This window comes from Triturus cristatus, unplaced genomic scaffold (genome assembly GCF_964204655.1).
Source record: "Triturus cristatus unplaced genomic scaffold, aTriCri1.1 SCAFFOLD_925, whole genome shotgun sequence".
Lineage (NCBI taxonomy): Eukaryota > Metazoa > Chordata > Amphibia > Caudata > Salamandridae > Triturus > Triturus cristatus.
Genome location: NW_028187749.1, coordinates 1 through 65,000, shown reverse-complemented (window position 1 = coordinate 65,000; position 65,000 = coordinate 1). Strand labels below are relative to the sequence as shown.

At 43.7% G+C, this 65,000-nt stretch overlaps 1 protein-coding gene and 1 long non-coding RNA gene across 2 annotated transcripts; one reads left to right on the top strand and one right to left on the bottom strand.

The window, feature by feature from the left end:
* Positions 1-32,678: 32,678 nt before the first annotated feature.
* LOC146770881 (uncharacterized) lies at positions 32,679-55,397 on the top strand. The gene is made up of 3 exons (XR_014975339.1): positions 32,679-32,871; positions 33,548-33,657; positions 55,156-55,397. It is a non-coding gene; the product is annotated as an uncharacterized LOC146770881 (long non-coding RNA).
* On the bottom strand, positions 35,629-48,699 carry LOC146770882 (uncharacterized). Its single transcript, XM_085640389.1, has 2 exons — positions 48,590-48,699; positions 35,629-44,209 (listed from the first exon to the last, which is right to left on the bottom strand). The coding sequence occupies exon 2, from the start codon at positions 44,164-44,166 to the stop codon at positions 37,702-37,704; it is 6,465 nt and encodes a 2,154-aa protein (XP_085496515.1). The 5' UTR covers positions 44,167-44,209; positions 48,590-48,699; the 3' UTR covers positions 35,629-37,701.
* Positions 55,398-65,000: the final 9,603 nt, after the last annotated feature.

Sequence of the window (65,000 nt, the reverse complement as noted above, 5' to 3'; positions counted from 1 at the left end):
CCACATTAATTTCACTTTTTCCGGTTTGCTCTCCTCCATGTGCTCCACTTTGTGCTTTCTCGCTCTGTTGTCTGTTTCCCCCACCTGCGACCCAGTGCTGTTGCCTCCTGCGCCAGACTCCGTGTTGCTTCCCCTTCATCAGTTAAAAAAATCCTTTGCGTTTCACTCCCGTTTATACATACTAGCATAGCATTAAAAAAGTGTCTGTGCAGAATAAAAGGATGGTATTGCCTATTATTTCTTTGTTGACAGTGCAATTGCCGGTTTATGCTTATTGAAAGAAACATTCAGCAGTTGTGTTTTTGAAAATCCGCTTTCTTGTTTTTATTTCTTGAAGGTTCCATCGCCTGTTTGAGTTTGTGGAAAGTCACACCGGCACAGAGCTTTCGGCGGCTGCTTCTTAGCAGTGATTTATGGGGGTTCAGAGTTCAAGATTCCCAAATCCATGTAAGAGTACAGCTACCTTTGCAATCTCCTTATATATATATATATATATATATATTATCTACTGGCGGTCGCCAGTAGATAGTTATAGTTAGGACCCTGTTTCCATAGGAAATCCGCAACATTCTATTTGGAATAACTTTGGCGCCGGTCGATGAATCCTCGCGAAATTTTCAAAATAGGTGGGGCGCTACGCTCCGCTCCTACCCTGAAAGTCTCGGGGGGATTCGTCAAGCGGGGGCTGAGAAAAAAGGGGGGTCCCAAAACGCGTTTTTCCCATGCATTTTTCCATATATATATATATATATATATATATATATATATATATATATATATATATATATATATATATATATGTATGTGTGTGTATGTATGTATGTATGTATATATGTATATATATAATTTGTAGTTCAGATACTGAAATGGGATGAGGGGACTACAACTGTAGAATGGAAAGCAGAATCTTGGATTGGATGAGCTACTCTAACCTGAACCTGGTAAGTAGGGTCAGTCAGCACAGAGGCCTGCTGGGTTGTTTGGCAGCATGAGTGAGGTACACCACATGGGGGGTTGGTTATAGAGGAAAACGGCGCTCCAAGACACATCAAACTCCAGTGATACATATACTGTTCAGTACCAGAGGAGCATCAAAGGAGGAAGGAAGAAGATTGGCGCTTGCGGCCAGACTTGCAGTAAACTGGACCGAGACTGAGAGCACAAGAAACCTGTATTAGTACAAGTAGAAGTGAGAAGCTTAGAAGGTGAGAATGACTACTTAAAAGGTGAGTGAGATTGATCATTTAAAACCAGGCCACCTACCCTTCTGCACTTCATTCTCTGACGCTTTGTATTCCACCTCTCCCTTGCATAGCTCATAAGCAGGTTTGCGTTTACCAATGTGATGTCTTTAAAACTTTACTGAATGGTAGCACAGTTAAAAGGCATACATGGAAATTAGTTGGCAGTTTATAATTTGTAGTGAGCCCTGGTTTTGATATATTCGAGGAAACCAATGCAGCATTCTCTAAAATATATAGTGGCTCATTTATAGTATATAAGGTGACTTGCTTCATTTTTCACTCTTACCATATTTGTTCTTTTAGACTCTGATAGTATTCCTGTAATACTAATAGTTTATGGTTGAGAAACAGTGATTCCTGAAAAAGGAAACTGGTTAAAGGATAGATTATGACTAATAGATATTTTTGATGCTTATCATCTGATTTTGTTCTCATAATCCATATATATGTAAAATCTCCATCCACAACCACTGCTTTTTATTTTTTTACAGTATATATACATAATGACGTGTAATTCGATGTGTTGTTATGCAGACTGATCTGCAGCACCGGCTGAAGGATTCTAATGGGCCCTCCTGAGTACCAAATCCCCCAGTTCTGAACAGAGCATTGCACAAGGATCAGCTTGCAACAAAAATTCAGGTGAAAGTTATTGTATTGTTTGCATAAAAATAGTAAGCTACATGGTATGTTTGTTTAGAGCCTTAAAACCGCTTGGCATATGTTATCCCCCTAGCAAATCACATTGTAAAAGGATTCCATCCTTGTCATTTTGTTCTCTCTGTCTCTGTCTCTCTCTGTCTCTGTCTCTCGCTGTCTCTCTCTCTCTCTCTCTCTCTCCTCTTCCAATCACTTGTTTCCAAAGGAGCAAGTCTTTCCAGGTCTCATGAAAAGGACTCAAACCATAAATCTGTGTTAGAAGGAACGACAGTGATAGTAAACTGTGTTACCAGCTTTATATTAGACTATGCCTGGTAGACCGTGTAATATAAGCTGTATGAAGGCTTCTATTTGCCATATGATACCAGTTGCCAGAGCAGTTTCTTTTTTCTAGGCACGCATGATGCAAGGACAGTCCAATATCAAATCTCACTCGGTGCTCATCTTGCAGAAGTCCTATCTTGAGGCTGGGACTGTTTATCCTCTGTATGCACAGGTGGCAATTGCTGGTACTGGAATAGCATTTTATTGGGTTTTGCTTTTCTACTTCTGTACCTTAGCCCGTCTTTCTTCTTTCCTGCTATGAGCACGATAGTTCAAAATCCAGCGAACCCGTGTCTAAAAATGCTACCATGTAAAACTATGGCATCATATGGGGCAGAGTAAAGAGTCTCCACTTTCCTCTTCACTTGAAAACAGAACAAAAACAAGCATTGGCATAACCAATAGGTCTCGCCTTTGGGACCTTATAAGTGTTTAGCTATGCAACAGTTGCATAACTAAATACTTATAAGGTCCCAAAAGCGAGACCTATTGGCTATGCAAAGCGGCCGTGAAAGTGATCGCGATCCCGATCAACGCGGCCGCGAAAGTGAAAGTAATCGCGGTAAAGCGCGGCGCGCGCGCACATGCACTGTAGCTCTAGGCTGGCCTGGTAGCACTTTTTGGAGCCCTCTCTCAATAAGTCTTGCCAGACCAGCGCATATGCTGGGTCAGGCGAGACCTAATGAAAGAGCACATTACCATATGGACATTATTAAGTCGCAGTCTACCAGACAGCACCTCTGTCTGGTTTGCTAAAAACATCTTGGACATTCAGAAAGTTGACCTCTGAATCCATTCTGCCCTTTGCTAACCATTGGCTTTGTGGTTTGTAACTCACATTTGCTGGCTTTATTTGCTTTAGGCTGTCCAGCTCGAGTTTGTCCCACCCGTTGCCCAAACCTTGTTTACTGTATTCTTCCACAAACTCGCTTTCTGTACACAGGCCCTTAAATCTTGTTCTTATAATGTCACATTTGCTGTGTATTCTACAGAGGTCAAATGCCAGGCTGTGTCTTCCAGGGAGCTTAGTGTTTATTTATTTTTTTCCCCGCCTTCAAAGTGAGAGGATTTATGTGACAATCATCCTGGCTACTGGGGTTTCTTTGAGGAAGGCTGTATGATGTTTGTTCTTTGCACTTCACCTCTCTATACCACTCCACTCTATGCCAATGCACTCTACTCCATATTACTCTACTATGCACCACTGCACTCTTCGCCACTGCACTACACCCTACTCCGTGCCACTTCACTCTGTCACCCTACTCTACAACACTGCACTCTGTACTACTGCACTCTACGCCAAAGCACTCTACACCACTTTACTTGAAACCAAAGCACTCTACGCCACTATAATATACATCACTGCACTAAACAACAGTATGCGCTGCAACACTGCACACTCTGCTCCACTTCACTCTACTCCAGTCCACTGTAGCCTACACTGCACTCTACACCACTTCACTCTACTCTGAAAAAGTCTACTCTGCCACTGCTGTCTACGGCACTCTATTCCACTGTTCGCCACTCCACTACACTCTATGCCACTGTACTCTACTCCACTTTACTCAAAACCAATACACTTTATGCCAAGGCACTCTGCGGCACTCAACTCCACTGCACTCAACCCTATGCCACTCTACTGTAAACAAAGACATTCTACGCCAATTCACTCTACACCACTTTACTCAAAACCAGTGCACCCTAAGCCACTACCTTTGCCAACTACGTTGCACCACTGCACTTTACATCACTGCACTCTATGCCACTGTTTTCTGCGCCATCCTACTGCAATCTACGCCACTGCTGTCTACGCTGTGTCACTTTACTCTAAACCACTGCACTCTACACCACTGCATTCTACATCACTCTACTCAGTCAGTGCTCCCTACACCACTGCATCGACGCCAACTGCTTTTAACTACTGCACTTTACGCCACTATATTCTACAACATTCTACTCTGTCACTGCACTCATACCCCCTATTCTACTCTTCACTACTGTACTCTACATCACTGCTCTCCGCACCACTCTAAGATCTTGTACTCTACGAACCTGTACTCTGGAACTTGACTCTGCATGACTGCACTCTACTCCACTGCACTCCACTCTATGCCACTTCAATCATCGCCACTCTACTCAACTCTGAATCACTCCACTATGCCATTGCGTTTTACGCAACCGCAATATACTCTACACAGCTCTACTCTATGCCACTGCACTCTACACTACTCTACGGCAATGCGCTCTACACAACTTTACTCAAAATCAATGCACTTCATGCCAATCTACTCTGCACCACTGTATTTTACGGCACTCCACTCTGATTTTCTACCCCATTACACTCTGCACCACTTACACTCTACTCTATGCTACTGCACAGCACTCTTCTCAGTGTAATTCTATGACGCTCTAAGCAATATCCTCTTTGCCACTTTACTCAACTCTTTTCTATGACACTCTACTCCACTCTATACAATACCCTCTACGCCGCTCCTCTCTGCTCTACGTCACTCCACGACACTCTATGTCACTCCACTCTATGAAACTCTACTGAGCTCTGACACTGTGCTCAACTCTATGCCCATCCACTCTACGACACTCCACAACACTGAACTCTACTCCACTCCTCTCCGTTACACTTAACTCTTCTCTACGCCACTCCATAACACTCTACTCCTCTGCACTTTACGACACTCCATTCCAACCCCCCTCTCCTTTACTCTACTAACCTTTAGCCATGCCGAACAGCCACCCTGGTGTACAACATTGCTAAAACATATTGGTAAAATCAATAGCTCTTGCATAGGAGAGACCTATTGGCTTTGCCAATGCTTGTGTAGCATTATGGCCCATCACTCGTCTAGTTCAGAGGGCGATATTTTCTTTTGTTACCTATAATCCTATAAATGACTTAATTGTGCATGTGCTCCTTTTGCACCTATAGTTCACTCATGAACCCATAATCCCATACTATCATGCTGGCTGTAAATATATTTGTTGATTTTGTTTTTAAGACAGGCCATCTAATAGAAGCAAGTTACTTATCTATGCTTTTTTAAATCAATTTTCAGAGTTTATGAAACCAGCGTACAAGGCCCATCAGCTGGCAATCTCCAAACAGATCTATGAAGAAAAAGCTTGCCATAAAAATGCTATCAGAGGCGAACTACAGAAAATGCTGAACCTGAAAATTTACAGCAATGTTGCTTGTTTTCACTGACTACTTTTATTTTTGCATATCTTTAATATTGTCTTGCATGGTGTCCTGGGTTCCTGTGGGGTGAAGTATGTGTTTTAACTTAATAAAATTAAGTGTCAATACATCATTCGAGTCCATTTTATTTCAAGCAGCATGTCACTAAGTAAAGAAAACATAGTATATTAAACTGTACCTTAAATTCAAAGACCCTATTGGTATTGATGAAGGCCACAAGATGCAAGGCTGCTTTTAAATACAAACTATATGACATTTTGCTGGCATCTACTTTTTACACATGTTCATATCACGGTCCACCTTTTACTGTGAAGATGCACAAAATCATATGCCAAAGAAAAAGCACTGGTTGATCTGATTACTGGTTATTTTTTAAATAGCTGTATTGTACAAACAATGAACATTTGTTACACCCAAACACAATTGCTGGTTTTAAAAGGCGGTGGTGCTTCTCCAAGTTAATACTTACAAGTTTGTTTTTTGAAATTCCTCCTGTTGGACCCTGGATGGGCAATGTGTCAATCGTAGAAAGTACTTCTGTCAGATAACCCTCAAGGTGATCCAACCCTAACTTAATATTCAGTCACTTGAAAATAATCTGCAACTATCCATCCCTTTTCATGGAATCATTGAGATTCATCACACAGTTGTCATAAAATCATTCAAAAGTATTCCATAATATTTTGGAAGATGGTAGAAAATAATAATGGAGTAACCAAGGGCATTCTAAAGTTGAAAAAACATAGACTAGTTCACAATCATTCATAACAAGTTATCTAAATGTAATACTCTCAAGTTGTTCTGAATCATCCTTGTGTAATTAAGACTCATCCTGAAGTTGTCCAGGAATCATTCCAATGTAATTTAGACTCATTCTGACGTTGTCCTGAAATCATCCTGATGTAATTAAGACTCATCCTGAAGTTGTCCTGAAATCATCCGGGAGTATTTCAAACTCATCATGAAGTTGTCAATTAGTATTCCTTGAGAAGTACAAGATCATCACGCATTTTTAATTGAAGTAATCAGGACACCATCCTGGAGTAATTCACACTCATCCTGCAGTTGTCAATTAGTATTCTTGGAGTTGTAAAGGATCATTACGCATTTTTAATTGAAGTAATCAGGACACCATCCTGGAGTAGTTTTTGTGATTACAGTAAGAGTCATCTCATTTAAATATTCTGCCCTGTGGGCAGACTTCAGGATGGCTTGGGATGACTTCCCCAGATAATTACAGGAATAGCCTGGCTGAAGTCATCGGATGACGCTAGAATGAGTCCAGGATGATCTTCCTTTTTGACTTGGGATCTGTTGAATTTAGACATCATTTAGGGCATGGATGGCATTGGATTGAGTAGGGGAAGTGTGTTTTTTGGGGGTGGCCTTTGTGATGTTGTTGGGCCTGGCCATGTGGCTGGTGGCCATTTTGAGGCCTAGGCCTGCAAGCTTGCCTGGCCTTGTCTGCCAACAGGCCTGCTTTTTCATCCACTAGGATCGGAGAAGGTATCCACAGCTTTATTAATCAAGTGTTTTCTGTGTGATCTGTTGAATTTAGACATCATTTAGGGCATGGATGGCATTGGATTGAGTTGGGGAAGTGTGTTTTTTGGGGTGGCCTTTGTGATGTTGTTGGGCCTGGCCATGAGGCTGGTGGCCATTTTGAGGCCTAGGCCTGCAAGCTTGCCTGGCCTTGTCTGCCAACAGGCCTGCTTTTTCATCCACTAGGATCAGAGCAGGTAGCCACAGCTTTATTAATCAAGGTTTTTCTGTGTGATCTGTTGAATTTAGACATCATTTAGGGCATGGATGGCATTGGATTGAGTTGGGGAAGTGTGTTTTTTGGGGGTGGCCTTTGTGATGTTGTTGGGCCTGGCCATGTGGCTGGTGGCCATTTTGAGGCCTAGGCCTGCAAGCTTGCCTGGCCTTGTCTGCCAACAGGCCTGCTTTTTCATCCACTAGGATCAGAGCAGGTAGCCACAGCTTTATTAATCAAGTGTTTTCTGTGTGATCTGTTGAATTTAGACATCATTTAGGGCATGGATGGCATTGGATTGAGTTGGGGAAGTGTGTTTTTGTGGTGGCCTTTGTGATTTTGTTGGGCCTGGCCATGTGGCTGGTGGCCATTTTGAGGCCTAGGCCTGCAAGCTTGCCTGGCCTTGTCTGCCAACAGGCCTGTTTTTTCATCCACTAGGATCAGAGCAGGTAGCCACAGCTTTATAAATCAAGTGTTTTCTGTGTGATCTGTTGAATTTAGACATCATTTAGGGCATGGATGGCATTGGATTGAGTTGGGGAAGTGTGTTTTTTGGGGTGGCCTTTGTGATGTTGTTGGGCCTGGCCATGTGGCTGGTGGCCATTTTGAGGCCTAGGCCTGCAAGCTTGCCTGGCCTTGTCTGCCAACAGGCCTGCTTTTTCATCCACTAGGATCAGAGCAGGTAGCCACAGCTTTATTAATCAAGTGTTTTCTGTGTGATCTGTTGAATTTAGACATCATTTAGGGCATGGATGGCATTGGATTGAGTTGGGGAAGTGTGTTTTTTGGGGTGGCCTTTGTGATGTTGTTGGGCCTGGCCATGTGGCTGGTGGCCATTTTGAGGCCTAGGCCTGCAAGCTTGCTTGGCCTTGTCTGCCAACAGGCCTGCTTTTTCATCCACTAGGATCAGAGCAGGTAGCCACAGCTTTATTAATCAAGTGTTTTCTGTGTGATCTGTTGAATTTGGACATCATTTAGGGCATGGATGGCATTGGATTGAGTTGGGGAAGTGTGTTTTTTGGGGGTGGCCTTTGTGATGTTGTTGGGCCTGGCCATGTGGCTGGTGGCCATTTTGAGGCCTAGGCCTGCAAGCTTGCCTGGCCTTGTCTGCCAACAGGCCTGCTTTTTCATCCACTAGGATCAGAGCAGGTAGCCACAGCTTTATTAATCAAGTGTTTTCTGTGTGATCTGTTGAATTTAGACATCATTTAGGGCATGGATGGCATTGGATTGAGTTGGGGAAGTGTGTTTTTTGGGGGTGGCCTTTGTGATGTTGTTGGGCCTGGCCATGTGGCTGGTGGCCATTTTGAGGCCTAGGCCTGCAAGCTTGCCTGGCCTTGTCTGCCAACAGGCCTGCTTTTTCATCCACTAGGATCAGAGCAGGTAGCCACAGCTTTATTAATCAAGTGTTTTCTGTGTGATCTGTTGAATTTAGACATCATTTAGGGCATGGATGGCATTGGATTGAGTTGGGGAAGTGTGTTTTTTGGGGGTGGCCTTTGTGATGTTGTTGGGCCTGGCCATGTGGCTGGTGGCCATTTTGAGGCCTAGGCCTGCAAGCTTGCCTGGCCTTGTCTGCCAACAGGCCTGCTTTTTCATCCGCTAGGATCAGAGCAGGTAGTCACAGCTTTATTAAGCAAGTGTTTTCTGTGTGTTCTGTTGAAGTTAGACATCATTTGGGGCATGGATGGCATTGGATTGAGTTGGGGAAGTGTGTTTTTTGGGGGTGGCCTTTGTGATGTTGTTGGGCCTGGCCATGTGGCTGGTGGCCATTTTGAGGCCTAGGCCTGCAAGCTTGTCTGGCCTTGTCTGCCAACAGGCCTGCTTTTTCATCCACTAGGATCAGAGCAGGTAGCCACAGCTTTATTAATCAAGTGTTTTCTGTGTGATCTGTTGAATTTAGACATCATTTAGTGCATGGATGGCATTGGATTGAGTTGGGGAAGTGTGTTTTTTGGGGGTGGCCTTTGTGATGTTGTTGGGCCTGGCCATGTGGCTGGTGGCCATTTTGAGGCCTAGGCCTGCAAGCTTGCCTGGCCTTGTCTGCCAACAGGCCTGCTTTTTCATCCACTAGGATCAGAGCAGGTAGCCACAGCTTTATTAATCAAGTGTTTTCTGTGTGATCTGTTGAATTTAGACATCATTTAGGGCATGGATGGCATTGGATTGAGTTGGGGAAGTGTGTTTTTTTGGGTGGCCTTTGTGATGTTGTTGGGCCTGGCCATGTGGCTGGTGGCCATTTTGAAGCCTAGGCCTGCAAGCTTGCCTGGCCTTGTCTGCCAACAGGCCTGCTTTTCCATCCACTAGGATCAGAGCAGGTAGCCACAGCTTTATTAATCAAGTGTTTTCTGTGTGATCTGTTGAATTTAGACATCATTTAGGGCATGGATGGCATTGGATTGAGTTGGGGAAGTGTGTTTTTTGGGGGTGGCCTTTGTGATGTTGTTGGGCCTGGCCATGTGGCTGGTGGCCATTTTGAGGCCTAGGCCTGCAATCTTGCCTGGCCTTGTCTGCCAAAAGGCCTGCTTTTTCATCCACTAGGATCAGAGCAGGTAGCCACAGCTTTATTAATCAAGTGTTTTCTGTGTGATCTGTTGAATTTAGACATCATTTAGGGCATGGATGGCATTGGATTGAGTTGGGGAAGTGTGTTTTTTGGGGGTGGCCTTTGTGATGTTGTTGGGCCTGGCCATGTGGCTGGTGGCCATTTTGAGGCCTAGGCCTGCAAGCTTGCCTGGCCTTGTCTGCCAACAGGCCTGCTTTTTCATCCACTAGGATCAGAGCAGGTAGCCACAGCTTTATTAATCAAGTGTTTTCTGTGTGATCTGTTGAATTTAGACATCATTTAGGGCATGGATGGCATTGGATTGAGTTGGGGAAGTGTGTTTTTTGGGGGTGGCCTTTGTGATGTTGTTGGGCCTGGCCATGTGGCTGGTGGCCATTTTGAGGCCTAGGCCTGCAAGCTTGCATGGCCTTGTCTGCCAACAGGCCTGCTTTTTCATCCACTAGGATCAGAGCAGGTAGCCACAGCTTTATTAATCAAGGTTTTTCTGTGTGATCTGTTGAATTTAGACATCATTTAGGGCATGGATGGCATTGGATTGAGTTGGGGAAGTGTGTTTTTTGGGGGTGGCCTTTGTGATGTTGTTGGGCCTGGCCATGTGGCTGGTGGCCATTTTGAGGCCTAGGCCTGCAAGCTTGCCTGGCCTTGTCTGCCAACAGGCCTGCTTTTTCATCCACTAGGATCAGAGCAGGTAGCCACAGCTTTATAAATCAAGTGTTTTCTGTGTGATCTGTTGAATTTAGACATCATTTAGGGCATGGATGGCATTGGATTGAGTTGGGGAAGTGTGTTTTTTGGGGTGGCCTTTGTGATGTTGTTGGGCCTGGCCATGTGGCTGGTGGCCATTTTGAGGCCTAGGCCTGCAAGCTTGCCTGGCCTTGTCTGCCAACAGGCCTGCTTTTTCATCCACTAGGATCAGAGCAGGTAGCCACAGCTTTATTAATCAAGTGTTTTCTGTGTGATCTGTTGAATTTAGACATCATTTAGGGCATGGATGGCATTGGATTGAGTTGGGGAAGTGTGTTTTTTGGGGTGGCCTTTGTGATGTTGTTGGGCCTGGCCATGTGGCTGGTGGCCATTTTGAGGCCTAGGCCTGCAAGCTTGCCTGGCCTTGTCTGCCAACAGGCCTGCTTTTTCATCCACTAGGATCAGAGCAGGTAGCCACAGCTTTATTAATCAAGTGTTTTCTGTGTGATCTGTTGAATTTGGACATCATTTAGGGCATGGATGGCATTGGATTGAGTTGGGGAAGTGTGTTTTTTGGGGGTGGCCTTTGTGATGTTGTTGGGCCTGGCCATGTGGCTGGTGGCCATTTTGAGGCCTAGGCCTGCAAGCTTGCCTAGCCTTGTCTGCCAACAGGCCTGCATTTTCATCCACTAGGATCAGAGCAGGTAGCCACAGCTTTATTAATCAAGTGTTTTCTGTGTGATCTGTTGAATTTAGACATCATTTAGGGCATGGATGGCATTGGATTGAGTTGGGGAAGTGTGTTTTTTGGGGGTGGCCTTTGTGATGTTGTTGGGCCTGGCCATGTGGCTGGTGGCCATTTTGAGGCCTAGGCCTGCAAGCTTGCCTGGCCTTGTCTGCCAACAGGCCTGCTTTTTCATCCACTAGGATCAGAGCAGGTAGTCACAGCTTTATTAATCAAGTGTTTTCTGTGTGATCTGTTGAATTTAGACATCATTTAGGGCATGGATGGCATTGGATTGAGTTGGGGAAGTGTGTTTTTTGGGGGTGGCCTTTGTGATGTTGTTGGGCCTGGCCATGTGGCTGGTGGCCATTTTGAGGCCTAGGCCTGCAAGCTTGTCTGGCCTTGTCTGCCAACAGGCCTGCTTTTTCATCCACTAGGATCAGAGCAGGTAGCCACAGCTTTATTAATCAAGTGTTTTCTGTGTGATCTGTTGAATTTAGACATCATTTAGGGCATGGATGGCATTGGATTGAGTTGGGGAAGTGTGTTTTTTGGGGTGGCCTTTGTGATGTTGTTGGGCCTGGCCATGTGGCTGGTGGCCATTTTGAGGCCTAGGCTTGCAAGCTTGCCTGGCCTTGTCTGCCAACAGGCCTGCTTTTTCATCCACTAGGATCAGAGCAGGTAGCCACAGCTTTATAAATCAAGTGTTTTCTGTGTGATCTGTTGAATTTAGACATCATTTAGGGCATGGATGGCATTGGATTGAGTTGGGGAAGTGTGTTTTTTGGGGTGGCCTTTGTGATGTTGTTGGGCCTGGCCATGTGGCTGGTGGCCATTTTGAGGCCTAGGCCTGCAAGCTTGCCTGGCCTTGTCTGCCAACAGGCCTGCTTTTTCATCCACTAGGATCAGAGCAGGTAGCCACAGCTTTATTAATCAAGTGTTTTCTGTGTGATCTGTTGAATTTAGACATCATTTAGGGCATGGATGGCATTGGATTGAGTTGGGGAAGTGTGTTTTTTTGGGTGGCCTTTGTGATGTTGTTGGGCCTGGCCATGTGGCTGGTGGCCATTTTGAAGCCTAGGCCTGCAAGCTTGCCTGGCCTTGTCTGCCAACAGGCCTGCTTTTCCATCCACTAGGATCAGAGCAGGTAGCCACAGCTTTATTAATCAAGTGTTTTCTGTGTGATCTGTTGAATTTAGACATCATTTAGGGCATGGATGGCATTGGATTGAGTTGGGGAAGTGTGTTTTTTGGGGGTGGCCTTTGTGATGTTGTTGGGCCTGGCCATGTGGCTGGTGGCCATTTTGAGGCCTAGGCCTGCAATCTTGCCTGGCCTTGTCTGCCAAAAGGCCTGCTTTTTCATCCACTAGGATCAGAGCAGGTAGCCACAGCTTTATTAATCAAGTGTTTTCTGTGTGATCTGTTGAATTTAGACATCATTTAGGGCATGGATGGCATTGGATTGAGTTGGGGAAGTGTGTTTTTTGGGGGTGGCCTTTGTGATGTTGTTGGGCCTGGCCATGTGGCTGGTGGCCATTTTGAGGCCTAGGCCTGCAAGCTTGCCTGGCCTTGTCTGCCAACAGGCCTGCTTTTTCATCCACTAGGATCAGAGCAGGTAGCCACAGCTTTATTAATCAAGTGTTTTCTGTGTGATCTGTTGAATTTAGACATCATTTAGGGCATGGATGGCATTGGATTGAGTTGGGGAAGTGTGTTTTTTGGGGGTGGCCTTTGTGATGTTGTTGGGCCTGGCCATGTGGCTGGTGGCCATTTTGAGGCCTAGGCCTGCAAGCTTGCATGGCCTTGTCTGCCAACAGGCCTGCTTTTTCATCCACTAGGATCAGAGCAGGTAGCCACAGCTTTATTAATCAAGGTTTTTCTGTGTGATCTGTTGAATTTAGACATCATTTAGGGCATGGATGGCATTGGATTGAGTTGGGGAAGTGTGTTTTTTGGGGGTGGCCTTTGTGATGTTGTTGGGCCTGGCCATGTGGCTGGTGGCCATTTTGAGGCCTAGGCCTGCAAGCTTGCCTGGCCTTGTCTGCCAACAGGCCTGCTTTTTCATCCACTAGGATCAGAGCAGGTAGCCACAGCTTTATTAATCAAGTGTTTTCTGTGTGATCTGTTGAATTTAGACATCATTTAGGGCATGGATGGCATTGGATTGAGTTGGGGAAGTGTGTTTTTTGGGGTGGCCTTTGTGATGTTGTTGGGCCTGGCCATGTGGCTGGTGGCCATTTTGAGGCCTAGGCTTGCAAGCTTGCCTGGCCTTGTCTGCCAACAGGCCTGCTTTTTCATCCACTAGGATCAGAGCAGGTAGCCACAGCTTTATAAATCAAGTGTTTTCTGTGTGATCTGTTGAATTTAGACATCATTTAGGGCATGGATGGCATTGGATTGAGTTGGGGAAGTGTGTTTTTTGGGGTGGCCTTTGTGATGTTGTTGGGCCTGGCCATGTGGCTGGTGGCCATTTTGAGGCCTAGGCCTGCAAGCTTGCCTGGCCTTGTCTGCCAACAGGCCTGCTTTTTCATCCACTAGGATCAGAGCAGGTAGCCACAGCTTTATTAATCAAGTGTTTTCTGTGTGATCTGTTGAATTTAGACATCATTTAGGGCATGGATGGCATTGGATTGAGTTGGGGAAGTGTGTTTTTTGGGGTGGCCTTTGTGATGTTGTTGGGCCTGGCCATGTGGCTGGTGGCCATTTTGAGGCCTAGGCCTGCAAGCTTGCCTGGCCTTGTCTGCCAACAGGCCTGCTTTTTCATCCACTAGGATCAGAGCAGGTAGCCACAGCTTTATTAATCAAGTGTTTTCTGTGTGATCTGTTGAATTTAGACATCATTTAGGGCATGGATGGCATTGGATTGAGTTGGGGAAGTGTGTTTTTTGGGGGTGGCCTTTGTGATGTTGTTGGGCCTGGCCATGTGGCTGGTGGCCATTTTGAGGCCTAGGCCTGCAAGCTTGCATGGCCTTGTCTGCCAACAGGCCTGCTTTTTCATCCACTAGGATCAGAGCAGGTAGCCACAGCTTTATTAATCAAGGTTTTTCTGTGTGATCTGTTGAATTTAGACATCATTTAGGGCATGGATGGCATTGGATTGAGTTGGGGAAGTGTGTTTTTTGGGGGTGGCCTTTGTGATGTTGTTGGGCCTGGCCATGTGGCTGGTGGCCATTTTGAGGCCTAGGCCTGCAAGCTTGCCTGGCCTTGTCTGCCAACAGGCCTGCTTTTTCATCCACTAGGATCAGAGCAGGTAGCCACAGCTTTATTAATCAAGTGTTTTCTGTGTGATATGTTGAATTTAGACATCATTTAGGGCATGGATGGCATTGGATTGAGTTGGGGAAGTGTGTTTTTTGGGGTGGCCTTTGTGATGTTGTTGGGCCTGGCCATGTGGCTGGTGGCCATTTTGAGGCCTAGGCTTGCAAGCTTGCCTGGCCTTGTCTGCCAACAGGCCTGCTTTTTCATCCACTAGGATCAGAGCAGGTAGCCACAGCTTTATAAATCAAGTGTTTTCTGTGTGATCTGTTGAATTTAGACATCATTTAGGGCATGGATGGCATTGGATTGAGTTGGGGAAGTGTGTATTTTGGGGTGGCCTTTGTGATGTTGTTGGGCCTGGCCATGTGGCTGGTGGCCATTTTGAGGCCTAGGCCTGCAAGCTTGCCTGGCCTTGTCTGCCAACAGGCCTGCTTTTTCATCCACTAGGATCAGAGCAGGTAGCCACAGCTTTATTAATCAAGTGTTTTCTGTGTGATCTGTTGAATTTAGACATCATTTAGGGCATGGATGGCATTGGATTGAGTTGGGGAAGTGTGTTTTTTGGGGTGGCCTTTGTGATGTTGTTGGGCCTGGCCATGTGGCTGGTGGCCATTTTGAGGCCTAGGCCTGCAAGCTTGCCTGGCCTTGTCTGCCAACAGGCCTGCTTTTTCATCCACTAGGATCAGAGCAGGTAGCCACAGCTTTATTAATCAAGTGTTTTCTGTGTGATCTGTTGAATTTGGACATCATTTAGGGCATGGATGGCATTGGATTGAGTTGGGGAAGTGTGTTTTTTGGGGGTGGCCTTTGTGATGTTGTTGGGCCTGGCCATGTGGCTGGTGGCCATTTTGAGGCCTAGGCCTGCAAGCTTGCCTAGCCTTGTCTGCCAACAGGCCTGCATTTTCATCCACTAGGATCAGAGCAGGTAGCCACAGCTTTATTAATCAAGTGTTTTCTGTGTGATCTGTTGACTTTAGACATCATTTAGGGCATGGATGGCATTGGATTGAGTTGGGGAAGTGTGTTTTTTGGGGTTGGCCTTTGTGATGTTGTTGGGCCTGGCCATGTGGCTGGTGGCCATTTTGAGGCCTAGGCCTGCAAGCTTGCCTGGCCTTGTCTGCCAACAGGCCTGCTTTTTCATCCACTAGGATCAGAGCAGGTAGTCACAGCTTTATTAATCAAGTGTTTTCTGTGTGATCTGTTGAATTTAGACATCATTTAGGGCATGGATGGCATTGGATTGAGTTGGGGAAGTGTGTTTTTTGGGGGTGGCCTTTGTGATGTTGTTGGGCCTGGCCATGTGGCTGGTGGCCATTTTGAGGCCTAGGCCTGCAAGCTTGTCTGGCCTTGTCTGCCAACAGGCCTGCTTTTTCATCCACTAGGATCAGAGCAGGTAGCCACAGCTTTATTAATCAAGTGTTTTCTGTGTGATCTGTTGAATTTAGACATCATTTAGGGCATGGATGGCATTGGATTGAGTTGGGGAAGTGTGTTTTTTGGGGTGGCCTTTGTGATGTTGTTGGGCCTGGCCATGTGGCTGGTGGCCATTTTGAGGCCTAGGCTTGCAAGCTTGCCTGGCCTTGTCTGCCAACAGGCCTGCTTTTTCATCCACTAGGATCAGAGCAGGTAGCCACAGCTTTATAAATCAAGTGTTTTCTGTGTGATCTGTTGAATTTAGACATCATTTAGGGCATGGATGGCATTGGATTGAGTTGGGGAAGTGTGTTTTTTGGGGTGGCCTTTGTGATGTTGTTGGGCCTGGCCATGTGGCTGGTGGCCATTTTGAGGCCTAGGCCTGCAAGCTTGCCTGGCCTTGTCTGCCAACAGGCCTGCTTTTTCATCCACTAGGATCAGAGCAGGTAGCCACAGCTTTATTAATCAAGTGTTTTCTGTGTGATCTGTTGAATTTAGACATCATTTAGGGCATGGATGGCATTGGATTGAGTTGGGGAAGTGTGTTTTTTGGGGTGGCCTTTGTGATGTTGTTGGGCCTGGCCATGTGGCTGGTGGCCATTTTGAGGCCTAGGCCTGCAAGCTTGTCTGGCCTTGTCTGCCAACAGGCCTGCTTTTTCATCCACTAGGATCAGAGCAGGTAGCCACAGCTTTATTAATCAAGTGTTTTCTGTGTGATCTGTTGAATTTAGACATCATTTAGCGCATGGATGGCATTGGATTGAGTTGGGGAAGTGTGTTTTTTGGGGGTGGCCTTTGTGATGTTGTTGGGCCTGGCCATGTGGCTGGTGGCCATTTTGAGGCCTAGGCCTGCAAGCTTGCCTGGCCTTGTCTGCCAACAGGCCTGCTTTTTCATCCACTAGGATCAGAGCAGGTAGCCACAGCTTTATTAATCAAGTGTTTTCTGTGTGATCTGTTGAATTTAGACATCATTTAGGGCATGGATGGCATTGGATTGAGTTGGGGAAGTGTGTTTTTTTGGGTGGCCTTTGTGATGTTGTTGGGCCTGGCCATGTGGCTGGTGGCCATTTTGAAGCCTAGGCCTGCAAGCTTGCCTGGCCTTGTCTGCCAACAGGCCTGCTTTTCCATCCACTAGGATCAGAGCAGGTAGCCACAGCTTTATTAATCAAGTGTTTTCTGTGTGATCTGTTGAATTTAGACATCATTTAGGGCATGGATGGCATTGGATTGAGTTGGGGAAGTGTGTTTTTTGGGGGTGGCCTTTGTGATGTTGTTGGGCCTGGCCATGTGGCTGGTGGCCATTTTGAGGCCTAGGCCTGCAATCAATCAATCAATCAATCAAAAGACCTTTATTCGAATTACTTGAATTCATAAAAGTACAGACATAAAAAACAATTCATTGATACAATATACATAATACAATTTTTTTAAAAATTTTAAAAAGGGAACTAAGACAGCAATCTTTCAAGGGTTTTCCATCATATTGCGTACACGGATTATTAGTCTTAAAAAGGTACTAGTACGAAAGGTCAGTTCCTCAGTATCCAGGGAGAGTAACATCAAGCGAGACTCCTCCAAGGAGAGGGGTCTTTGTTTTCTAAAATAGGGTGTTAAGAGCCAATTAATATATTTTAAATAAAATTTGCAAAAAAATAGAAAATGCAGATCATTCTGTTTGCTGGTACCATCACAGGGGCAAGGGTTACATTCTGTAGTGTGATTATAACCCAAAGGAAAGCCCAGCAAACATTTTATAGAACCTGCCCTTAATCGAAATAACAGAGACCTCTCCCAACTAGACATAGGCAAGGTAAGATAGAGTGGGAGGGGTTGCCTTGACAGATCATCCTCCATGTATCTGACAACAGTTGATTTGGATATTTCCCTTTCCATCCTTTCAGTTTCAAAGAGTGCGTATAGTGCTTGTTTGACCTCGACCTTATCTTGGCATCCGATTCTGGAGGGATCTAAAAAGAGATCTCCTTTATTCACGGCACTTAATAATTTTAGGACCCCAGCAAGCCATGGAATTAAGAGGCCGTGATCACATTTAAGACAATCTTTAATTATGTCTTGTGTTAAAGAGGCAGCATTGTTCCTCCAGATTCTCAGCCAGAATAAAGCTGGTCTACATCTGATAAAATCGCTAATATAAGGGAGGTTCAACTCTTTGTGACAAATAAATTCGGAGGACGAGATTGGGGCACCCAGTACTTTCCTACAGAAACGTGTCTCTTCTCGTTGGATACCGGGGGTTTTAGCAGTGCCCCAAACTTCTGCCCCATAAGTGGCAACAGGGATACACTGTAATCTAAAAACTTTTAAAATAGCACTGGTTGCACCTAATTTTTTAGGGCGTGGAAGACTCAATATTGAGTTGATGGCCTTCGAGAACTTACTCATGGCGTGGGCGGAATGCCCACTCCATGAGTTGTTCGCAGCGAAGGCCACCCCAAGATATATAAAAGAATTTACATAGTCAAGTTTGTCAGACCCGATATGGATAGCATTAAGTTTCCGTTTTCCGGGTCCACATGACATAACGAAAGATTTTTTGAAGTTCACACGCAGGTCTAATCCCTCCATATGATGGACAAAGTTTTCCACGAGTAAACGGAGGGCATTAGGGGTGCGGGCCATAAGGACCGCATCATCTGCGTATAACAGAACTGGCAGGGGGTGCCCCAGGACAGTTGGGACATCTCTAGTTACTTGTTTTAAAACCTTTGCTATGTCATTGATGTAAATAATAAACAGCAGGGGTGCTAAAACGCACCCCTGTCTAACCCCCCTACCAATTTTTATGGCTCCGGAAACTTCGCCCCCCGACCCAATTCTAACTTGAGCCCTAAGGTCAGTATGGAGGTGCGCCAAAAAATGCACTAGGGGCTCGTCCAGTCCATAGTTGAGAAGCATGGGCCACAATTTTGATCTGTTTACCAGATCAAACGCAGATGAAAGATCCATAAAGGCGAGGTATATAGGGGACGATCGAGCGACGGTATACTTATCAATTATTAGTTTTAAATTCAGACATTGCTCGACCGTGCCCACCCCGCTCCTAAATCCCATCTGGCATGGATCCAGCAGGTCAGAATCTTCCGCCCACTCTACCACCCTATTATAAATGACTCGTCCAAGTATTTTTAGAGTATTGTCCAAAAGCGAGATTGGGCGATAGTTAGCTGGGTCTGACCTATCGCCCTTTTTATAAATTGGGACAATAATACTGGAAGACCACGTCATAGGGATAGGCGCTCTTGTCAGACTGTTAAAAACATTATGTAAAATTGGTGCCCATAGATCTGGACTGTGCTTTATAATATCTATGGGAAGGCCGTCTGGTCCAGGGGCCTTGTTGCTAAGGCTCTCTCTGACGGCTATCATCACCTCGGAATAATCGATCCGCAAATCTCGCAGCTGTCCCAAATCTGGGGTATTTGTTTCTTCAAAAGGGGCAGCATATATATTCGAAAAGTGGGCTTCCCAAGTGTTGCTGGTTATATTGCAGCCAATTGGGGATAAATGTTTACCCGTGTCGCGCATTTTCCTGACTGCGGTCCAAAATGGTCCACTGCTCTTCATATTAGCGCTGACAACCAGGGACTCCCATTGTTCCATCAAAAGTGCCGCTTTTCTTTCAGCTATTTTTAGTTTATAGAGTTTCCTAGCTGATTGTACCTCCACTATATTCCTTGGCTTGATGGTTAGTACCCTGCGCAGTTCCCTGTTTGCCATGGAACAGGCGGAGTCGAACCATCTTGGGTCTTTTGCCTTAGTGGGTAGTGGGACTAACAAATAGTTTTTAATTGCCACAGACAGTTTACCAAAATCTGCGACTATTCTGTGGCAGTCCCCGTCGGGCAATAAGCAAGAATTTATTAATGCAAGGTGATCGTTTTTTACACGATCCATTAGGGCTTCACAATCAATTCCCCTCCATTTTAGACGAAGACCATCACCTGATGGCGTAATATCTCTCGCGCCATTAAATTTTGCATATACTGGGCTAGATCCCAAGTATAAGGTGACTGTAAGGGGATTGTGGTCTCCATATGATGTCTCAACCACATTTGAGTCAATGACACGGTCTATTAGGCAGGGGGATGCGAAAATAAAATCGATCGTTGAGTGAGAATCTCTCCCTCTATGCGTGGGGGCACAAATCATCCTTGAGGATTGGCTTACTTCCATTACATTGCTAAGGATATGTTCACTTAATATCTTAGCAAGCTCAATGCCTCTACGATCTGCTAAATCTTGGCAGCTTTTATCCTCTAATCGGTGCTTTTCAGGAATCTTCGCATTGAAATCACCCCCAATAAGGATCCCTGACTTCTCGTCTGTGCCTATATTTATGTTAGTTTCAAAGTGTACCAATAAATTAGAAAGTGCTATATAGTTCCTGTTTGGTCTTGAATTAAAATCGTTATTGTAAAAATTAATTAAATAAATCTTGGTCTTTCGCTTGTATTCGAGAACCTGAATGTTTGGGTTCCCGAATGATAAATCTTTAAAAGTACCACCCGCCAATATTCTAATCCCAATGAAAAGTCCTCCCATTGCACGGCCAGAGACAGACTTAGAGGCAAACACATTAAAACAACGATAACCCTCTATGTGCACGTTCCCTATGGCCCAGGTCTCTTGGAACATGATAATATCTTTGCCATCCAATAGCTGGACCCACTGAGGATCGGACAGTCTAGATTCTATGCCTGCAACGTTCCAGCTAAGGATTGACAAATCACAGCCGCTTGGGGTGCTTAAATGCTTGTCCCTGGTTATCTGCATGGGGTTAATTTGGGGGGTTGTTATGATGTCCTCACATGCAACTGGTAATTCAACCAAGGCAGACTGTACGGCCGTGATATAAGGTATGACAATTTTTACCAGATCTAAGGGGCCCTCGGTTGCATTGGCTGCCTCTGCGCATTCACTATTCCTGTCACTATCCCCCAGTCAGTCCAATTCCTCTAGATTTGAAAAAACATGTTCGAATCGATTATATGTGGGGACATTATACAGATACCTCCTCTCATGCTCATCCGGGTAAATATTTTGATTGGTCGCTGCATACGGCCTTACCCTGGGAATGTGCTGGGGAGCGACTAAGAAAGGGGGATATGACATTTGGTGTGCAGGTGGTGCAATCACGTTATCCAATGGAAGGCCATTACTAATATCAGGATATTGGCCCTGGTGGTAACGTCGATTATTAATTCTAAAATCAGTATTAATGTCCTGGTGGTGTCCCAAGAAATGAGTCCCAAGACTAGGATTAGAATCTATTAGGTGCCTATAAAAATACCCCAGAGGGAGGAGTGTGGTGTTATATTCCCAGTGGGAGGGCTGTGGGGCTTTTGCTAGCGTACATTGGGCCCATAGAGGGGACTTAAAGTTTATAATTATACAGTCCCCTTCAAACTTTTTCCTTAGGGGGCCCACCCATCCCACTCTTTGGGTGTGAATAATTTCTCCAGCGCCATCCATCGGAAATTGACAATATCTAGATAGCCAATGGAGGGTTCTGTTTTTTAGGCTAACAAAGTTTTCCTCTTGGTCTTTCCTTAGCTTAGGGACATTAGCTAAAACCAGGACATAAGGTCCACACTCTGGAGGTAAACTAATACGAGCCGGAATTTGCTTAGCAATTGTTAAGATAGTTTGATCCGGTTTAGGTGAGGGAGGGGATAAATCAGGTAAGACATCAGTATTAGTTTGACCCAAATGTGCCAAATTACTTTTGGAAGCGGTTTGAGCCGTAACTATAGGGGTAACAGCCTTGGGTGATATTGGTTTAAGTACCCGTTTGGCACGGTGCTCCACAGGTGGTAGGTTTTTACTTGTACCAGGTATTGGGAGCAACAAGGGGGCCCTGTTTTTAGTTTTGTTAGGCATTTCGGGCTGATTTATTTGGACATCATCAATAGTGGTGGTTGCCCCTAGAGAGGGAAAAATTTCTTGATGGCGCCCAGAACTTAGTTTAACAACATGATCAGTCAGCACTCTCATCCTTCTTTCTATATTTGAAACGTGTAAATTCAAAGGGCCCAAGAGAGTAGATATCAATGTCTCCAGTCTCTCCCAGAATCCCTGGGCCCCTGACACTGTGTTAATTTCTATAATGGATGAATCCATCCTGTTAGATAGGCCAGCCTCTTTAGACTTATCTAATGCTGCAGGGGCAACAGATCTCCGTGATTGACTGTTCCCACCCTTCTGTTTATTTTGTACAGGCTCAATGTTTTTCCGTTTGTTCTTAGCTTTTTGTCTCTTCGCTTTCTGGCCCCTTGTTTGCATTGGTCCACTAATGCTTTTATCCCCACCTGAGTCCAGGGCTTCAAAGTCATGGCATAAGTCAGTCCCTTCAATATGAATCGGGTTGTCAACTGGAGATGGCAAAAGATCCAGATCCCTATTTGGGCTTGGCTCTAACATAGTTGGAGTTGACGATAGCCTCGTATCCATGGACAGGTGGTCATGGGGTGCTATGTTTCCATTAGGGTGGTTCTCTTTTGTAGCTGTACCCGGAAGCCCTGCGTAAGATGTCGCAAGTAGGGAATCAAGAGATTTATCTGAAGAATTATCATGATGCAAAAACAAGGGCAGGCTTGGTGGGAGCGAGAGGCGTCTTTCGGTGTTCTGAATAGCCGTAGCAACGACCCCTATTGTTTTTTGCAACATTTTGTCTATGGCCGTTAGGCTTGGCAATGGGGTAGTAGGTGCTGCATGTTGTTTAGCCTTACCCGATCTTCTAGATGCAGCTGACGTCTTTTTCCCCATAGCAGATGTCGGTGCGGGTAGCCAGAAGTTGTTTCTCAGCTGGATGCCCCCAGGTCACAGAGGTTAAGGGGGGTGGCCCAGCCCTGCCTCCTCCTGCCCCGGACGGCCACAGACGGCCCGCCCTCTGCCCGGGCTCAGCCCGGCGCCGCCCGCGCGCGTCCCGCGACGCTGAGGGAGCCGCTGCTTTTGTAGCGCCTCCGGGCGCGGTGCTGGCCGGAAGTATGCCCCAGAGAGTGCCGGGAGCTGTAGTTCCCCCTGCTGCAGCCAGCAATGACAACTGGCGTCGAGGGGGATTAAACAGCGCCTGCCTCCCGATTGCCTGGTGGTCCAGTGGGCTGTGTAGCGTAAGTGTCGCCGGTATTGGCCTCCCCCGCTCCACCGGGGGAGCCGCTGCTTTTGTAGCGCCTCCGGGCGCGGTGCTGGCCGGAAGTATGCCCCAGAGAGTGCCGGGAGCTGTAGTTCCCCCTGCTGCAGCCAGCAATGACAACTGGCGTCGAGGGGGATTAAACAGCGCCTGCCTCCCGATTGCCTGGTGGTCCAGTGGGCTGTGTAGCGTAAGTGTCGCCGGTATTGGCCTCCCCCGCTCCACCGGGGGAGCCGCTGCTTTTGTAGCGCCTCCGGGCGCGGTGCTGGCCGGAAGTATGCCCCAGAGAGTGCCGGGAGCTGTAGTTCCCCCTGCTGCAGCCAGCAATGACAACTGGCGTCGAGGGGGATTAAACAGCGCCTGCCTCCCGATTGCCTGGTGGTCCAGTGGGCTGTGTAGCGTAAGTGTCGCCGGTATTGGCCTCCCCCGCTCCACCGGGGGAGCCGCTGCTTTTGTAGCGCCTCCGGGCGCGGTGCTGGCCGGAAGTATGCCCCAGAGAGTGCCGGGAGCTGTAGTTCCCCCTGCTGCAGCCAGCAATGACAACTGGCGTCGAGGGGGATTAAACAGCGCCTGCCTCCCGATTGCCTGGTGGTCCAGTGGGCTGTGTAGCGTAAGTGTCGCCGGTATTGGCCTGCAATCTTGCCTGGCCTTGTCTGCCAACAGGCCTGCTTTTTCATCCACTAGGATCAGAGCAGGTAGCCACAGCTTTATTAATCAAGTGTTTTCTGTGTGATCTGTTGAATTTAGACATCATTTAGGGCATGGATGGCATTGGATTGAGTTGGGGAAGTGTGTTTTTTGGGGGTGGCCTTTGTGATGTTGTTGGGCCTGGCCATGTGGCTGGTGGCCATTTTGAGGCCTAGGCCTGCAAGCTTGCCTGGCCTTGTCTGCCAACAGGCCTGCTTTTTCATCCACTAGGATCAGAGCAGGTAGCCACAGCTTTATTAATCAAGTGTTTTCTGTGTGATCTGTTGAATTTAGACATCATTTAGGGCATGGATGGCATTGGATTGAGTTGGGGAAGTGTGTTTTTTGGGGGTGGCCTTTGTGATGTTGTTGGGCCTGGCCATGTGGCTGGTGGCCATTTTGAGGCCTAGGCCTGCAAGCTTGCATGGCCTTGTCTGCCAACAGGCCTGCTTTTTCATCCACTAGGATCAGAGCAGGTAGCCACAGCTTTATTAATCAAGGTTTTTCTGTGTGATCTGTTGAATTTAGACATCATTTAGGGCATGGATGGCATTGGATTGAGTTGGGGAAGTGTGTTTTTTGGGGTGGCCTTTGTGATGTTGTTGGGCCTGGCCATGTGGCTGGTGGCCATTTTGAAGCCTAGGCCTGCAAGCTTGCCTGGCCTTGTCTGCCAACAGGCCTGCTTTTTCATCCACTAGGATCAGAGCAGGTAGCCACAGCTTTATTAATCAAGTGTTTTCTGTGTGATCTGTTGAATTTAGACATCATTTAGGGCATGGATGGCATTGGATTGAGTTGGGGAAGAGTGTTTTTTGGGGGTGGCCTTTGTGATGTTGTTGGGCCTGGCCATGTGGCTGGTGGCCATTTTGAGGCCTAGGCCTGCAATCTTGCCTGGCCTTGTCTGCCAACAGGCCTGCTTTTTCATCCACTAGGATCAGAGCAGGTAGCCACAGCTTTATTAATCAAGTGTTTTCTGTGTGATCTGTTGAATTTAGACATCATTTAGGGCATGGATGGCATTGGATTGAGTAGGGGAAGTGTGTTTTTTGGGGGTGGCCTTTGTGATGTTGTTGGGCCTGGCCATGTGGCTGGTGGCCATTTTGAGGCCTAGGCCTGCAAGCTTGCCTGGCCTTGTCTGCCAACAGGCCTGCTTTTTCATCCACTAGGATCGGAGCAGGTATCCACAGCTTTATTAATCAAGTGTTTTCTGTGTGATCTGTTGAATTTAGACATCATTTAGGGCATGGATGGCATTGGATTGAGTTGGGGAAGTGTGTTTTTTGGGGGTGGCCTTTGTGATGTTGTTGGGCCTGGCCATGTGGCTGGTGGCCATTTTGAGGCCTAGGCCTGCAAGCTTGCCTGGCCTTGTCTGCCAACAGGCCTGCTTTTTCATCCACTAGGATCAGAGCAGGTAGCCACAGCTTTATTAATCAAGTGTTTTCTGTGTGATCTGTTGAATTTAGACATCATTTAGGGCATGGATGGCATTGGATTGAGTTGGGGAAGTGTGTTTTTTGGGGTGGCCTTTGTGATGTTGTTGGGCCTGGCCATGTGGCTGGTGGCCATTTTGAGGCCTAGGCCTGCAAGCTTGCCTGGCCTTGTCTGCCAACAGGCCTGCTTTTTCATCCACTAGGATCAGAGCAGGTAGCCACAGCTTTATTAATCAAGTGTTTTCAGTGTGATCTGTTGAATTTAGACATCATTTAGGGCATGGATGGCATTGGATTGAGTTGGGGAAGTGTGTTTTTTGGGGGTGGCCTTTGTGATGTTGTTGGGCCTGGCCATGTGGCTGGTGGCCATTTTGAGGCCTAGGCCTGCAAGCTTGCCTGGCCTTGTCTGCCAACAGGCCTGCTTTTTCATCCACTAGGATCAGAGCAGGTTGCCACAGCTTTATTAATCAAGTGTTTTCTGTGTGATCTGTTGAATTTAGACATCATTTAGGGCATGGATGGCATTGGATTGAGTTGGGGAAGTGTGTTTTGTGGGGTGGCCTTTGTGATGTTGTTGGGCCTGGCCATGTGGCTGGTGGCCATTTTGAAGGCTAGGCCTGCAAGCTTGCCTGGCCTTGTCTGCCAACAGGCCTGCTTTTTCATCCACTAGGATCAGAGCAGGTAGCCACAGCTTTATTAATCAAGTGTTTTCTGTGTGATCTGTTGAATTTAGACATCATTTAGGGCATGGATGGCATTGGATTGAGTTGGGGAAGTGTGTTTTTTGGGGGTGGCCTTTGTGATGTTGTTGGGCCTGGCCATGTGGCTGGTGGACATTTTGAGGCCTAGGCCTGCAATCTTGCCTGGCCTTGTCTGCCAACAGGCCTGCTTTTTCATCCACTAGGATCAGAGCAGGTAGCCACAGCTTTATTAATCAAGTATTTTCTGTGTGATCTGTTGAATTTAGACATCATTTAGGGCATGGATGGCATTGGATTGAGTTGGGGAAGTGTGTTTTTTGGGGGTGGCCTTTGTGATGTTGTTGGGCCTGGCCATGTGGCTGGTGGCCATTTTGAGGCCTAGGCCTGCAAGCTTGCCTGGCCTTGTCTGCCAACAGGCCTGCTTTTTCATCCACTAGGATCAGAGCAGGTAGCCACAGCTTTATTAATCAAGTGTTTTCTGTGTGATCTGTTGAATTTAGACATCATTTAGGGCATGGATGGCATTGGATTGAGTTGGGGAAGTGTGTTTTTTGGGGGTGGCCTTTGTGATGTTGTTGGGCCTGGCCATGTGGCTGGTGGCCATTTTGAGGCCTAGGCCTGCAAGCTTGCCTGGCCTTGTCTGCCAACAGGCCTGCTTTTTCATCCACTAGGATCAGAGCAGGTAGCCACAGCTTTTTTAATCAAGTGTTTTCTGTATGATCTGTTGAATTTAGACATCATTTAGGGCATGGATGGCATTGGATTGAGTTGGGGAAGTGTGTTTTTTGGGGTGGCCTTTGTGATGTTGTTGGGCCTGGCCATGTGGCTGGTGGCCATTTTGAAGCCTAGGCCTGCAAGCTTGCCTGGCCTTGTCTGCCAACAGGCCTGCTTTTTCATCCACTAGGATCAGAGCAGGTAGCCACAGCTTTATTAATCAAGTGTTTTCTGTGTGATCTGTTGAATTTAGACATCATTTAGGGCATGGATGGCATTGGATTGAGTTGGGGAAGTGTGTTTTTTGGGGGTGGCCTTTGTGATGTTGTTGGGCCTGGCCATGTGGCTGGTGGCCATTTTGAGGCCTAGGCCTGCAAGCTTGCCTGGCCTTGTCTGCCAACAGGCCTGCTTTTTCATCCACTAGGATCAGAGCAGGTAGCCACAGCTTTATTAATCAAGTGTTTTCTGTGTGATCTGTTGAATTTAGACATCATTTAGGGCATGGATGGCATTGGATTGAGTAGGGGAAGTGTGTTTTTTGGGGGTGGCCTTTGTGATGTTGTTGGGCCTGGCCATGTGGCTGGTGGCCATTTTGAGGCCTAGGCCTGCAAGCTTGCCTGGCCTTGTCTGACAACAGGTCTGCTTTTTCATCCACTAGGATCGGAGCAGGTATCCACAGCTTTATTAATCAAGTGTTTTCTGTGTGATCTGTTGAATTTAGACATCATTTAGGGCATGGATGGCATTGGATTGAGTTGGGGAAGTGTGTTTTTTGGGGGTGGCCTTTGTGATGTTGTTGGGCCTGGCCATGTGGCTGGTGGCCATTTTGAGGCCTAGGCCTGCAGGCTTGCCTGGCCTTGTCTGCCAACAGGCCTGCTTTTTCATCCACTAGGATCAGAGCAGGTAGCCACAGCTTTATTAATCAAGTGTTTTCTGTGTGATCTGTTGAATTTAGACATCATTTAGGGCATGGATGGCATTGGATTGAGTTGGGGAAGTGTGTTTTTTGGGGTGGCCTTTGTGATGTTGTTGGGCCTGGCCATGTGGCTGGTGGCCATTTTGAGGCCTAGGCCTGCAAGCTTGCCTGGCCTTGTCTGCCAACAGGCCTGCTTTTTCATCCACTAGGATCAGAGCAGGTAGCCACAGCTTTATTAATCAAGTGTTTTCTGTGTGATCTGTTGAATTTAGACATCATTTAGGGCATGGATGCCATTGGATTGAGTTGGGGAAGTGTGTTTTTTGGGGGTGGCCTTTGTGATGTTGTTGGGCCTGGCCATGTGGCTGGTGGCCATTTTGAGGCCTAGGCCTGCAATCTTGCCTGGCCTTGTCTGCCAACAGGCCTGCCTTTTCATCCACTAGGATCAGAGCAGGTAGCCACAGCTTTATTAATCAAGTGTTTTCTGTGTGATCTGTTGAATTTAGACATCATTTAGGGCATGGATGGCATTGGATTGAGTTGGGGAAGTGTGTTTTTTGGGGGTGGCCTTTGTGATGTTGTTGGGCCTGGCCATGTGGCTGGTGGCCATTTTGAGGCCTAGGCCTGCAAGCTTGCCTGGCCTTGTCTGCCAACAGGCCTGCTTTTTCATCCACTAGGATCAGAGCAGGTAGCCACAGCTTTATTAATCAAGTGTTTTCTGTGTGATCTGATGAATTTAGACATCATTTAGGGCATGGATGGCATTGGATTGAGTTGGGGAAGTGTGTTTTTTGGGGGTGGCCTTTGTGATGTTGTTGGGCCTGGCCATGTGGCTGGTGGCCATTTTGAGGCCTAGGCCTGCAAGCTTGCCTGGCCTTGTCTGCCAACAGGCCTGCTTTTTCATCCACTAGGATCAGAGCAGGTAGCCACAGCTTTATTAATCAAGTGTTTTCTGTGTGATCTGTTGAATTTAGACATCATTTAGGGCATGGATGGCATTGGATTGAGTTGGGGAAGTGTGTTTTTTGGGGTGGCCTTTGTGATGTTGTTGGGCCTGGCCATGTGGCTGGTGGCCATTTTGAGGCCTAGGCCTGCAAGCTTGCCTGGCCTTGTCTGCCAACAGGCCTGCTTTTTCATCCACTAGGATCAGAGCAGGTAGCCACAGCTTTATTAATCAAGTGTTTTCTGTGTGATCTGTTGAATTTAGACATCATTTAGGGCATGGATGGCATTGGATTGAGTTGGGGAAGTGTGTTTTTTGGGGTGGCCTTTGTGATGTTGTTGGGCCTGGCCATGTGGCTGGTGGCCATTTTGAGGCCTAGGCCTGCAAGCTTGCCTGGACTTGTCTGCCAACAGGCCTGCTTTTTCATCCACTAGGATCAGAGCAGGTAGCCACAGCTTTATAAATCAAGTGTTTTCTGTGTGATCTGTTGAATTTAGACATCATTTAGGGCATGGATGGCATTGGATTGAGTTGGGGAAGTGTGTTTTTTGGGGTGGCCTTTGTGATGTTGTTGGGCCTGGCCATGTGGCTGGTGGCCATTTTGAGGCCTAGGCTTGCAAGCTTGCCTGGCCTTGTCTGCCAACAGGCCTGCTTTTTCATCCACTAGGATCAGAGCAGGTAGCCACAGCTTTATAAATCAAGTGTTTTCTGTGTGATCTGTTGAATTTAGACATCATTTAGGGCATGGATGGCATTGGATTGAGTTGGGGAAGTGTGTTTTTTGGGGTGGCCTTTGTGATGATGTTGGGCCTGGCCATGTGGCTGGTGGCCATTTTGAGGCCTAGGCCTGCAAGCTTGCCTGGCCTTGTCTGCCAACAGGCCTGCTTTTTCATCCACTAGGATCAGAGCAGGTAGCCACAGCTTTATTAATAAAGTGTTTTCTGTGTGATCTGTTGAATTTAGACATCATTTAGGGCATGGATGGCATTGGATTGAGTTGGGGAAGTGTGTTTTTTGGGGTGGCCTTTGTGATGTTGTTGGGCCTGGCCATGTGGCTGGTGGCCATTTTGAGGCCTAGGCCTGCAATCTTGCCTGGCCTTGTCTGCCAACAGGCCTGCTTTTTCATCCACTAGGATCAGAGCAGGTAGCCACAGCTTTATTAATCAAGTGTTTTCTGTGTGATCCCAGGTCAAACAGGATTACTTTAGAAGCAATCCCAGAGTCATTGGATGATCATCCAACTACTCTAGAAGTCATTTTCACACCATCAGACATCATCAAGCTCTTGAAGTCATCAGCAGAGTTTAGAAACTTGAGCTCGATGACTTGTGGATGACTTGAAAATGAGCATCTGATGACTTCACAAGGTGTGACTATTCCTGATGACTTCAGGAGGATTTAAGAATGAGTATGCGATGACTTCACAAGGTGTGACTATTCCTGATGACTTCTGGAAGACTTAAGAATGAGTATGCGATGACTTCACAAGGTGTGACTATTCCTGATGACTTCAGGAGGATTTAAGAATGAGTATATGATTACTTCATAAGATCCAATTGTGCTTGATGATTTGAAAATAAACATCCAAATCTCCACAAGCATCATTTCTTCTTAACATGATGAAATTGCTCCTTATGTTTTGAGAATGATTATACTTCTAGTGCAAGAGGTAAACACAACTAATCTTTGACCACTACTACCATCACCCCGCATACCATCACAATGCAACTACCATTACTCGGCAATGCCATTACAGCGCATGGCATTACAATGCATATGCATTTACCACACATGCTTTTACAACGAAATTTGTTGTAAATGCATGAATGGTAGAAGCATATGTGATTTATATGTAAGTATAAGGTATGTATAGGGTTTATGTTTTGGAGTGTAGGGTTATATGTTTTGGGGTTTAGGGGTAATTTTAGGGTAAAGGCGTTTGGGGTGCTGGGGTATTTATAGGGTTCAGGGTGGGTTTAGGTTTTGGGGTGTCTGGGTATTTTTAGGGTTCAGGGTGGGTTTAGGTTTTGGGGTGCAGGTTTATTTTTAGTGGTCAGGAGTAATTTTAGGGTTAAGGGCATGTTTGGGTTTTGGGATGCTGGGGTATTTTTAGGGTTCAGGGTGGGTTTAGGTTTTAGGGTGCAGGGGTATTTTTAGGGTTTAGGTTTTGGGGTGCAGGTTTATTTTTAGTTGTCAGGGTTAGTTTTAGGGTTAAGGGCATGTTTGGGTTTTGGGGTGCCCAGGGTATTTTTGGGGTTCAGGGTGGGTTTAGGTTTTGGGGTGCAGGGGTATTTTTAGGGTTCAGGGTCGTTGTAGGTTTTGGGGTGCAGGTTTATTTTTAGTGGTCATGGCTAATTTTAGGGTTAAGGGTATGTTTGGGTTTTGGGGTGCTGGGGTATTTTTAGGGTTCAGGGTGGGTTTAGTTTTTAGGGTGCAGGGGTATTTTTAAGGTTTAGGTTTTGGGGTGCAGGTTTATTTTTAGTGGTCCGGGGTAGTTTTAGGGTTAAGGACATGTTTGGGTTTTGGGGTGCCCAGGGTATTTTTGGGGTTCAGGGTGGGTTTAGGTTTTGGGGTGCAGGGGTATTTTTAGGGTTCAGGGTCATTTTAGGTTTTGTGGTGCAGGTTTATTTTTAGTGGTTATGGGTAATTTTAGGGTTAAGGGAATGTTTGGGTTTTGGGGTGCTGGGGTATTTTTAGGGTTCAGGGTGGGTTTAGTTTTTGGGGTGCTGGGGTATTTTTAAGTGACATGGTGGGTTAGGGTTTTGGGGTGTAGGGGAATTTTGAGGGTTCAGGGTGTGTTTGGGTTTAGAGGTGCTGGGGGATTTTTAGGGTTCAGGGTGGCTTTAGGTTTGGGGTGTAGTAGAAAATTTAGGGATCAGGGTGTGTTTTGTTTTTGGGGTGCTCAGGGTAATTTTAGTGTACAGGGTTCAGTTTAGGTTTTGGGGTGCTAGGGTAGTTTAAGGGTTCAGGGTGGGATTGGGGGTGTAGGGGTATTGTTAGTGGTCAGGGTGTGTTTTAGGGTTCAGGGTGGATTTGGGGTGCCAAGGGTAATTTAAGATTTTAGTGGGCATGGGTATTGGGGTGGTATGGGTAATTTAACAATGTTAGGGGTGTTTAGTTATTGGGATAAAAAAGGCCTTTTTTGTTTTTAGTTTTTTTTATAAAATAATTAAAATTAAATAAGCACCCAGAGTGTCATTTAACTGTGTTTTAGGTAAATCACAGATAATATTTTTACAGGTTTTTTTATACTTGTATATATTTATATATCATTAAAATGAATAAAAACAAAGATCAAATCGTTAAAATGATCTATAATTAATATTAATGATGCAAATGAAGCATTCAATTCAGGACCACTGGGATTAAGTTGAAATGTAGTACGCAGTAATGCAACAGGGTAGACTGAATTAAACAGCAGGCTGAGGCAAATTCTACAATCAAATAGGGGAAAATGATGAAGAATAAACTGTTATCTTAACACACAGACATTGATGCTATATTTGCTGGCACTGGCACTGACCCTGGACGCCAGTAAGGCTGAATCACATTACCCATGGCGATGCTTGAGATGCCAATCTGTTCCCTTCAAAAACTGCCCATTAAATACACTCACAGAACTTTAGGGCAAATAGACATAAGAAATTCAAGAAAGACCAGCGTTAATCAGCTTTTCGGTCAAGCAAATGAGAAGGTGAGAATCCTTTACATTGCTTCTTGACAGGAATTATTTGCATTATCCCTATGGGAGAAAACAAAACAAAAAAATCAGGTCCCCTTTAACCTTTTGTGCAACATTAAAATTGGTCAGCTGCTGAAAGCTGGTGGATGAGAACGCTGTAATGTTTTGTTTTCATTAAATAACTTTTCCCCTTTTCACAATGTTGTGAAGTTCAGAGGAATGCACGTGATCCTGGTTCCAAGCTTGTCCTCTGGATCCCCAGGCGCTTCGCACCCCTTTAATGCCTGCTGTGCTGCATGAATAAGGAAGGCAGCGTTGCAGGCGACGCCTTAAAACAATTAACTTCTTTTCATGGTGTTCTGCTTCAGGAGAGGGAAACGCGAGCATGCGCAGGCTGTAACTAACGTGGATGATTACTAAAATATCTTTACCAACTTGAGTTTTGGACATGTTTTTTACATTAAGAAAAAGTTCAGACACAGACCAAAAAAAAACAGAACTTTTCCAGCAAATATGTGTTGCTTGGCTTAGCTGCAGCAGCTGACCCACGACATAAGACTTAGTATTGTAACGCATTGTACTTCAACACCTGGCCTACGCACATCCTGTGGCACCGGAAATTACGCCACTGCCTGCGTCGGGCACTTGTGTGAACAATGCAACTTGAAGAGGACTGCTTCGAGGTCTCTTTTATCAAACACTATGGCGATTCCCTGCACTCTCTTCTCCTTCTGCCACCTTCGAGAGTTTCAGCTCTGCATAGGAAGATTTAATCGGCAGCAAAAGATCGGCTTGCTGGCACAAGGTAAGAGGGGCAAAACTATCATATTTCTGTAGCAAAGTAAATTTGGGTCTGAAATGTATCCTTTGGAGTTACGTCTGTCCACTTTATGGGATATTTGCAACACATGAGTTTAGTTTTACAGAGAATTAATTGGAACGCGAAAAAAGTGAGGTCGTCAGACGTGGACACCAGTAAAGTTTACTAGAAATGGTTAAGCACTCCATTTGAGTGCTTGTCTTTACAGATATTTGCCTCGTGAACTTCTCTCACCTCCGCTTTGTCGCCTTTGTACTTCTCCCTGTCCCCTTCCATGTTGCTCTCTGCCTCGTGTGCTCCCCCTGTTGCATTCTCCCGCCTGCTCCACATTAATTTCACTTTTTCCGGTTTGCTCTCCTCCATGTGCTCCACTTTGTGCTTTCTCGCTCTGTTGTCTGTTTCCCCCACCTGCGACCCAGTGCTGTTGCCTCCTGCGCCAGACTCCGTGTTGCTTCCCCTTCATCAGTTAAAAAAATCCTTTGCGTTTCACTCCCGTTTATACATACTAGCATAGCATTAAAAAAGTGTCTGTGCAGAATAAAAGGATGGTATTGCCTATTATTTCTTTGTTGACAGTGCAATTGCCGGTTTATGCTTATTGAAAGAAACATTCAGCAGTTGTGTTTTTGAAAATCCGCTTTCTTGTTTTTATTTCTTGAAGGTTCCATCGCCTGTTTGAGTTTGTGGAAAGTCACACCGGCACAGAGCTTTCGGCGGCTGCTTCTTAGCAGTGATTTATGGGGGTTCAGAGTTCAAGATTCCCAAATCCATGTAAGAGTACAGCTACCTTTGCAATCTCCTTATATATATATATATATATATATATATATATATATATTCACTGAAAAAACCATAGGTTTCACACACGTTATAGTTAGGAATTAGCATTTAAAAAACCTTAGAAATTCAGTGAAAAAACCATAGGTTTCACACATGTTATAGTTAGCTGGACATTTTACTCGTAAAAAACCAATGAAATTGCCCCGTTATAGTTAGTTCAGCTAACTATAACTCGCGCGCCCGCAATGCACTGCTGATGACGTCACATATTACATCACTCATGACATGGTCAGTGACATCACTCATGACATCACTGATGACATCTCAAATGACATCACTGATGACATCACTGATGACATCATCCTTGTGATAGAGTGGCAGACCTCCTCTCACCTTAATATAAGCTTTGATACACACATTCAAAAATAGAGACTAAAAATTTCAAAACAATGGACATACCAATACCAGTTACAACAACCTCTTCAGTAATTCTAAGATCCACATACACATCCACTCATTCACCAACAGTCCTATACAGTCACTCATACATGTACTCACTCATCATATGTACTCATACATCTATACATCCTGTTACACAATGCCACTCATCCATAGAGTTACTCACACACATAGTCACTCATGCTAATAAAGAATCAAACATACATTTACTTGCATATACAGTTATACACACACCACCACACTTACTTCTACGGAAACTTACACATACTTAGTCTTTTAAACAATCACTTATAGAAACACATACTTATTCATACAGGAACTCTTTCAATCTCTCACTTTCACATATACTCACATATATACACCAATAGTCACATATACTAGTTTAAAACGTATGTAGTTACTCCTGAAGACACTATTGAGACAGTCATTCACTCACTAACACACCCATACACACACTCATCCACCCATACAGTCCTGCACACATGCTGTGTTCAACACATACAAACAGTGAGTCACTCATTCATGCACCGATGCACTACGTAATACCCCCCACCGAACCATGCAGACACTCAGACTGATACTCAAAAAAACAACTAATAACCTAAATAGGCACCCATGTAGCTACTCACCAACCCATGCAGCCACTTATACACAAAGTGAGAGACTGATACAGATATTTACATATTTAAACATTATTCACTAAGCCATGTATTCACTATGATACACTTAATCAGTCAGTTACACAATCAATTTTTCAAAAACAAATCATCCATTTAGACACTTATATACCCATTTATTCTTCCATCGACCATGAGATATACATATATAAAACATATTTAATTTTCAGAATAACACACATTCACTAGATGATGTCATCAGTGATGTCATCAGTGATGTCATTTGAGATGTCATCAGTGATGTCATGAGTGATGTCACTGACCATGTCATGAGTGATGTAATATGTGACGTCATCAGCAGTGCATTGCGGGCGCGCGAGTTATAGTTAGCTGAACTAACTATAACGGGGCAATTTCATTGGTTTTTTACGAGTAAAATGTCCAGCTAACTATAACATGTGTGAAACCTATGGTTTTTTCACTGAATTTCTAAGGTTTTTTAAATGCTAATTCCTAACTATAACGTGTGTGAAACCTATGGTTTTTTCAGTGAATTTCTAAGGTTTTTTAAATGCTAATTCCTAACTATAACGTGTGTGAAACCCATGGTTTTTTCATTGAATTTGCAAGGTTTTTTAAATGCTAATTCCTAACTATAACGTGTGTGAAACCCATGGTTTTTTCAGTGAATTTGCAAGGTTTTTTAAATGCTATTTTTTTTTTATATTCTTCATTTTTTTCAAACATATTTTTATTTTAATTTTCTTATCTTTTATAAAGACTATGCTTTAATTTTTAAAATCCTTAAATATTTTTTTTATATATATTTTTTAAAATAAACATGTAAAATTTATTTCCAGATTTTTTTTTTTTTTTTTTTATAGTACGCGTACCGTAAGCTCACGGTAAGCGTACGGTTTACGCAACGTCCGTAATCTATCTACGCTGCTTGCGTATAGTTACGCACTTTGCGTAGCCGCGCGTACTGCGCGTGGGACGCGTGCGCGCTTACGCAACACGCGCACGTTACGCGGAAGTGCCGGGAAATGACTGTTATGCGCATGTGCGCAAGCGCGTGTCTTTTTTACGCGCACGCGTACTTTTTGCCGTAAGCGCACCGTAAGCGTACCGTAAGCGTACGGTAGGTCATGTGATCTTGAAACACAACTTTTGATTGGTTGAAACTACTTTCAGTTCTAGAACTCTCCTACACCACACCCATTCCCCTCATTTCTGCTTGTGATCCCTTGGGAGAAGGAGCTGGTTTGTCTTTGGGATACGATGGCAGAACAGCAGAGCTCTTCTGAGAGTGAGGCTAGCACCAGCAGCACTGTCTTGAGGCAGAGAGCGAGGAAAGTAAAACCTTCTTATGTTTGGGATTATTTTACTTTTCCAGAAGGCCAGCAAAAGGTGAATGCACCCTTAGTTACTTGCAAGCTGTGTCAGCGTGTACTTTCTAGAGGTAATCCTGACAGGAAGTATTCCTTTGGGAATCACACCATGATGAGGCACCTCAAGGATGTACACAAAAGGACACATGCTCAACTTTTTGGAGGTAACTCTTCAGAAAGACGAGCCAGTACATCCACAGCAGCTCAGCCTGGACCATCACCTGCAGAGCTTACTCCTTCTTCTGCAGCTCAGGTGAGCCCTTCATCTGTGGGGGGAGAATCTCCTTTTGCTGGCCCTCTGGAAATGAACCCTCGATTTCGGAAGGTTGATATTCATTGCACATTTTGTAAAGCTCTAATTTGTTATAGGGAGACCAGTGTTTCCCTAGTGAATAACAAAATAGATCAGCACATTTGTAGCTTTGAATGATTTTCCCATGGTTCCTTTCCTCTGTCCCTGCATGAACACAACGGTTCTTTTAAGAGCCAACCTTATCTTTCATCTTTTTTTTACATTTTTTTTAAAAAACTTTTTTTTTTTACCGTACGCGTACGGTAAGCGTACCTTTTTTTTTATTTTTTAAAAAAAACACTAAAAATCATTTTTCACATTACAAGGTCCTTGAAAGACTACAATTATTACTATTGACTTACCATACTCACTGAAAAAAATATTTATTCATTTGTTTTTTTAAAAAATAGTTTTTAAAATGGTTGTAGTTTACGAAAATTTTCTATATCGATCTGAAAAAAAAGAAAAAAGTATTAATATTTTTAAAACATTTTATAATACAGTACACATATTTACATTTTTTCCCAAAAAATATTTTTGCCTTATTTTTGCTGTTTTCAGAATATATTGCATTTCACTATAAATTGTGAAAGCAATTGCATTCATCATTTTACAGCGGGCAAAAAAAAATAACAATCTCAAAGATTGTATTAAAAAAGCCCAGAATCTCTTCTCACTTAAACTTATCATTACAGAAATGCATATTATTCTTAAAAAATGTCATCTAAAAACAATACTTTTTTCTTTAAAATACCGTCTGATATTTTTGTTTCAGAAGTACATTCACAATAATATATCTCAAATAACTCCAAAATACATCTGATTTTATTTCCTTTAGGCCAAATAGTATTTTTTATTCTTTCCCTGGAATAAATTTCCAAGGGAAAACCATTAAAATTCTAAAGTTTAATCTGTCCAGATCTCACCGATTCTCTGTAACATTTTGGTTCACGAAAATTTTTCGAATAATTTATTTAGTCCACAATAGAATTGCTTACTTTTCCACATGGCCAAATAGTAATTTTTGAAATTATTTTTGAAAAAATTTCCAGTGGCAGTCCAATAACATTCCAAAATTTAAAATGTGCAGAAGTTACCGATAATCTCTAAATTATTGGTTTTTCAAAATTGCATTAAAAATTTAAAAAGTCCACATTACAATTGGTTATCTTTCCTTTAGGCCAAATGATAATTTTAAAAATCTTTTTTCTACAAAATTGCAATGGTAATCCTGTAAAATGGTAAAATTATTTTGTCCAGATCTTGCCAAGTCTCTCTAAAATTTAGGTTTCAGGAAGATTAGATAGGAATTTGCTAAATCAAAAGGCAAACGTTGTTTGAAAATCAATTGGGAATCATTACACAGTGTCCATCCTTTTTCACATTTTAGATAAACTGTGTAATGTCCAGAAGTAACAGTAGGTCCATCATGGAAAATTATTGCAACAGTTACAAAAGTTTTTCCTGAAATTGATAATTGCTGTCCTGTAAACTTCTTTATTAAAGTATCCAATTTTGATCCATCAGCTCTACATCGTTGCATCATTAAAATTACATACTGTCCGTATTCCCTTAAAATTAATGTTGATAACATGTCAGAATTACACTCACCACATTTCATGCTATGATTAGCATCTTTAACTAAGTTTGCAAAAGTGACTGTTTTACTCTCTGGCAATGTCAAATAAATAAACCTTTCATTATCAACAATAGAACCACTTATATTATAACAATTATCACAACTATGTTCCCATTTATAAGAGAGACCAAAAAAAATGTCAATGGGAACTCCTTCTTCTTCCACTACCTGAAGAAAATACATCAAAAATTCGTGAGCATCTTGCTGTTCATTTTGAGAAAACTGTGTTCGTCCTGAACATACATCTAAAAGTTTTCTAATATCAGTAGCACTTTCTATTTGAGTTTTATCTTTACTCAGCTTTTGAAAAAGGAGACTGAGCTCTGAACAGAATCTTTTTCCCTGATTTATTATTATCTGCTCTTGCAAACTTTCCAGATAAAAAGCAACATTCAGCACTACATTTGCGTAGCAGTTGACACCAGAGCTATTTTCAAAATGACATCCTACAACCTGTTCTTCATTTTCCTTATTCTTTTTGCTTGCAATTACATCACTCCTCTTTTTTTTCCTCTTCTCTACATCTTCATTACAGATATTCTCATTTCTCCTTTTACGAGAAACTACACGTTTCTCCAACACAGGATACTGACCTAAATGAGGAGCATAGCTTCTTCTTAATCTATTATACTCCTTTACACAGTTTGTATCAGCACTAACTTTTGAGTCATCGAAGTCTATCATGAATAAACCTGATAATGTTTTGACTCGTGACAAAGCAACATATGCCATACCTTCTTTGAACACACTAGATCCAATGTTCACAAATGCACAATCTACAGTCAATCCTTGAGACTTGTGAATAGTTACAGCATATGCTAGAGAAAACGGAAACTGCTTCCTACGTACATATAAGTCTTTCACAAGCATGAAACGAACTGAACAACGACAAATGTCTTTAACTTCCTCTATCTGATCAAATTTTATTTTTAACCATTCAATTCCATCTTTTTTCTGATAATTAATAAAACCCACAACTCTTCCCATCGCTCCATTTACTAAGCCTTTTTCAACATCCAAATTTCTCCTTAAAAACACTCTACAGTTCATGCAAACATATAGATTTTTTTCTAATCCTGCTGTTTTGGAGATGTTCTTCTCTAGTGAGTCCAATTTATTTTTCAGTTTGCCTGTTACTGTGACAGTAATTCTTCCATCCTCAATTTTGTCCACTGCTTCCAATTTCATGATCTCTTCCTTTTCCAATTTCAAAAGCTCCTCATTGAATATTGAGCATTCACGTAGAGTTGGCATTAAGCAGATGACACTTTTGTTTTCTGCAATGTTCTTGTATATCTTCTCTGCAACTATTTCTTCCTTTGGAAATAAATTATGTAGCAGCCGAGTCTGTAATGCTTTTTTGCCAGCTTCTGTGAGTAGTCCAATCCTGATATCTTTCAGAATACTTCCATATTCTTCATCGTTTGCTTGCCTCATATTAGTTGTAAGTTCCTTGTACTCAAAGAAGGACCAAATATTTGTATTACCGATGCTTCCCAATGACTTCTTCGTGTCTTCATGTGTCACAGTATTAAACACTGGTTGTCCTTTAACCGGAGTAAGTTGCAAAAGATCCCCAAAAACGATGACGTGTTTTCCACCAAATAACACGTCATAGTCTGTCTTCAAAATTTGCTGCATTCTTAAATGCACAAAGGCAAGCATTAAGTTTGATACCATGCTCACCTCATCAATAATGAGAACTTGCATCTTCTTCAATACTCTTGAAACTTCCAAGCATGCTTCTCCAGTTAGCTTGTTGAATTGTATTTTGTTCTCATGCTCCACTGGTAACATTAGCAAACGATGTAAGGTGATTCCTTTTATGTTATATGCTGCTAACCCAGTTGGAGCAGTAACCACACAAGACAAAGTAGAATCTGTTTTTTGCTTTAGGTAGCTTCTGATGACTTTAATTAGGAAACTTTTTCCAGTGCCAGCTTGTCCGCTTACATACATCCTGATTGGATGAAATGATGTGCATGAGCACTCTTTTTTTTCATGTAGAAATCCGTGTTCAATTTTGTTTTTGATCTCTTCATAAATTTGTTGCTGCTCTTGATTCAGTTGTCTTTCCAAATTTTCTAAGTCTATAAATTCTTCTTGAGCTTGATTCATAGCCGTTTCCACTTCATTCATGGCTATTGATGCTTCATTTTCAACGATTGGTTGTCCTAGGGGATCTTGACTGTATGTTCCTGAACTTTGGCTGTCCTGAGAACTGTCTCTAGCAATTTCTGCTGCAATTGTAGTTTCCTGTTCAATTTCTTCATTTAACATTTGCAGATAAGTTGAGAATGTACTGCATTGTATGCTGTCTTTGCAAGCATTAAAAGAATCTTCATAGCTCTGGAATTCTCCCAGTAGTTCATCCTCTGAACGCCATGGTTTAAACAACTGTAAAAGAGCCAAGTAGTAAAATTCTTTCTTGTCGGTAGTGTCGCAACTCAGCTTCCGGTGATTTATCAAACTTCCTTTGGTTTGCTTCACCAAACATCCTTCTTCACCAACGACTTTATATTTTCCATTATTGATGTCTTCTGCAGCTTTCCGTGAATAAATGTAGTTCTGCAGCACTTCATAGAGACACATGTTCTCCAGATGATGACTTCTCTTGGGATAATATGTGTCCAACATGTTTGTTTTCAATATATCTGTACTTTCAGGTTCGAACTGTGCCAAATATTCAATTTCTCCAACAGATTTCAGTACCCGATTTCTCATTGCTGCAAGGCCTAAACTTGCCCAAATTATTCTTCTTGACTTCGAGTAGAGACTTGCAGAAGATAATCTATCTGAACATTCGTAGGATCCAATTTCTCGATGCGATAACATCTTCAAACTGAAACTGTACAGCTTCTTACTGACAGTCTTCTCGTGAGAAATCTCTTCCCACATTTCCTTCAATTCTGTTTTTTCTGATTTCGTAATGTAAGACGTTACATATCGAGCAACAGCAATGGAATTGTCAGCAACATACTGTATATCCATGTTAGCGTTCCACATGGATAAAATGACTGGGTTGTAGTCATTTATATTTTTTGATTCTTCTTTTCTTTTAAGGTTGTAGGTATTCTTAGGTGATTTTCTTGTGATAGTATGTCTCACAGCTGACATAAAACTGTTGACTCTTCCATTTGTAAGAACAGGTCTAGGAAATCCAAATCGACATTTAGTGTAGTATTTTTCTTTGCTCTTGTATTTCCGTCGACAGTATTTTCCACACCGATGACTTTGGAAACGTAGAACTTGCTCCTTTAACTTGTACTCTTCTGTGCTTTTAGGTATAGCACATGTTGCATATTCTTCAATGTAAGATAACACTGCTTCATCAGTATCTGTTCCAAACTTTGGGGCATCCTTGATCCACAGCAGCATATGAATATGAGGAGCACCTCTTGCCTGGTACTCTTTTCTCCAAAAGAAATCCACTACTTCTCCAAGGGGTGGATTTTTTTTATTGCAGATGAAGGACATCATAGCCTCAAATCTATGATTGAAATATCTGCAAACATTAACCGGATCCAATGAGCACAGTTCTCCTGCTGTCTTGTATTCGATGTTTTCAATGTTTGAATTGGCCTCTCGTAGAAAATCCAGTAAATCATCCCAAGCGTACTCGGCGCAGCTTAGGGTAAGGAACCATGTTGGTGTTCCTAAATTGCGTAACATGCATTTTAGTTCACCATGGCGTCGGTACCAATATTCATTTGTCCCACGCTGACAAGCCATCAGATTGATCAGTTGTGTTTCCAAATGATCATCTCGGTGCTGCACTTTCTCCATAAAATCCTTAGCAGACACATTTTGTAAATGTACTCCACTTTTTAAAATGTGATTTACTGCATAAGACAGTGCAGACAAGTCGCTTTCAAATAAAAGATGGAACAAATAAGGGATACTTTGTCGAAATCTGGGATCTTCAGCATATAGTCTTGTAGTCCGATACTCAGAAGCTGGAATCTGTTCCGGACGTTCATCGTATCGTCCTCCTTTTCCTTTAGGAAACAGCTGGGGAAAACATCGAGCTTCCAAGCTCTCCTCCCATACACTCACGGGATTTCCTTTTGCTTTCTTCATCTGAAAGAGATCAATATTGTCTCCCATAACTTCTTTCGAATGGAGAGGATGTATGCTAAAATGTTCATAAATTTCTTCTTCCTTTGACTTGTCCACTTTTTCAATTTGTCCACTTGGTGTTTCTGTATCTCCTTGTAAATCTTCTTCTTCTTCTTCTTCTACTATATAAATTGATTCATACCATTTGTTATTTTTTTTCAAATACAAATTTGCTCTTTGTACTTTCCGCACATCTACCAGCTCCTGCCAAATCTTCTTATTCTTTGTAGGTACACCATTAACCAGAATAATTAATGGTTCAGTTTCCAAAGTATCCGCATCAATAGTTTCCATATTTTTTTTCAAATCCAAGGGCAAATACACCACTCTACCTTTTAAACCTCTCACTAAATCTGAAGGAGGTAATTTACCAGTTTTGGGCTCCATACGTACTATGGTCTGGAACGGATGAACACATTGAATGAGTATAGACTCATATGTATTTAATTCAGAAAGTTCAGCAGGAATAGCATCCAATTCTAAATTATTATGTACAGCTCTGGTCGGCATTCTATTTTCCTCTAACTTGTTGTAGCAGTATTTACAAATACGCTGATCTTCACCCAATTCAAAACAATTTTCAAGAAATATATATGTTGCAAAATCCATCCACTTATAATTATCTTCATTTTCACTCTTTCTGTAGAGATCAACATTCCTAGTTTGTTTTCTATAATGAGTTCTGCGGCAACAAATACAAGTAACATTTGGTCTTTCATTAGAGACTATTGCAAATTTTGTTATGTGATCATTAAATGTCTTACTTACACAAGGTTCTACATTCTCTTCCACTTCTGCCTCATTTACTGTGTCCTTCTCTGCACTGTTTTGTTCAGGACCAAAGTAACAAAACTGAATTTCATCAACAACCTTCTCTACATCTGATACCGTTCCTCGGAACAGAGCCCTATTCAATTCATTTAACTTTATTGCTGGACTTTTGGCAAAATACAACCGTCTCACAAACTTTCTCATTTCAGTATGATGAACAGCCAGCATCCTAAAATGATGGAAAACACTATTGCACACTTTTCTAGATAGACAAGCAAGAGAATGACCCTGCAAACCAGTATTCTCTCTCACTCTGCATGGATCCAGACTTTGAAGCACCTTAATCTTTTGTTTTACACTTTTTTTACTATATTCTCTTAGAAACTCTCGAAATCTGTCAATAGATTCCTGACGCACAGTGCAAATACTACTACAATTCCAAGTGTACACTGGGGCTTTAGGACGTCTCCCCATTGCCTCATCTGCCATCACTTGTACCTCATCTCTTGGAACCATTATCTCCTTCTCCATTATGCAACCATTTTTTACTTCGTATGAACGACCTCTGGTGTCAACTGCATGCAGCAAACTATTACTTTGAAAATAGCTCTCTTCATTAAAAAAAGGTTCACTACTTGAGCTATGCATCCACTTTCCTAAAAACACTTTACAAAAATTTGTTCTGTTCACTACTCTTTTGCTTTTGCTTTGTGATTTCAGTACATTAACCATTTTATCTAATGTACGCATCCTATTCAAAATTAATATGAATAGTTTCCTTTTTAATTCTAATGCCTTTGCTGCAATGGCTTCAATTTCTTTTTTTCTCTTATAATATTTAGCCTTTTGCTTATATTTCTTTATATCCTTTATCAAATTGGACATAACTCTTCTCTGAAACATTTTTCTACGTATCTCTTTAAATGCTGTTTTTCTGTTTATGTTAAACTTTTCAATTGCAGAAGGTATATTTGCATTAACTAAATCCTCAATTTTTTGCTGTTCTGTAGGTTTTGTTACATTTTTCCGAGAACAGACATTTTGTACATTTTTGTTTGTTTTCAATATTTTGTTTAGGAATTGTCTTTTTTGCTTACCAGAAGATTTTTTCTTTTTCCCAACATCAGCATCTTCTACTAACTTTGGTCCTCCAGTTGTCCTCAAATATAGTTTTTTTTTTAGCGTTTTTTGAACTCGAGATTTTGTAGGCATCTTAAATTTTGTTCACTGTTCTTCAGCAATACCTGCAAAAAAACTAAAAAAAAAATTCTTTATTGAATTTAAATATATTACTACATTTCTTTTCACAATAGTCACAAAACGAAATTTCTTTGCCAATTTGAATGCACACAAACTCCTCTTTTTTTTTGGGCAAGTGAAAATCTGTATAACAAACTGTCACATTATGAAACCAAGCTGTTTTTTTTTCAGACCACCACCGTGTGTATTCTCTGTGACTGCCTACACTCCAGCAGGGGCAACCAGCCTTAGTGATGCTGAATGTATTTGCATTACAGACTTAAACCTGAAAACCCCACTCGCTTCTAATTACTGTGCATGACTATACATGGCAAGCACATGGGTGTGTGCTAAACCTCTGCTTCTTCCCCCAAAAATTCGCTCCTCTTTTCCATCTACTGCAACTGTGAAATCACCAGAGCAAGACGCAATACATTTCTGCCTATAATTCTTCTATGCACACAGAGTCATGTTTTCACATTAGTGCCAAAACGAAATTTCTTTGCCAATTTGAAAGCACACTTACTGCTCTTTTTTTTTCGGGCCAAGTGAAAATCTCTTTTTACACTTTGAAATCACTTTTACAGACTGACACATTCTGAAACCTTTTTTTTTAAATTTATTTAAATGCACATGTCCAAGCTGTTTTTTTTTCAGACCACCACCGTGTGTATTCTCTGTGACTGCCTACACTCCAGCAGGGGCAACCAGCCTTAGTGATGCTGAATGTATTTGCATTACAGACTTAAACCTGAAAACCCCACTCGCTTCTAATTACTGTGCATGACTATACATGGCAAGCACATGGGTGTGTGCTAAACCTCTGCTTCTTCCCCCAAAAATTCGCTCCTCTTTTCCATCTACTGCAACTGTGAAATCACCAGAGCAAGACGCAATACATTTCTGCCTATAATTCTTCTATGCACACAGAGTCATGTTTTCACATTAGTGCCAAAACGAAATTTCTTTGCCAATTTGAAAGCACACTTACTGCTCTTTTTTTTTCGGGGGCAAGTGTATATCTCTTTTTTCAATTTGAAATCACTTTTACAGACTGACACATTCTGAAACCTTTTTTTTTAATTTATTTAAATGCACATGTCCAAGCAGTTTTTTTTTCAGACCACCACCGTGTGCATTCTCTGTGACTGCCTACACTCCAGCAGGGGCAACCAGCCTTAGTGATGCTGAATGTATTTGCATTACAGACTTAAACCTGAAAACCCCACTCGCTTCTAATTACTGTGCATGACTATACATGGCAAGCACATGGGTGTGTGCTAAACCTCTGCTTCTTCCCCCAAAAATTCGCTCCTCTTTTCCATCTACTGCAACTGTGAAATCACCAGAGCAAGACGCAATACATTTCTGCCTATAATTCTTCTATGCACACAGAGTCATGTTTTCACATTAGTGCCAAAACGAAATTTCTTTGCCAATTTGAAAGCACACTTACTGCTCTTTTTTTTTCGGGGCCAAGTGAAAATCTCTTTTTACACTTTGAAATCACTTTTACAGACTGACACATTCTGAAACCTTTTTTTTTAATTTATTTAAATGCACATGTCCAAGCAGTTTTTTTTTCAGACCACCACCGTGTGCATTCTCTGTGACTGCCTACACTCCAGCAGGGGCAAACAGCCTTAGTGATGCTGAATGTATTTGCATTACAGACTTAAACATGAAAACCCCACTCGCTTCTAATTACTGTGCATGACTATACATGGCAAGCACATGGGTGTGTGCTAAACCTCTGCTTCTTCCCCCAAAAATTCGCTCCTCTTTTCCATCTACTGCAACTGTGAAATCACCAGAGCAAGACGCAATACATTTCTGCCTATAATTCTTCTATGCACACAGAGTCATGTTTTCACATTAGTCCCAAAACGAAATTTCTTTGCCAATTTGAAAGCACACTTACTGCTCTTTTTTTTTCGGGGGCAAGTGTATATCTCTTTTTTCAATTTGAAATCACTTTTACAGACTGACACATTCTGAAACCTTTTTTTTTAAATGTATTTAAATGCACATGTCCAAGCTGTTTTTTTTTCAGACCACCACCGTGTGTATTCTCTGTGACTGCCTACACTCCAGCAGGGGCAACCAGCCTTAGTGATGCTGAATGTATTTGCATTACAGACTTAAACCTGAAAACCCCACTCGCTTCTAATTACTGTGCATGACTATACATGGCAAGCACATGGGTGTGTGCTAAACCTCTGCTTCTTCCCCCAAAAATTCGCTCCTCTTTTCCATCTACTGCAACTGTGAAATCACCAGAGCAAGACGCAATACATTTCTGCCTATAATTCTTCTATGCACACAGAGTCATGTTTTCACATTAGTGCCAAAACGAAATTTCTTTGCCAATTTGAAAGCACACTTACTGCTCTTTTTTTTTCGGGCCAAGTGAAAATCTCTTTTTACACTTTGAAATCACTTTTACAGACTGACACATTCTGAAACCTTTTTTTTAAATTTATTTAAATGCACATGTCCAAGCTGTTTTTTTTTCAGACCACCACCGTGTGTATTCTCTGTGACTGCCTACACTCCAGCAGGGGCAACCAGCCTTAGTGATGCTGAATGTATTTGCATTACAGACTTAAACCTGAAAACCCCACTCGCTTCTAATTACTGTGCATGACTATACATGGCAAGCACATGGGTGTGTGCTAAACCTCTGCTTCTTCCCCCAAAAATTCGCTCCTCTTTTCCATCTACTGCAACTGTGAAATCACCAGAGCAAGACGCAATACATTTCTGCCTATAATTCTTCTATGCACACAGAGTCATGTTTTCACATTAGTGCCAAAACGAAATTTCTTTGCCAATTTGAAAGCACACTTACTGCTCTTTTTTTTTCGGGCCAAGTGAAAATCTCTTTTTACACTTTGAAATCACTTTTACAGACTGACACATTCTGAAACCTTTTTTTTAAATTTATTTAAATGCACATGTCCAAGCTGTTTTTTTTTCAGACCACCACCGTGTGTATTCTCTGTGACTGCCTACACTCCAGCAGGGGCAACCAGCCTTAGTGATGCTGAATGTATTTGCATTACAGACTTAAACCTGAAAACCCCACTCGCTTCTAATTACTGTGCATGACTATACATGGCAAGCACATGGGTGTGTGCTAAACCTCTGCTTCTTCCCCCAAAAATTCGCTCCACTTTTCCATCTACTGCAACTGTGAAATCACCAGAGCAAGACGCAATACATTTCTGCCTATAATTCTTCTATGCACACAGAGTCATGTTTTCACATTAGTGCCAAAACGAAATTTCTTTGCCAATTTGAAAGCACACTTACTGCTCTTTTTTTTTTCGGGCCAAGTGAAAATCTCTTTTTACACTTTGAAATCACTTTTACAGACTGACACATTCTGAAACCTTTTTTTTTAAATTTATTTAAATGCACATGTCCAAGCTGTTTTTTTTTCAGACCACCACCGTGTGTATTCTCTGTGACTGCCTACACTCCAGCAGGGGCAACCAGCCTTAGTGATGCTGAATGTATTTGCATTACAGACTTAAACCTGAAAACCCCACTCGCTTCTAATTACTGTGCATGACTATACATGGCAAGCACATGGGTGTGTGCTAAACCTCTGCTTCTTCCCCCAAAAATTCGCTCCTCTTTTCCATCTACTGCAACTGTGAAATCACCAGAGCAAGACGCAATACATTTCTGCCTATAATTCTTCTATGCACACAGAGTCATGTTTTCACATTAGTGCCAAAACGAAATTTCTTTGCCAATTTGAAAGCACACTTACTGCTCTTTTTTTTTCGGGCCAAGTGAAAATCTCTTTTTACACTTTGAAATCACTTTTACAGACTGACACATTCTGAAACCTTTTTTTTTAAATTTATTTAAATGCACATGTCCAAGCTGTTTTTTTTTCAGACCACCACCGTGTGTATTCTCTGTGACTGCCTACACTCCAGCAGGGGCAACCAGCCTTAGTGATGCTGAATGTATTTGCATTACAGACTTAAACCTGAAAACCCCACTCGCTTCTAATTACTGTGCATGACTATACATGGCAAGCACATGGGTGTGTGCTAAACCTCTGCTTCTTCCCCCAAAAATTCGCTCCTCTTTTCCATCTACTGCAACTGTGAAATCACCAGAGCAAGACGCAATACATTTCTGCCTATAATTCTTCTATGCACACACAGTCATGTTTTCACATTAGTGCCAAAACGAAATTTCTTTGCCAATTTGAAAGCACACTTACTGCTCTTTTTTTTTCGGGCCAAGTGAAAATCTCTTTTACAGACTGACACATTATGAATCCACCATGTGTAACTACAACAAAAACAATTCCCATTTCTATTATTCATTTCTTAAGTTACCACATACATCCCCTCTCAAACTGTAAACTCACCTTTAAAATTAGTTAGTTGTGAAAGAAATGTGTCACTCAAACAGCAGATTATCAGAGCCAGGATCTCTGTTCTGTACACCTCTCTCCTCTCAGCAGAACCAGATAATGGCAAACTTTCCCTCTATTTTTCCACACATATACATGTAAGTTTCAAATCTCAGTGCTTCCCCCTTTTTTTCAAATGTAATGACACATTTCTATTGGTTGAAAACCAACCCTTTTCCAAAAGTACCCTGCCCCCAACTTGACTTCTGCCTAGTACCCTTCCCCCAACTTGACTTCTGCCTGCTACCATAGCAACAGCTCATGGAACACTGCTGTGTGCAGTTAGGTCAGAAGTTCGACACACAATGTTTCAATTCCACAGAGCAAGAGTGCTTGACTTTTCAAACCTAACTGCAAATCCATAGTACTGTTCTTTGGTTACACATTTTTTTGTACCAATACAAAACATGCTTCTATTAATTTTCACATACAGCCTAGTTTTTGTTCTAGAATGGTATGAAACAGCCAATCAGTTATTTTTGTTTTGTAAAAAATATGTATGCCTCCATTTCCAAACTGTCTTTCTTTTCATATTGCCATTCTACTGAAAGACACCTCCTGAGTGCATCCAGTTCTCCTTTGAAGATGTTCACAGTGTGGATTGTAGGGCACAGCTATGTCTTCTGGAGTGAAAAGTTTGCAGAGAAAACAGATATGGTGAGAGACCTTGCTTTGCCAAATGTAGACATTAAATGGATTGGTCAGAGAGGGTTAAAGTGGCACCAATTGATGCCATTGGTGAAATCCTTCATGCAAATCCAACACCCTGACCTCATAATAGTGCACTGTGGTGGCAATGACCTAGGCACTTTGACTGGGGTAGGTCTGGAAATGCTTATGAAGGACACCTTTGCACAACTGTTTACACTTTTCCCTAAAACTGCCTTTGTGTTTTCCAACATATGCCAAAGGCAAAAATGGAACTGGTCCAATCATTTCTGTCCACAGATTGACAAAGCAAGAAAGCACGTCAACAAATCTGTTTCTGCTTTCCTCCGTGACTATGGTATGGGTGCCATTTACCACAACAACTTGCGTTACGACATGCAAGACATTTATAGAGGAGATGGTGTGCACTTCAATGATGAAGGGAACAGAGTCTTCCTCTTGAACCTTAGACTCTGCATCGGTACTTACTTGTAGGTACCACTAAAAAAATGACTCCATAAACACAACAGCTCTTTTTAGAGCTCCCTAATTTCTAAACTCTTAAATCTGATTTTCATTTATTTATTTTTATTTTTTTTACCGTACGCTTACCGTGAGCTTACCGTACGCGTACCCCGTGATTTTTTTTAAAATCAATAAATGTTTTTTTTGTACTTTTCTGTCCTTCTTTGACCCCCTTACAATTGTTAGGGGGTCTGTAACTCTCCTCATTGCCCCCTTTCCTTGTTTTCACTCTTTTTTTTCAGAGTGAAATACACAAAATGGCGGCCGCCGCTTCCTGGTTTCGGCCGATTCGAATGTTTACTAAGATCTAAGAGCCAATCAGAATCGCGCTCGCGCACGCCACCGTACGCTTACCGTAAGCGTACGGTAAGCGTACCGTAAGCTGGCTCAGATATATATATTGATTTAAAGGCTATTTTCTCAAAATCAACTGAACTGATTTACACCAAACCTACAAAAGGCACTTCCTTGACCTACGGACTACCTCTCTGCCAAATTTCTAGTAATTCTGTTCAGCCGTTCGGGCTGTAGCCCTGTCTAAAGGTCCTATGGAAAAATGCATGGGAAAAACGCGTTTTGGGACCCCCCTTTTATCTCAGCCCCCGCTTGACGGATCCCCCCGAGACTTTCAGGGTAGGAGCGGAGCGTAGCGCCCCACCTATTTTGAGAAATTCGCGAGGATTCGTCGACCGGCGCCAAAGTTATTCAAAATAGAATGTTGAGGTTTTCCTATGGAAACGTGGTCCTAACTATAACTACCTACTGGCGACCGCCAGTAGGTAATATATATATATATATATATATATATATATATATATATATATATATATATATATATATATGTATGTGTGTGTATGTATGTATGTATGTATATATGTATATATATAATTTGTAGTTCAGATACTGAAATGGGATGAGGGGACTACAACTGTAGAATGGAAAGCAGAATCTTGGATTGGATGAGCTACTCTAACCTGAACCTGGTAAGTAGGGTCAGTCAGCACAGAGGCCTGCTGGGTTGTTTGGCAGCATGAGTGAGGTACACCACATGGGGGGTTGGTTATAGAGGAAAACGGCGCTCCAAGACACATCAAACTCCAGTGATACATATACTGTTCAGTACCAGAGGAGCATCAAAGGAGGAAGGAAGAAGATTGGCGCTTGCGGCCAGACTTGCAGTAAACTGGACCGAGACTGAGAGCACAAGAAACCTGTATTAGTACAAGTAGAAGTGAGAAGCTTAGAAGGTGAGAATGACTACTTAAAAGGTGAGTGAGATTGATCATTTAAAACCAGGCCACCTACCCTTCTGCACTTCATTCTCTGACGCTTTGTATTCCACCTCTCCCTTGCATAGCTCATAAGCAGGTTTGCGTTTACCAATGTGATGTCTTTAAAACTTTACTGAATGGTAGCACAGTTAAAAGGCATACATGGAAATTAGTTGGCAGTTTATAATTTGTAGTGAGCCCTGGTTTTGATATATTCGAGGAAACCAATGCAGCATTCTCTAAAATATATAGTGGCTCATTTATAGTATATAAGGTGACTTGCTTCATTTTTCACTCTTACCATATTTGTTCTTTTAGACTCTGATAGTATTCCTGTAATACTAATAGTTTATGGTTGAGAAACAGTGATTCCTGAAAAAGGAAACTGGTTAAAGGATAGATTATGACTAATAGATATTTTTGATGCTTATCATCTGATTTTGTTCTCATAATCCATATATATGTAAAATCTCCATCCACAACCACTGCTTTTTATTTTTTTACAGTATATATACATAATGACGTGTAATTCGATGTGTTGTTATGCAGACTGATCTGCAGCACCGGCTGAAGGATTCTAATGGGCCCTCCTGAGTACCAAATCCCCCAGTTCTGAACAGAGCATTGCACAAGGATCAGCTTGCAACAAAAATTCAGGTGAAAGTTATTGTATTGTTTGCATAAAAATAGTAAGCTACATGGTATGTTTGTTTCGAGCCTTAAAACCGCTTGGCATATGTTATCCCCCTAGCAAATCACATTGTAAAAGGATTCCATCCTTGTCATTTTGTTCTCTCTGTCTCTGTCTCTCTCTGTCTCTGTCTCTCGCTGTCTCTCTCTCTCTCTCTCTCTCCTCTTCCAATCACTTGTTTCCAAAGGAGCAAGTCTTTCCAGGTCTCATGAAAAGGACTCAAACCATAAATCTGTGTTAGAAGGAACGACAGTGATAGTAAACTGTGTTACCAGCTTTATATTAGACTATGCCTGGTAGACCGTGTAATATAAGCTGTATGAAGGCTTCTATTTGCCATATGATACCAGTTGCCAGAGCAGTTTCTTTTTTCTAGGCACGCATGATGCAAGGACAGTCCAATATCAAATCTCACTCGGTGCTCATCTTGCAGAAGTCCTATCTTGAGGCTGGGACTGTTTATCCTCTGTATGCACAGGTGGCAATTGCTGGTACTGGAATAGCATTTTATTGGGTTTTGCTTTTCTACTTCTGTACCTTAGCCCGTCTTTCTTCTTTCCTGCTATGAGCACGATAGTTCAAAATCCAGCGAACCCGTGTCTAAAAATGCTACCATGTAAAACTATGGCATCATATGGGGCAGAGTAAAGAGTCTCCACTTTCCTCTTCACTTGAAAACAGAACAAAAACAAGCATTGGCATAACCAATAGGTCTCGCCTTTGGGACCTTATAAGTGTTTAGCTATGCAACAGTTGCATAACTAAATACTTATAAGGTCCCAAAAGCGAGACCTATTGGCTATGCAAAGCGGCCGTGAAAGTGATCGCGATCCCGATCAACGCGGCCGCGAAAGTGAAAGTAATCGCGGTAAAGCGCGGCGCGCGCGCACATGCACTGTAGCTCTAGGCTGGCCTGGTAGCACTTTTTGGAGCCCTCTCTCAATAAGTCTCGCCAGACCAGCGCATGTGCTGGGTCAGGCGAGACCTAATGAAAGAGCACATTACCATATGGACATTATTAAGTCGCAGTCTACCAGACAGCACCTCTGTCTGGTTTGCTAAAAACATCTTGGACATTCAGAAAGTTGACCTCTGAATCCATTCTGCCCTTTGCTAACCATTGGCTTTGTGGTTTGTAACTCACATTTGCTGGCTTTATTTGCTTTAGGCTGTCCAGCTCGAGTTTGTCCCACCCGTTGCCCAAACCTTGTTTACTGTATTCTTCCACAAACTCGCTTTCTGTACACAGGCCCTTAAATCTTGTTCTTATAATGTCACATTTGCTGTGTATTCTACAGAGGTCAAATGCCAGGCTGTGTCTTCCAGGGAGCTTAGTGTTTATTTATTTTTTTCCCCGCCTTCAAAGTGAGAGGATTTATGTGACAATCATCCTGGCTACTGGGGTTTCTTTGAGGAAGGCTGTATGATGTTTGTTCTTTGCACTTCACCTCTCTATACCACTCCACTCTATGCCAATGCACTCTACTCCATATTACTCTACTATGCACCACTGCACTGTTCGCCACTGCACTACACCCTACTCCGTGCCACTTCACTCTGTCACCCTACTCTACAACACTGCACTCTGTACTACTGCACTCTACGCCAAAGCACTCTACACCACTTTACTTGAAACCAAAGCACTCTACGCCACTATAATATACATCACTGCACTAAACAACAGTATGCGCTGCAACACTGCACACTCTGCTCCACTTCACTCTACTCCAGTCCACTGTAGCCTACACTGCACTCTACACCACTTCACTCTACTCTGAAAAAGTCTACTCTGCCACTGCTGTCTACGGCACTCTATTCCACTGTTCGCCACTCCACTACACTCTATGCCACTGTACTCTACTCCACTTTACTCAAAACCAATACACTTTATGCCAAGGCACTCTGCGGCACTCAACTCCACTGCACTCAACCCTATGCCACTCTACTGTAAACAAAGACATTCTACGCCAATTCACTCTACACCACTTTACTCAAAACCAGTGCACCCTAAGCCACTACCTTTGCCAACTACGTTGCACCACTGCACTTTACATCACTGCACTCTATGCCACTGTATTCTGCGCCATCCTACTGCAATCTACGCCACTGCTGTCTACGCTGTGTCACTTTACTCTAAACCACTGCACTCTACACCACTGCATTCTACATCACTCTACTCAGTCAGTGCTCCCTACACCACTGCATCGACGCCAACTGCTTTTAACTACTGCACTTTACGCCACTATATTCTACAACATTCTACTCTGTCACTGCACTCATACCCCCTATTCTACTCTTCACTACTGTACTCTACATCACTGCTCTCCGCACCACTCTAAGATCTTGTACTCTACGAACCTGTACTCTGGAACTTGACTCTGCATGACTGCACTCTACTCCACTGCACTCCACTCTATGCCACTTCAATCATCGCCACTCTACTCAACTCTGAATCACTCCACTATGCCATTGCGTTTTACGCAACCGCAATATACTCTACACAGCTCTACTCTATGCCACTGCACTCTACACTACTCTACGGCAATGCGCTCTACACAACTTTACTCAAAATCAATGCACTTCATGCCAATCTACTCTGCACCACTGTATTTTACGGCACTCCACTCTGATTTTCTACCCCATTACACTCTGCACCACTTACACTCTACTCTATGCTACTGCACAGCACTCTTCTCAGTGTAATTCTATGACGCTCTAAGCAATATCCTCTTTGCCACTTTACTCAACTCTTTTCTATGACACTCTACTCCACTCTATACAATACCCTCTACGCCGCTCCTCTCTGCTCTACGTCACTCCACGACACTCTATGTCACTCCACTCTATGAAACTCTACTGAGCTCTGACACTGTGCTCAACTCTATGCCCATCCACTCTACGACACTCCACAACACTGAACTCTACTCCACTCCTCTCCGTTACACTTAACTCTTCTCTACGCCACTCCATAACACTCTACTCCTCTGCACTTTACGACACTCTATTCCAACCCCCCTCTCCTTTACTCTACTAACCTTTAGCCATGCCGAACAGCCACCCTGGTGTACAACATTGCTAAAACATATTGGTAAAATCAATAGCTCTTGCATAGGAGAGACCTATTGGCTTTGCCAATGCTTGTGTAGCAACTGCCACATTATGGCCCATCACTCGTCTAGTTCAGAGGGCGATATTTTCTTTTGTTACCTATAATCCTATAAATGACTTAATTGTGCATGTGCTCCTTTTGCACCTATAGTTCACTCATGAACCCATAATCCCATACTATCATGCTGGCTGTAAATATATTTGTTGATTTTGTTTTTAAGACAGGCCATCTAATAGAAGCAAGTTACTTATCTATGCTTTTTTAAATCAATTTTCAGAGTTTATGAAACCAGCGTACAAGGCCCATCAGCTGGCAATCTCCAAACAGATCTATGAAGAAAAAGCTTGCCATAAAAATGCTATCAGAGGCGAACTACAGAAAATGCTGAACCTGAAAACTTACAGCAATGTTGCTTGTTTTCACTGACTACTTTTATTTTTGCATATCTTTAATATTGTCTTGCATGGTGTCCTGGGTTCCTGTGGGGTGAAGTATGTGTTTTAACTTAATAAAATTAAGTGTCAATACATCATTCGAGTCCATTTTATTTCAAGCAGCATGTCACTAAGTAAAGAAAACATAGTATATTAAACTGTACCTTAAATTCAAAGACCCTATTGGTATTGATGAAGGCCACAAGATGCAAGGCTGCTTTTAAATACAAACTATATGACATTTTGCTGGCATCTACTTTTTACACATGTTCATATCACGGTCCACCTTTTACTGTGAAGATGCACAAAATCATATGCCAAAGAAAAAGCACTGGTTGATCTGATTACTGGTTATTTTTTAAATAGCTGTATTGTACAAACAATGAACATTTGTTACACCCAAACACAATTGCTGGTTTTAAAAGGCGGTGGTGCTTCTCCAAGTTAATACTTACAAGTTTGTTTTTTGAAATTCCTCCTGTTGGACCCTGGATGGGCAATGTGTCAATCGTAGAAAGTACTTCTGTCAGATAACCCTCAAGGTGATCCAACCCTAACTTAATATTCAGTCACTTGAAAATAATCTGCAACTATCCATCCCTTTTCATGGAATCATTGAGATTCATCACACAGTTGTCATAAAATCATTCAAAAGTATTCCATAATATTTTGGAAGATGGTAGAAAATAATAATGGAGTAACCAAGGGCATTCTAAAGTTGAAAAAACATAGACTAGTTCACAATCATTCATAACAAGTTATCTAAATGTAATACTCTCAAGTTGTTCTGAATCATCCTTGTGTAATTAAGACTCATCCTGAAGTTGTCCAGGAATCATTCCAATGTAATTTAGACTCATTCTGACGTTGTCCTGAAATCATCCTGATGTAATTAAGACTCATCCTGAAGTTGTCCTGAAATCATCCGGGAGTATTTCAAACTCATCATGAAGTTGTCAATTAGTATTCCTTGAGAAGTACAAGATCATCACGCATTTTTAATTAAAGTAATCAGGACACCATCCTGGAGTAATTCACACTCATCCTGCAGTTGTCAATTAGTATTCTTGGAGTTGTAAAGGATCATTACGCATTTTTAATTGAAGTAATCAGGACACCATCCTGGAGTAGTTTTTGTGATTACAGTAAGAGTCATCTCATTTAAATATTCTGCCCTGTGGGCAGACTTCAGGATGGCTTGGGATGACTTCCCCAGATAATTACAGGAATAGCCTGGCTGAAGTCATCGGATGACGCTAGAATGAGTCCAGGATGATCTTCCTTTTTGACTTGGGATCTGTTGAATTTAGACATCATTTAGGGCATGGATGGCATTGGATTGAGTAGGGGAAGTGTGTTTTTTGGGGGTGGCCTTTGTGATGTTGTTGGGCCTGGCCATGTGGCTGGTGGCCATTTTGAGGCCTAGGCCTGCAAGCTTGCCTGGCCTTGTCTGCCAACAGGCCTGCTTTTTCATCCACTAGGATCAGAGCAGGTAGCCACAGCTTTATTAATCAAGTGTTTTCTGTGTGATCTGTTGAATTTAGACATCATTTAGGGCATGGATGGCATTGGATTGAGTTGGGGAAGTGTGTTTTTTGGGGGTGGCCTTTGTGATGTTGTTGGGCCTGGCCATGTGGCTGGTGGCCATTTTGAGGCCTAGGCCTGCAAGCTTGCCTGGCCTTGTCTGCCAACAGGCCTGCTTTTTCATCCACTAGGATCAGAGCAGGTAGCCACAGCTTTATTAATCAAGTGTTTTCTGTGTGATCTGTTGAATTTAGACATCATTTAGGGCATGGATGGCATTGGATTGAGTTGGGGAAGTGTGTTTTTTGGGGGTGGCCTTTGTGATGTTGTTGGGCCTGGCCATGTGGCTGGTGGCCATATTGAGGCCTAGGCCTGCAAGCTTGCATGGCCTTGTCTGCCAACAGGCCTGCTTTTTCATCCACTAGGATCAGAGCAGGTAGCCACAGCTTTATTAATCAAGGTTTTTTTGTGTGATCTGTTGAATTTAGACATCATTTAGGGCATGGATGGCATTGGATTGAGTTGGGGAAGTGTGTTTTTTGGGGTGGCCTTTGTGATGTTGTTGGGCCTGGCCATGTGGTTGGTGGCCATTTTGAGGCCTAGGCCTGCAAGCTTGCCTGGCCTTGTCTGCCAACAGGCCTGCTTTTTCATCCACTAGGATCAGAGCAGGTAGCCACAGCTTTATTAATCAAGTGTTTTCTGTGTGATCTGTTGAATTTAGACATCATTTAGGGCATGGATGGCATTGGATTGAGTTGGGGAAGTGTGTTTTTTGGGGTGGCCTTTGTGATGTTGTTGGGCCTGGCCATGTGGCTGGTGGCCATTTTGAGGCCTAGGCCTGCAAGCTTGCCTGGCCTTGTCTGCCAACAGGCCTGCTTTTTCATCCACTAGGATCAGAGCAGGTAGCCACAGCTTTATTAATCAAGTGTTTTCTGTGTGATCTGTTGAATTTGGACATCATTTAGGGCATGGATGGCATTGGATTGAGTTGGGGAAGTGTGTTTTTTGGGGGTGGCCTTTGTGATGTTGTTGGGCCTGGCCATGTGGCTGGTGGCCATTTTGAGGCCTAGGCCTGCAACCTTGCCTAGCCTTGTCTGCCAACAGGCCTGCATTTTCATCCACTAGGATCAGAGCAGGTAGCCACAGCTTTATTAATCAAGTGTTTTCTGTGTGATCTGTTGAATTTAGACATCATTTAGGGCATGGATGGCATTGGATTGAGTTGGGGAAGTGTGTTTTTTGGGGGTGGCCTTTGTGATGTTGTTGGGCCTGGCCATGTGGCTGGTGGCCATTTTGAGGCCTAGGCCTGCAAGCTTGCCTGGCCTTGTCTGCCAACAGGCCTGCTTTTTCATCCACTAGGATCAGAGCAGGTAGTCACAGCTTTATTAATCAAGTGTTTTCTGTGTGATCTGTTGAATTTAGACATCATTTAGGGCATGGATGGCATTGGATTGAGTTGGGGAAGTGTGTTTTTTGGGGGTGGCCTTTGTGATGTTGTTGGGCCTGGCCATGTGGCTGGTGGCCGTTTTGAGGCCTAGGCCTGCAAGCTTGTCTGGCCTTGTCTGCCAACAGGCCTGCTTTTTCATCCACTAGGATCAGAGCAGGTAGCCACAGCTTTATTAATCAAGTGTTTTCTGTGTGATCTGTTGAATTTAGACATCATTTAGGGCATGGATGGCATTGGATTGAGTTGGGGAAGTGTGTTTTTTGGGGTGGCCTTTGTGATGTTGTTGGGCCTGGCCATGTGGCTGGTGGCCATTTTGAGGCCTAGGCTTGCAAGCTTGCCTGGCCTTGTCTGCCAACAGGCCTGCTTTTTCATCCACTAGGATCAGAGCAGGTAGCCACAGCTTTATAAATCAAGTGTTTTCTGTGTGATCTGTTGAATTTAGACATCATTTAGGGCATGGATGGCATTGGATTGAGTTGGGGAAGTGTGTTTTTTGGGGTGGCCTTTGTGATGTTGTTGGGCCTGGCCATGTGGCTGGTGGCCATTTTGAGGCCTAGGCCTGCAAGCTTGCCTGGCCTTGTCTGCCAACAGGCCTGCTTTTTCATCCACTAGGATCAGAGCAGGTAGCCACAGCTTTATTAATCAAGTGTTTTCTGTGTGATCTGTTGAATTTAGACATCATTTAGGGCATGGATGGCATTGGATTGAGTTGGGGAAGTGTGTTTTTTGGGGTGGCCTTTGTGATGTTGTTGGGCCTGGCCATGTGGCTGGTGGCCATTTTGAGGCCTAGGCCTGCAAGCTTGTCTGGCCTTGTCTGCCAACAGGCCTGCTTTTTCATCCACTAGGATCAGAGCAGGTAGCCACAGCTTTATTAATCAAGTGTTTTCTGTGTGATCTGTTGAATTTAGACATCATTTAGGGCATGGATGGCATTGGATTGAGTTGGGGAAGTGTGTTTTTTGGGGGTGGCCTTTGTGATGTTGTTGGGCCTGGCCATGTGGCTGGTGGCCATTTTGAGGCCTAGGCCTGCAAGCTTGCCTGGCCTTGTCTGCCAACAGGCCTGCTTTTTCATCCACTAGGATCAGAGCAGGTAGCCACAGCTTTATTAATCAAGTGTTTTCTGTGTGATCTGTTGAATTTAGACATCATTTAGGGCATGGATGGCATTGGATTGAGTTGGGGAAGTGTGTTTTTTTGGGTGGCCTTTGTGATGTTGTTGGGCCTGGCCATGTGGCTGGTGGCCATTTTGAAGCCTAGGCCTGCAAGCTTGCCTGGCCTTGTCTGCCAACAGGCCTGCTTTTCCATCCACTAGGATCAGAGCAGGTAGCCACAGCTTTATTAATCAAGTGTTTTCTGTGTGATCTGTTGAATTTAGACATCATTTAGGGCATGGATGGCATTGGATTGAGTTGGGGAAGTGTGTTTTTTGGGGGTGGCCTTTGTGATGTTGTTGGGCCTGGCCATGTGGCTGGTGGCCATTTTGAGGCCTAGGCCTGCAATCTTGCCTGGCCTTGTCTGCCAAAAGGCCTGCTTTTTCATCCACTAGGATCAGAGCAGGTAGCCACAGCTTTATTAATCAAGTGTTTTCTGTGTGATCTGTTGAATTTAGACATCATTTAGGGCATGGATGGCATTGGATTGAGTTGGGGAAGTGTGTTTTTTGGGGGTGGCCTTTGTGATGTTGTTGGGCCTGGCCATGTGGCTGGTGGCCATTTTGAGGCCTAGGCCTGCAAGCTTGCCTGGCCTTGTCTGCCAACAGGCCTGCTTTTTCATCCACTAGGATCAGAGCAGGTAGCCACAGCTTTATTAATCAAGTGTTTTCTGTGTGATCTGTTGAATTTAGACATCATTTAGGGCATGGATGGCATTGGATTGAGTTGGGGAAGTGTGTTTTTTGGGGGTGGCCTTTGTGATGTTGTTGGGCCTGGCCATGTGGCTGGTGGCCATTTTGAGGCCTAGGCCTGCAAGCTTGCATGGCCTTGTCTGCCAACAGGCCTGCTTTTTCATCCACTAGGATCAGAGCAGGTAGCCACAGCTTTATTAATCAAGGTTTTTCTGTGTGATCTGTTGAATTTAGACATCATTTAGGGCATGGATGGCATTGGATTGAGTTGGGGAAGTGTGTTTTTTGGGGGTGGCCTTTGTGATGTTGTTGGGCCTGGCCATGTGGCTGGTGGCCATTTTGAGGCCTAGGCCTGCAAGCTTGCCTGGCCTTGTCTGCCAACAGGCCTGCTTTTTCATCCACTAGGATCAGAGCAGGTAGCCACAGCTTTATTAATCAAGTGTTTTCTGTGTGATCTGTTGAATTTAGACATCATTTAGGGCATGGATGGCATTGGATTGAGTTGGGGAAGTGTGTTTTTTGGGGGTGGCCTTTGTGATGTTGTTGGGCCTGGCCATGTGGCTGGTGGCCATTTTGAGGCCTAGGCCTGCAAGCTTGCCTGGCCTTGTCTGCCAACAGGCCTGCTTTTTCATCCACTAGGATCAGAGCAGGTAGTCACAGCTTTATTAATCAAGTGTTTTCTGTGTGATCTGTTGAATTTAGACATCATTTAGGGCATGGATGGCATTGGATTGAGTTGGGGAAGTGTGTTTTTTGGGGGTGGCCTTTGTGATGTTGTTGGGCCTGGCCATGTGGCTGGTGGCCATTTTGAGGCCTAGGCCTGCAAGCTTGTCTGGCCTTGTCTGCCAACAGGCCTGCTTTTTCATCCACTAGGATCAGAGCAGGTAGCCACAGCTTTATTAATCAAGTGTTTTCTGTGTGATCTGTTGAATTTAGACATCATTTAGGGCATGGATGGCATTGGATTGAGTTGGGGAAGTGTGTTTTTTGGGGTGGCCTTTGTGATGTTGTTGGGCCTGGCCATGTGGCTGGTGGCCATTTTGAGGCCTAGGCTTGCAAGCTTGCCTGGCCTTGTCTGCCAACAGGCCTGCTTTTTCATCCACTAGGATCAGAGCAGGTAGCCACAGCTTTATAAATCAAGTGTTTTCTGTGTGATCTGTTGAATTTAGACATCATTTAGGGCATGGATGGCATTGGATTGAGTTGGGGAAGTGTGTTTTTTGGGGTGGCCTTTGTGATGTTGTTGGGCCTGGCCATGTGGCTGGTGGCCATTTTGAGGCCTAGGCCTGCAAGCTTGCCTGGCCTTGTCTGCCAACAGGCCTGCTTTTTCATCCACTAGGATCAGAGCAGGTAGCCACAGCTTTATTAATCAAGTGTTTTCTGTGTGATCTGTTGAATTTAGACATCATTTAGGGCATGGATGGCATTGGATTGAGTTGGGGAAGTGTGTTTTTTGGGGGTGGCCTTTGTGATGTTGTTGGGCCTGGCCATGTGGCTGGTGGCCATTTTGAGGCCTAGGCCTGCAAGCTTGCCTAGCCTTGTCTGCCAACAGGCCTGCATTTTCATCCACTAGGATCAGAGCAGGTAGCCACAGCTTTATTAATCAAGTGTTTTCTGTGTGATCTGTTGAATTTAGACATCATTTAGGGCATGGATGGCATTGGATTGAGTTGGGGAAGTGTGTTTTTTGGGGGTGGCCTTTGTGATGTTGTTGGGCCTGGCCATGTGGCTGGTGGCCATTTTGAGGCCTAGGCCTGCAAGCTTGCCTAGCCTTGTCTGCCAACAGGCCTGCATTTTCATCCACTAGGATCAGAGCAGGTAGCCACAGCTTTATTAATCAAGTGTTTTCTGTGTGATCTGTTGAATTTGGACATCATTTAGGGCATGGATGGCATTGGATTGAGTTGGGGAAGTGTGTTTTTTGGGGGTGGCCTTTGTGATGTTGTTGGGCCTGGCCATGTGGCTGGTGGCCATTTTGAGGCCTAGGCCTGCAAGCTTGCCTAGCCTTGTCTGCCAACAGGCCTGCTTTTTCATCCACTAGGATCAGAGCAGGTAGCCACAGCTTTATTAATCAAGTGTTTTCTGTGTGATCTGTTGAATTTAGACATCATTTAGGGCATGGATGGCATTGGATTGAGTTGGGGAAGTGTGTTTTTTGGGGGTGGCCTTTGTGATGTTGTTGGGCCTGGCCATGTGGCTGGTGGCCATTTTGAGGCCTAGGCCTGCAAGCTTGCCTGGCCTTGTCTGCCAACAGGCCTGCTTTTTCATCCACTAGGATCAGAGCAGGTAGTCACAGCTTTATTAATCAAGTGTTTTCTGTGTGATCTGTTGAATTTAGACATCATTTGGGGCATGGATGGCATTGGATTGAGTTGGGGAAGTGTGTTTTTTGGGGGTGGCCTTTGTGATGTTGTTGGGCCTGGCCATGTGGCTGGTGGCCATTTTGAGGCCTAGGCCTGCAAGCTTGTCTGGCCTTGTCTGCCAACAGGCCTGCTTTTTCATCCACTAGGATCAGAGCAGGTAGCCACAGCTTTATTAATCAAGTGTTTTCTGTGTGATCTGTTGAATTTAGACATTGTTTAGGGCAGGGATGGCATTGGATAGAGTTGGGGAAGTGTGTTTTTTGGGGGTGGCCTTTGTGATGTTGTTGGGCCTGGCCATGTGGCTGGTGGCCATTTTGAGGCCTAGGCCTGCAAGCTTGCCTGGCCTTGTCTGCCAACAGGCCTGCTTTTTCATCCACTAGGATCAGAGCAGGTAGCCACAGCTTTATTAATCAAGTGTTTTCTGTGTGATCTGTTGAATTTAGACATCATTTAGGGCATGGATGGCATTGGATTGAGTTGGGGAAGTGTGTTTTTTGGGGTGGCCTTTGTGATGTTGTTGGGCCTGGCCATGTGGCTGGTGGCCATTTTGAAGCCTAGGCCTGCAAGCTTGCCTGGCCTTGTCTGCCAACAGGCCTGCTTTTTCATCCACTAGGATCAGAGCAGGTAGCCACAGCTTTATTAATCAAGTGTTTTCTGTGTGATCTGTTGAATTTAGACATCATTTAGGGCATGGATGGCATTGGATTGAGTTGGGGAAGTGTGTTTTTTGGGGGTGGCCTTTGTGATGTTGTTGGGCCTGGCCATGTGGCTGGTGGCCATTTTAAGGCCTAGGCCTGCAATCTTGCCTGGCCTTGTCTGCCAAAAGGCCTGCTTTTTCATCCACTAGGATCAGAGCAGGTAGCCACAGCTTTATTAATCAAGTGTTTTCTGTGTGATCTGTTGAATTTAGACATCATTTAGGGCATGGATGGCATTGGATTGAGTTGGGGAAGTGTGTTTTTTGGGGGTGGCCTTTGTGATGTTGTTGGGCCTGGCCATGTGGCTGGTGGCCATTTTGAGGCCTAGGCCTGCAAGCTTGCCTGGCCTTGTCTGCCAACAGGCCTGCTTTTTCATCCACTAGGATCAGAGCAGGTAGCCACAGCTTTATTAATCAAGTGTTTTCTGTGTGATCTGTTGAATTTAGACATCATTTAGGGCATGGATGGCATTGGATTGAGTTGGGGAAGTGTGTTTTTTGGGGGTGGCCTTTGTGATGTTGTTGGGCCTGGCCATGTGGCTGGTGGCCATTTTGAGGCCTAGGCCTGCAAGCTTGCCTGGCCTTGTCTGCCAACAGGCCTGCTTTTTCATCCACTAGGATCAGAGCAGGTAGCCACAGCTTTATTAATCAAGTGTTTTCTGTATGATCTGTTGAATTTAGACATCATTTAGGGCATGGATGGCATTGGATTGAGTTGGGGAAGTGTGTTTTTTGGGGTGGCCTTTGTGATGTTGTTGGGCCTGGCCATGTGGCTGGTGGCCATTTTGAAGCCTAGGCCTGCAAGCTTGCCTGGTCTTGTCTGCCAACAGGCCTGCTTTTTCATCCACTAGGATCAGAGCAGGTAGCCACAGCTTTATTAATCAAGTGTTTTCTGTGTGATCTGTTGAATTTAGACATCATTTAGGGCATGGATGGCATTGGATTGAGTTGGGGAAGTGTGTTTTTTGGGGGTGGCCTTTGTGATGTTGTTGGGCCTGGCCATGTGGCTGGTGGCCATTTTGAGGCCTAGGCCTGCAATCTTGCCTGGCCTTGTCTGCCAACAGGCCTGCTTTTTCATCCACTAGCATCAGAGCAGGTAGCCACAGCTTTATTAATCAAGTGTTTTCTGTGTGATCTGTTGAATTTAGACATCATTTAGGGCATGGATGGCATTGGATTGAGTAGTGGAAGTGTGTTTTTTGGGGGTGGCCTTTGTGCTGTTGTTGGGCCTGGCCATGTGGCTGGTGGCCATTTTGAGGCCTAGGCCTGCAAGCTTGCCTGGCCTTGTCTGCCAACAGGCCTGCTTTTTCATCCACTAGGATCGGAGCAGGTATCCACAGCTGTATTAATCAAGTGTTTTCTGTGTGATCTGTTGAATTTAGACATCATTTAGGGCATGGATGGCATTGGATTGAGTTGGGGAAGTGTGTTTTTTGGGGGTGGCCTTTGTGATGTTGTTGGGCCTGGCCATGTGGCTGGTGGCCATTTTGAGGCCTAGGCCTGCAAGCTTGCCTGGCCTTGTCTGCCAACAGGCCTGCTTTTTCATCCAATAGGATCAGAGCAGGTAGCCACAGCTTTATTAATCAAGTGTTTTCTTTGTGATCTGTTGAATTTAGACATCATTTAGGGCATAGATGGCATTGGATTGAGTTGGGGAAGTGTGTTTTTTGGGGTGGCCTTTGTGATGTTGTTGGGCCTGGCCATGTGGCTGGTGGCCATTTTGAGGCCTAGGCCTGCAAGCTTGCCTGGCCTTGTCTGCCAACAGGCCTGCTTTTTCATCCACTAGGATTAGAGCAGGTAGCCACAGCTTTATT

Excerpts from the sequence above, each read along its gene's own strand:
- LOC146770882 (XM_085640389.1), bottom strand. The coding sequence starts at position 44,166 with ATGCCTACAAAATCTCGAGTTCAAAAAACGCTAAAAAAAAAACTATAT.